This window comes from Polyodon spathula, chromosome 2 (assembly GCF_017654505.1).
Source record: "Polyodon spathula isolate WHYD16114869_AA chromosome 2, ASM1765450v1, whole genome shotgun sequence".
NCBI classification, from domain to species: domain Eukaryota; kingdom Metazoa; phylum Chordata; class Actinopteri; order Acipenseriformes; family Polyodontidae; genus Polyodon; species Polyodon spathula.
The window spans coordinates 29,856,046-29,928,134 of record NC_054535.1 but is presented as its reverse complement, the minus strand read 5'-3'; the positions used below and the strand labels follow the sequence as shown (position 1 = coordinate 29,928,134).

The window sequence follows — 72,089 nt, the reverse complement described above, 5'->3', positions numbered from 1 at the left end:
CCAAATTCAGTCAGAAATAGCGGGTTTGACTTTGACTTGATTTCTGTAGGTTATGCTTAAAATATACAAAACAAACTGTAAATGTCCAATAAATGAATGTACACAGAGTGCGAGTTGAGGTGCAATCATAAAAACAAGCAATCAAATGGCATCTGTTAAAGAAGTGACATTTCGCCAAACACCTTTTAAAATGTAAATAGTGAACTTTTAATTGACTGAGCAAATGCTTTGCTGACTTTTGATTAATATTATAAAATAAGTCAGAGGGAGATCAAGTTGAACAAGCAAATATTTATTTAATTTACAGAGTTAAACATACATGTTCTGCAAAGTTTTGTTTCTGAGATGGTAGTCAGTATTCACTCGTCAAAAATAAGCCGGTCCCTACACAAAACTGGCCTGTATTGACTGGTGGCAAGAAAGATCCATTACTCAAAAAGTCTCATCTTAAAGCATGTATGGAGTTTGCGAAAAAGCATGTAGATGATACTGCAGACATGTGGAAAAAGTTTTCCTGTGGTCAGACGAGACAAAAATTGAACTTTTCAGTCTAAATTCCAAGCGTTACATCTGGCGCAAGCCCAACACTCCACATCACCCAGTCAACACCATCCCAACTGTCAAGCATGGTGGTGGCAGCATCATGATATGAGGATGCTTCTCTTCAGCAGAGACTGGGAATCTTGTCAGGATAAAGGGGAGAACATGCCACCATCCTACTGTGCAAAGCTAGTAGAGACCTATCCAAAAAGATTCATAGCAGTAATTGCTGACTTAAAGGCTGAATACTTATGCAACGCGTAAATTTCATTTTGTACATTTTCTTTGCAAGTTTTAACCTCCTCCTCATATAACAGTGTTCTGTTTAACCACTACAATGTTGAATAAAAAAAGTTTGTTTGAAAAACTGTGCATACATTATTTGTAATTCAACAAAATGTGACATTATTGATAGGGGGGTGAATACTTTTGCAAACCACTGTGTGTGTGTGTGTGTGTGTGTGTGTGTGTGTGTGTGTGTGTGTATATATATATATATATATATATATACAATCTCATGCATAATTCTGTGTGTTGAATTCTGTGCGTTGTGACAACTTTTAAATGAATCATTTAGAGCGCTTTATTTGTGCATATAATTAGCTTAGAGAATAGAGCTACCTCTGGTTCATTTTTGTGCGCGGTTTGGTTTCCCCCTGCCACACGCTAGTTCTGTTCGTTTAGTGAATAAGACCGTTAGTATTTAATATAGTTATTTTAATTAATGCTTTCAATACCCATTCCAGCTGAAATATGAGTCATTATAATAAAATAAATAAGAAACATAGCTTAGTGCAAGTAAGCGCCAGAAAATTCTTACATGAAGGGCAGTACATGCTGAGTTTAATCATTTAAATATTTTTTCTATGGAGAACAAATGTTTGAATGTGATGATAGGCTTTTTCAATTATAAGAAATCTAATATAGCATACATAGCTTAAAATACATACAAAACCATTCTCTTTGTCAGTGTTTTTTGAGAAGAGATGGGCATTTAATTCTATCCCCATGTGCCAATCCCGCATAAAGAACAGATAAGAATTCTGATTAATTGTGACAATCCTTTAGCCTGGGATTCTCTTTAAAAGAAAAACAAAGTTGCTAGTCCTGAGTTGTGAGGCCAATCCAGAAAGCTGCAACTAATTTTCACACACAGCTCTAATGGAAACCTTCTGTTGGGATAAGCATTAAGGCAGAGGATTTATGTACCATGTTCTGCTTGTCTAACAGTAAGATTTTTTCTTGACTCAGTTGCATAGTTTGTGGTCCAGTTCCATTTTCTAAGGCATTTTTCCCCATCACTGAGTAATGTTGGACACCATCTACCACAGGGGTAGATTTCCAAGTCACATTCCGTTACGTTCTGACAGCAATATGGACCAGTGTGTGCAATGAGCAATTCAAAGAAATTAAACCCCTGTTACTTATTTTTACTGATTTAGTGATCAGTGTTTTCCCAACAGTATGAACTGTGTTTCCATAGTATGGGCAATTAAGAAAGACAAATAAAGTGGGAAAGAGTCTACAGGCTTCCCAGGTCTGTCGTGTTCATAAACTCATTGTTAAATGTTGTGTGAAATGAGAGAGGACATTTGTACACATACACAGATCATGGTTATAGCATTCCATGTATGCATTTACCATTAACATATTATTGGCTGGGAAAACTCACATCCCTAGATTGTGTGTGGGGTATGACATGTTTGAGCATATTTAAATGTAGGTCGAGTTCTTCACTGCTGGTAACTAGATCTTTATTGATAAGTTTACTTTAATATGCAGCTGAAAGTGTAAAAAGTTACTGTCCACAGTCGTCTCTTATAGCAGTGTATTATTTAATAAGCAATGTACAGTATTTCAAATAAAACCTCAGGATACAACACGAAAGTTCATGGAGTAACTGAACTCATTCCACAAATGAAGCTGTCTTCATAACTGACAAGCCCATGTAATTATAATAACAATAATACAAAGCTTTCTGTATTTCTGTATTAATGGTATATTAATGGTCGTCTGGACTAACGGTTCACAGAGAGATCTGGATCAACCATCTCTCGAGCTACAGGCATGCGCTCGCTGTGGCCAGGGTGAAGAAGAAGTACTTCTCTGAAATCAAAACTATGAGACATGGTAAACCCAATGTTCTCTTTAAGACGATTGACCAAATCCTACATCCAGCCACCGACAGATCCAACTCCTGTCCATCCTACTCTCTTACCTGTCATGATTTCTCATCTTTCGTTCAGAACAAAATCAACAACATCTATTCTACACTCGCCCACCACAAACCCAGTCTACTACTTGACCACCTTGATGCTCCTCCAGTTGCCCCACCTGCCCTCTCCTCCTTCTCTCCTCTCTTCATTGCTGATGTTGCTGGCTTACTGTTGAATTCAACTACTGTCACAACCTCCCTGGACCCCTGGCCAACTAACCTTGTCCATCTCTGTGCTTTTGATCTTGCTCCCTCCATTATGCATAATCTGCTTGAATCTCTGCAGTCTGGTTTCCGGCTACATCACAGTATTGAAACTGCACTGCTGTGGACTGTGAATGATCTCCTGCTCAATGCTAATGCTGGTGCTCCCTCTGTGCTTGTTCTCCTTGACCTAACTGCTGCTTTTGACACCATAGATCATGGCATTCTTCTTGACCACCTTCAGAAGTATGTTGAGATCTCTGGAACCTGTCTCTCCTTTGTCTTCTATGATGGAAGCAGTAGTGTTACAAACCCAGTCACTTGTGGTGTGCCCCAAGGATCTGTTCTTGGTCCCCTTCTCTTCAATATCTACATGCTTTATTTGGGTCACCTCATGCTCCAACACAGCCTCATGTTTAAATCCTATGCTGACGACTCCCAGCTCTACTTAAAACTCGACCCTGGAAGCTCCTCTGCCATGGTTTGGCTCTCAGCTTGCATTCAAGACATTGAGGCCTGGATGTCTGCTAATTTTCTTCAGCTGAACACTAGCAAATCTGAACTCCTTCTAGTAGGATCCAAAACTCAACATAAGAATCTAAATATAGATGCCCTGAACCTCGAAAACTAGCGGCTGCTGTCTTCCCCCACAGTACGAAGCCTTGGTGTACTTCTTGACAGCAACCTCTCCTTTGAAGTCCACATATCCTTGTAGTCAAATCTTCCTTCTACCATCTCCAAAGTCTGTCCCTACCTTTTCCTCCCAGATGCTTAGATACTTTGTCATGCATTTGTCTCCTCTCGACTAGACTACTGCAATTCTCTATATAGTGGTCTCCTGGCACACACCATAAACCGACTGCAGCTAGTCCAGAATGCTGCTGCCAGGATCCTTACCAGATGTAAAAAACATGATCAAAACGGGTTCTGGCTACCCGGGCCAAAATCAGGCGTAGTGTGAAACCACATATCCGGGTCGAGAAAGGGTCCCATAGACCCACCACAGGATGTGGGTCAACACGCTTTGACCCGGGTTGAGCAAGATAAAATGCATGACGATGGACAAAATCACAAACTCCTGCATGAAGGTTTCACTTCCGCGGGAAAAGTTTTTGTTTATTCTGTTTAGCCATATTTTTGTTGCTTGAGACATATCATGAGCCAGATTGCAGCAGAAAGAAATGTTTGCTCTAGGGCACTGATACGTGTATTGTGCACTTGCGTCTGTCACCTAGGTCAACCCTGCCTTTTCAAAAGAAGTGTGAAATCACGTAGCCGACCTGCGTGACACCGAGTCCTGACCCGGGTAGGTTCCGACCCAAATAGAGCATGCCAGTGGGAATGGTGCTTTAGGCGATTTTCACCTCAATTTAAATTTTCAGATTGTAAATGGAAAAATGAAAACTGTCTAATACTAATCATCACACATTACAATATGTTTATAACTAAATTAATCGACTGAATTCAGAGATCAAGTTTAGTAATTAGCATAATTTGAATATATGCTATATATAGACACAGCAGCGCTGAATACAAAAAAGTTATTAAACACTAAATCTCTCAACCAAATTGTTTAACAACAGTTACAAAAAAAAATAAAAATAAACACACAGGCAAAAGTCCATTTAGATACATTTTGAATAAAAAAAAAATGGATCAGATTTTTCCTTTGATTGCTCAATGTAAGGTCCTTAATCAAGGACCTTGAATGTTCTCCTTCACAGTATTGTAGCGTGCACGGGGGGAGGGGTCAGGGCTGCTAAGTGCGGTGTCGTAATCAAATATGAAGACAAAAGCCCAATACCAGCTCCTACAAGGCAGCAGGCTCTTTTGTACAGTAGTATCAGTGCTATGCTTGGCAATACTAGATTTTTTTTTCTATTTTATTTTTTTACCATTACATTTTAAGTCCTAATGGTACTGTATCTTAAATACTGAAGCTTACTTTTCATGTACGGCGCACCTGGAGTGAGGAACAGCTCCATGTAAGTAGAAAACATTTTTTAGTATTCAGATATTTAGGCTATTGGAAATACCCACAACGTGACATTGTCCACGGCTAGGATACCAAAGCCTGAAGGCTGCCAGACCACATATGGAATTCTGAGCAAACTGCATTACTGAAGGTATATAGAGGAACATTTTTATATTCATTAGCAACAAAAACTAGTGCTGCAAAAACAATCACCTTGTAAAGTGCTTTGTGATGGTGGTGCAGTATGAAAGGCGCTATATAAAATAAAAATGGATTGATTGATTGATTTAACATGAGACAGGCCTTACTAGACAGTACATAAGAACATAAGAAAGTTACAAACGAGAGGAGGCCATTCGGCCCATCTTGCTCGTTTGGTTGTTAGTAGCTTATTGATCCCAGAATCTCATCAAGCAGCTTCTTGAAGGATCCCAGGGTGTCAGCTTCAACAACATTACTGGGGAGTTGATTCCAGACCCTCACAATTCTCTGTGTAAAAAAGTGCCTCCTATTTTCTGTTCTGAATGCCCCTTTGTCTAATCTCCATTTGTGACCCCTGGTCCTTGTTTCTTTTTTCAGGCTGAAAAAGTCCCTTGGGTCGACACTGTCAATACCTTTTAGAATTTTGAATGCGTGAATTAGGTCGCCACGTAGTCTTCTCTGTTCAAGACTGAACAGATTCAATTATTTTAGCCTGTCTGCATATGACATGCCGTTTAAGTCCGGAATAATTCTGGTCGCTCTTCTTTGCACTCTTTCTAGAGCAGCAATATCTTTTTTATAGCGAGGTGACCAGCACTGCACACAATATTCAAGATGAGGTCTTACTAGTGCATTGTACAGTTTTAACATTACTTCCCTTGATTTAAATTCAACACTTTTCACAATGTATCTGAGCATCTTGTTAGCCTTTTTTATAGCTTCCCCACATTGTCTAGATGAAGACATTTCTGAGTCAACAAAATGCGTATTTCCTGCATGCAGTACCTTACACTTTTCTCTATGAAATGTCATTTGCCACGTGTCTGCCCAGTTCTGAATCTTGTCCAGATCATTTTGAATGACCTTTGCTGCTGCAACAGTGTTTGCCACTCCTCCTACTTTTGTGTCATCTGCAAATTTAAAAAAGTTTGCTTACTATACCAGAATCTAAATCATTAATGTAGATTAGGAATAGCAGATGACCTAATACTGATCCCTGTGGTACACCGCTGGTTACCACACTCCATTCTGAGGTTTTTCCTCTAATCAGTACTTTATGTTTTCTACATGTTAACCACTCCCTAATCCATGTACATGTGTTTCCTTGAATCCCAACTGCGTTCAGTTTGAGAATTAATCTTTTGTGTGGGACTTTGTCAAAAGCTTTTTGGAAATCTAAATAAACCATGTCATATGCTTTGCAATTATCCATTATCGATGTTGCATCCTCAAAAAAATCAAGCAAGTTAGTTAGGCACGATCTCCCTTTCCTAAAACCATGTTGACTGTCTCCCAGGACCCTGTTACCATATAGGTAATTTTCCATTTTGGATCTTATTATAGTTTCCATAAGTATGCATATAATAGAAGTCAAGCTTACTGGTCTGTAGTTACCTGGTTCAGTTTTGTTTCCCTTTCTGTGGATCGGTATTACGTTTGCAATTTTCCAGTCTGTCGGTACCACCCCTGTGTCAAGAGACTGCTGCATGATCTTGGTTAGCGGTTTGTAAATTACTTCTTTCATTTCTTTGAGTACTACTGGGAGGATCTCATCCGGCCCAGGGGATTTGTTTATTTTAAGAGCTCCTAGTCCCTTTAACACTTCTGCCTCAGTTATGCTAAAGTTATTTAAAACTGGATAGGAACTGGATGACATGTGGGGCATGTTGTCAGTATCTTCCTTTGTAAAAACTTGTGAAAAGTAATCATTTAATATATTTGCTATTTTTTTTTCTTCATCTACGATTTTGCCATTTGTATCTCTTAAACATTTAATCTCCTCTTTGAATGTTCTCTTGCTGTTGTAATATTGGAAAAATATTTTGTAATTGGTTTTAGCTCCCTTAGCAACGTTCATTTCTATTTCTCTCTTGGCCTTTCTAACTTCCTTTTTGACTTGCGTTTGCAGTTCCGTGTACTCTTTCTGTGTACTTTCTTTTTGGTCCTTTTTTAATGCTCTGTAAAGTGCCTTTTTTCGCTGAATATTTTTTTATTTGATCTATTAAACCATTTTGGCAATTTAGTTTTACATTTAGATTTGTCTACTTTAGGGATGTAATTGTTTTGCGCCTCTAGTACTACATTTTTGAAGAACAACCATCCTTCTTCTGTGGGTGTTTTCTCTATTTTACTCCAATCTACTTCTGTTAGTCTCTGTTTCATACCTTCATAGTTTGCTTTTCTAAAATTGTAAACCTTAGCTTTAGTCATTACTTTTGGGGTTTTAAAAAACACTTCAAATGAGACCATGTTGTGGTCTGAGTTTGCCAGTGGTTCTCTGACCTCTGTTTTAGTTATTATATCTTCGTTATTTGAAATGACTAAATCAAGGCATGCCTCCCCTCTAGTCGGTGCCTTGACAAATTGTGTTAGGAAGCAGTCATTTGTCATTTCCACCATTTTTATTTCATCCTTCGTGCTACCCACTGGGTTTTCCCATTTTATTTGGGGGAAGTTGAAATCCCCCATTAGTGTGGCTTCTCCTTTGCTACATGCATTTCTAATGTCATTGTATAACAGATTATTTTGCTCGCCGTCTGAATCTGGTGGTCTATAGCATGCTCCTATTATTATGCCCTTTGAATTTTTGTCCGTTATTCTGACCCATATTGATTCGGCTTTATTTTCTTTGTCCAGGTTTAACACCTGGGCTTCAAGACTGTTTCTTATGTATAGCGCTACCCCTCCTCCTCTTCTGTCCTGCCTGTCTTTCCTATACAGTGTATACCCACAAATATTATATTCGTCCCCATCACTCTCAGACAACCAAGTTTCTGTAACACCTATCACATCATAGTTACTTGTTAGTGCAGTAGCTTCAAGTTCTAGAATTTTGTTTCTGATACTTCTAGCATTTAGATAAATACATTTAATGGTTGTCTTACCTGAGTTGTTGTTCTTGTTTTGATGCGGTCTCCCTTCTGTTTTTTTGTTGATTTCTCCCCCCTTCCTTTCTAGTTTAAATGCTTCTGAACCTGCTCGAGGATCTTTTCTCCGAGTAGACTGGTTCCCTTGTTATTTAAATGCAGTCCATCCCGTCTATACAGATAGTCCTCGTTGTAGAATGTGGTCCAATGATCAAGATAGGTGAAGCCTTCCCGTGTGCACCACATCTTCAGCCTTGTGTTTTGATTCATTATTTCCAGCTGTCCATATGGTCCTTTGCAAGGTGCGGGTAGTATACCAGAAAATACCACAGTTTTGGTTTTCTCTTTTAATTTCCTTCCTAGCTCTCTGAATTTGTTTTGCAGGGATTTTGGTCTGTCTCTTCCAATGTTGTTTGTACCAATGTGGACGACTACTACCGGGTCGTCTCCTGTTCGTTCTAGGAGCCTGTCCACGTTCTCAGTGATGTGCTTGACCGAGGCGCCCGGAAGGCAGCACACTGTTGTAGTGAGGGGGTCCAAACTGCGAATTGAACTTGCTGTGTTTCTCAATATGGAGTCCCCAACAATCATGACCTCCCTTCTTTTTGCTTTCTGGTCACCACTGTCAATAGGGTCCTGGATGTTGTTCCTTTCATTCTCGTGTTGTTGGTTCTGCTCATCAAAATTCTGAAGTGACTCAAATTTGTTGGTTGTTTTGATTTCTGGTGGTTGTGTTTGATGAAGTTTCTTTTTTTCCCTGCTTCTGCCTACCTGAACCCAGCTGTTCTGACCTTCTATCTCCCTGGTGGCTTTCAGTCTGTTATGGGTGATGCAGACTTCCATGAATTGTGGGTTTGACAGTTCCTCAAGATTCTGTTGTTGTCTCACTTCTTCCAGCTCCATTTCTAGCATACTTACTAGTTTATGCAAGTCCTGGTTCGTGCGGCACTTTACGCACACTTGGTTTAGCTCCGCTGGGTTTTCTCGGATTTCCCACATCAAGCAATTGTCACAGATTATTGGCTTGAAGATCATGTTGAGGTTTTTTTTTTTTTGAAGTTTAGTTTCTTCTGCAGCTGTCAACCTGCTTTCAAACTGCTTCTAAACTGCTCTGTACTTTTCCCCCCTGTACTTCTCCCACTCGTTGTCGCTTCCACACGCTGTCGCTGGGAAGACTGCCTTACTTTTATTACTAAAAAATCATTCACTTTTTTAAGTTTGGGGTTTGATTCCTCACTATGTAAGCCAATAGGATTAGAGAGTATCTGGTAGTTGATCGAGTCTCTCAGAGCTACTGTACAGACCAGGTCAATTAGCAGAAGCCAAAAAAATCAGGATTTTACTTTGATTTGAAACTGGTAAAAAAAGTGACTATTTTTTATTGTAACCATTCACAGATTTGAACATTTTTGTACCTTTTCAATATTTTGCTTTTCTTCCACATTGCTTTTTCCCCCAGCTTTAAAAAATAATGAGGTCAGTACATAAATGACCAATTTGGTGTGCTGACTGATCCCCCAATGAATCGGTAAGCAGTTAAATATCTGCACTTGAAAATCTTCAACACACGAGAAGGAAAAAATATTGGTGCACACCTATAGTGTCCATTGTTATACAGGCCTTAGACAAACTATAGCTTGCTCAGGCTTGTTCTTACTGTACAGGCCTGTTGGCAGGGCTATTATTCTTGACTAAGTCCTGTCATAGGCCCCAAAGGTAAATATGCTTGTAACTTTTAAAAACATGCCAAATATTCATGAGTATCCTGTTCACACTTGTATCTGAACGACACTGGTAAAATGAGTTTTGGTTTAGAATATACCGATACGATGCTACTTTCTCAACACCAGTGCAAGACCAGTACTGTTGTGATATACCTGTTCACATTTAAACTGGTTTATATCAATACACTTACATCAAAGATATTCAGCTCCACTGATTCTCTATGGCAGTGATTCCTGGGGACCCCCTATGTCTGCTGGTTTTCATTCCAGCAGTTACTTAACTAGATCCTTAATTGAACAGATAATTTGCTTAATTTGAACTTTTTACTTGTTTTCAGCTCTTAAATAGTGTCAGATTTCAAATTAGCTACAACATTTTATAAATAACTTGAACTCTGCAACTTTTTAGGAGCCGTGAACAATTAAAAAGTTTAATTAAGGGTCTAGTTAAGTAATTGAGAGCTGAGTTGGAATGAAAACCAGCAGACACAAGGGGTCCACAGGACAAAGGTTTGGGAACTACTGCTTTGTGGGGCCCACTATCACGCTGCACGTAAAGGGTTGTGGGATATAGAGAGCTTGGGAGAACATTTTCTATTGACTGTCAACTGATAGGTCTCAGATTGATCTGCTTTGAGCTTATTTTATCAATGTTTAAATATATATATATTTTTTAAAATAAAAAAAACAAACATGTGAAGTCTATTTTACTATTGTCTATGGTATCTTAACAAAAACCATAACCCATGGTAATGATGACAATCTGTAATCTATACAATTCTTTTTTTTTTTTTAACACAGAAAACAGAGATGAGCATATCACACAGTACTAGAGTACATGGGTGCAATTATAAAACTAGGATTTATTGAAATTAGCTGTCAGTTTTTTATGTTTTTACTACTATAACTTATCTGTAAATATAAAAAAAAAACACATTAATTAAATTAGCATGGTAGAAGTAAAGGCGGAGTTGAGGTAATAGAATATCCTTGGTGTAAGTGTGCGCATGCCTCAGACTCATTCATTCTGTTGTTGTACCTATCCATCTGTCCACTCTTCACTGTTCCAAGTCGTCATAGCGAAACTTTACCGGTACAAAAAGTGCTCTTGTCTGGGTTTCGCACGGATACAGTTATACCGTTACAATGGAAGTAACTACTCCAGTGTGGCCAGATGTTGCGCTACTGTTCCTCAACGATACTAGAAAAATACAAGTGTGAACAAGGCTATAATGGATTATAAAGTACTCCCCAAAATTCAAAAAGAGAACTCTGCAAATACTGTACAATGACACACAAAAAGATTAATTTCAAATGTATTGAATAATAACAAATATACATTGTATGTCTGTGTGACAGGGTCTTGCTCGTGTCACGTGTGTGGATAGCCGCTGTTCAAGCACACAGAGAGACAACTGGGGGTGATGTTGAAACGCCAGCACAGGCGCGCAGGTATTATTAACGGAAAACGAAAGTATATAAAGCTGGTTATGTGACGTTACCTGCGATGGTAACGCACAGAGGACTATTACAGCAAGCTGTACAAAAAGTGCAAAATAAAACATAATACCACTAACTATAAATCAAACGGTGCCGTGAAAATGACAGGCCTTGCAGCAGCCCCGATCACAGCGATCGCCATGCTTTTATACTGACGCTCCGCTGAGACACGCCCACCCACCTGCTGGAACAGCTGATTTCCTTCAACTGCTGCTCTACGCAAACAGGTAATCGTCCCCGGCGGAGCGTCACAGCAGCTAAACAATTAAATCAATCTCTTAACAATGAACACAAAAACATACAATAAACTACATATTTCCATATGTGCAGGGCTTATGCCCTGCCACAGCCTGCCACTTGTATTAAGACTGTTGATGGTGTAAAAAGCCAACCAGTCATGTGGGAGCCTATTTACACACACACACATATTCACATATACTGTATATAGCCCCAACCTCATGTGAAAACATTTCTGTGGTTTTCAGTATGTACTGCCCAATCCATTTCAATAATGATTTTGACAAATAAAATATAAAAACTGAAATTAAACAGTAAAGACTGTTCCATCCAATGTGATAAATGTTCCTTAGACATCATATTCAGATTCATTATAGATAGATCCAGACAAAACTGGCTTATTCAAACAAAGAACAAGTGTGATGAATATAATTCATTGTCCAGCCTTACCTCTACTACAACTAAATGATTATGTTGCCAATGAGCAATTTTTTTAACATATGGACCCAATAAGTTATGTTATGTATATTTTTCCTCCCAGATTTCTATCCCTGCACAAACAGTACAGAGCAACCACAAACACATCCTGAGGCAAGATAGGAAAGATTAATAAAGAAAGCTTTTTTTTAAAATTCTTATTTTTAGATCGCTTCAGTTCTGGATTCCCAACTGATTCACAAAAACATGTTCTATATATTATTGTTTGCTCTGATGTTTGTGGCTGCTTGCTGTTTTAGCACACTGCATTGGTTTACAATATATAGTACAGAACAGTATGTTGAAACATGCATACATAGTTCAAGTGAAGACAGAAAGAGCATTTTACATGTTGTAGTCTGAAAATCTCAACCTGGAGGTCCAAGGAAATTCAATCAGATAGTAGATTTGAATGTGTTGTATTAGTACATTATAATTGACAGGTTTTGCTAGAGAAAGGATATGTAACCAATATGCTCATTAATGTGTTGATTTGTACATAGATACCAATGTAGTGTAAGATATGTGCTATTACAGTTACAATTCATTCATAACTTAATAACACTCACATCAAAATTAGGTACAACTACAATAAAGAAGACGTATGCTTCATCTAGTGCCTTCTTTAGTATGCAATTAGTACACTGAAGAAGGCACCAGTAGAAACATTTGTTTCCTTGATAAATAGTATGGGAACATCTATATTTAACATCAAGATAGTTTTAATCGAGGGACTGAATAGATTGTGAACATATACACATATGAACATTTATACAGTAGATAAAAAAAAAAAAAACTTGCTTGTAACTGCTATGGTCCTCAATTTATTTTACTGCAAACATTAGATATGTTGGGTAATGATTGGTTTAATGTACTTTACATTTACCTCCATAAAAATGTTTCCCATTCTAAAAAAGATTTATAGTTTTCTAAACAGAACTTTGAAAAACTGAAAATAATGACGTAAAATATACCTTACATGAACCCTTCAGAGTTGTTTTACAGCAATATAAATTATTTTGTGCAAAACGTCATCTACATTTATTTTAAACAAAAGTAAATGGAAAGAACACTTTTAATGTTTTGCTTGTTTACCTTGGACCTATTCTGGTAGACTGCATCTAAAACTTTATGGGCCTAATACAATTCTTAGCATTCTCAGACACCAATCCATGTTTGCTTGATTTTGCACATTTGATGGGCTGTTTTTAGCATGTTTTGCCTTACTGTTCTTAAAAATTGCCAGAGGCTCAGATACTAGAATAAGTTAGACGTGTTTAGAAGCAGGTATACATTTGGGAAACACTATAATGGGTTTGAAGCCAAACATGACACACAACATGTTGACAAAGACTTTTGAAAGACTTTATACTGTATTAGTGTGACAGAGATCGAATCACGCTTGGTGTTAGATCTCCCTCCTGACCTGTGAGGGCACTATGTAAAGGGAACAGAGTACCCTGGACTAAAAGGCATGACAGTTTATTCCCAAGGGTAGGTGGAAGTCGGCTGGCTAAAAAGGGGCAGAGCTATGGAACCTGAACTCAATGACCTGGACAGGAAACAGCATGGCATCCGCGCATTGGAGGAGCGGATGCGCTCGTTAACCAAGGGGTCATGAGGGAGGGTATAAATAGGGATCGTAGCAAAGTAACCTTTGTAAATGGTTGGATTTGACCTTAAAGGAATACCGTATTGCTGAAAAACTGTGAGTGTTTGTCTTGTGTTTGTTAGTGTCAGCTATAACTGTTGTTTGTCTCAATAGACTACCAGTAACACGGTCCGGAGCTGTAGCAAAAGCCAGCATTAACCCAGACATCACTTTCACCCCAGCATTTCATGGAGAACTGTATTTACACCACTAGCACCTAATATCACTCACTGTTAACTGTATTTGTGTTGTGTGTTTAGTGTGGGGGTATGTGTGTGTAAAATCAGGATTTTTGGTTACGGGTCAAACCCAGGGATTACAGTTTACAAGTGATACACGCCGCTGTATCATTCCAACATTTATTATTTACAGGTATTTGCCATAAGGCTCTGGACAATGCTAATCATTAATAAACACCCTTGCACCTAAAATTCATTGTCTGTAGGTTTCGTATCTGAACTGCACTTCACTCACCTGTATCCACTCACCACTTTGCCACAATTAGGCAGCAATTCGATGAGAAAAAAATGTAAATAAGGGATGATACAAAACACATAGGACCCTAACCGCCTGTAATTATTGTCGAATTTATGTTCTGTTTTAATGTCTTAGCTCACAATTTAACCCCAGTTGGCTTGCTTGCAGAAGCCAGTCAGGGAGTTAAGGATATTAGGTGGTCACTTGTGCAGCACAGTTCCCAGTGTGAGGCCAGTATTTGGTCATGTGTGTGTGTGGTATTGTCTATATACAGTAGATTGTCTAATAAAAATATTAGGCTAATTATGTGGCTATCTTTCCTAAAGTACTGTATTTACTTTTTTGCTGCGAGAGGAGCTGCAGCTTTCTCTGGAAGACAAGACACTTCAGCTTTGCTTCAGCCCCGTTCTGGCAGCCGAACCTGAGGCGAGCCCATTCCCTCTTCCCCCCTCACCCGACCCTCTCTACTTCTCGCACTTGGTTTGCTTGTCTGTCGCTTCAAACTGAACTCCTGACTGCTGTTTAGCCAGACTATTTATAGTTTAAAAACTGCCAATTAAAATGATCCACGAGTGGGAATGTTACCTTTTTTTTTTTCTAAAAGATATAGTATTGATTTTTTTATGCATGGTTAATTCATGTAAAGTTACATTTTTCATTCACTATATGTGCATTATAGAGAGGGAATTATTTTATTTTGTATTTTAGTCAGATGTGTGTTGTTATGTGTCCCACGGTGCCCCCCCCCCCCCCCCCCCCCCCCCACACTCCTTCCCCCGTTTATAACGCTCATATTGTGTGTCCCCCAAGACCCACATTATCTCTTAAGTACACCAGTTAACATAACAACAAATATGCATATATATATGCACATGTTTGTTGTTATGTTAACTGGTGTATCTTAAGAGATAATGTAAATAGATCCTCACCAAAATGTAACCTGCACACTGTTTTGATGAAGTATAATTACTCATTAAAATAAAGAAAGCTGCCGTTTTGGGGGGTATTGCTATTTACTGGACAGCAGGTCAAGGTCCCCCAAATAGTTCCATAAGTGGTGAATGTTACATCTGCAATGTGTAAAATTACTCACAGAAATAAAAACTGTGTCAGACGCATAAATAAGAGCAATCTATGTTACCATTTTACAGCTGAAATACAATAATTGATAAAAGGTTTGTGCTAGCTTTGGGAGAATTAGCTTTTCTTTTGTGTTTGATCCTGTATAGTCACTATAAGACAAATTACTCAGTTTTGATCTGTAAAACGTCACCATCCCTCTTTGGCATTTTACCCCCAAGCCTTTTTTTTTTTTTAAATGACAGCCTGCAAACAAAAAGATTGTTTTTGATTCCAGGTTTAAGGATCCTGTCTATATAAAAGCTAATGCACTCAAAACCCATCGAGAGAGAGAGAGAGACAGAGCGAGAGAGAGAGAGATTAATTCATCAAGGTGAGTGATAAGAACCAGTCCACAGTTCGCATGCCCTGACCTGGAACTACAGTGCTAATGAGGGTGATGACAGGCATCCTTTAGAAGTAAGAAAAGTAAGAAAAGTTTCTGTTTATTGCAATTTTATTCTGCATTGCCCAGTCTTTTTCTCTTGTCACAGGGGACATGCTGGTAACTCCTTTTGGAATTTGTGCTGATGACAGATACACTATAATGATGACAAATTATGAAACAGCAATGAGTCATTAAGCTGTTATTGTGTATTAACTATCTAAAGCTTTACAGTAACCCAGAACTCCTGTGCTGTAGAGGCATATATCCTTAATGACTAGGTAAAATGTGTATGTGGGGAGGGGGGGGGGGTGGTGGTGGCTGTGAAATAAAACAGAATATCAGAATATTAAATAAATATGAGGTAATACAAGTTTAAACATACAGTCCTGACTTCAATATTGGCTCATTTATCTATTTTTCTGAGCTGTCCTTCAAGGACAAAGGGTCTTTTTTTTTTGAAGGTCTAAATAAATGTGTAAGTAAACATAAATGAAATGTACCATCCATGTTTGTAGAAGTCCAGGCCAGTGTCATTTTGCTGCCTGCCAACAGATGGAGCAACACCTCTTTTAAAACAATCTTGACAATGTGATGTGTTCCTGCATGTCACCCTTATTGTATCCTGCAAGTTGTACATTCTTATGGTTAAACATTTAATACAATTACATGTTCCCATGCGTTGCTACAACTGTTTGCGTAAGGTGTGTGTATTGTTTTAATTATTCTTTTTTTACATTTTGACCACTTTTTTAAACTTTTAAATTGCATTCCCTGCCTCAAGATGGCTTCACATGTACCCACTTGGACCTCTCAGAACTGCATTTCCCATCATCCTCCTGCTCACAGATAAATCCATCTCATGCCATTTAAAAGTTTAAAAAAGTGGTCAAAAATATATTTAAAAAATAGTAAAACAACACACACCTTACGTGCACAGTTGTAGCAACACATGGGGACACAATAACATAAAAAGGTCCTTATGCAACCTTTAGAAAGTGCTTAAAATATGAGCTTCATCTTCCATCTACACTGACAACCAAAAGGTTATTCATGAATATTTTTCAATTGAATCAATGTGACTTGCTGTCAGATAATTAAATCTCTGCACCTAAATTAACAAGGATGAAGAAGAAAATAGCAGCTAAATAATTTCAGAGGTTGTTTCTATTGGCCAGGAAAAATAAAACATTAAAAATGGTTCTGGATTTTTCTACTGTATTTTACATATTTTAATTGTTTGCTTTTCTAAATGATCTATACTAGGGTTTCTACAAGGGAACATTGTTAAAATATAAATTATATGATTTTTATAAAAGCTAACCAGCTGTTGGTCTTGTTATTGTATCAGATAATAAGTTCACAGCCTCTAAAATACAATATGTCCAAAAGGAAAACTTTCATATGCTTGGCTTGTCAAGTTCTAAATAACATTTATTCTAGCTGTGTCTTCTTTATAAAGTCACTTTCATAATTCTTGATTTCATGCAGAAATTGTATCATTTCACAGGCTGGTACCCTATTAGAATTGTGATCAATAAATTTACATCAGTTAATATAACAGCAGTTATTAACAATAATAAAATTGATTATTTTCTGAATTGGGTAGGTAGGAATTTCTGTTATACAGGTCTAGCACAACAAGCCATGATAAGCCCAATGGTATAATAATAAGAAATGCCCACAGGGTACGTTGTTTAAGCCTATATGTGCATATCACATGGTTAAATAATTATGAGAGGCTAAAAAGCTGTGTCCTCAGCTTTTTCATTCAGCATTGTATCAATCAGTGAGGTTAACGCTCACAGTTTATTAGCATTGTGATTTGCACATGTGGGTCAACAGTGCCCTCTCTGGTCATTTTAACAATGTGTCATTGTGCTTCTCACAGATTGTTCTGCCAGTACCAAAATACATAGACTTGATGTTTGGCTATACCTCAAGCGGCATCATGTCAGCCTTGTCTCTGTAATGCAAAAAACAAGGCTGCAGTAAATTGTCAAAAATGATGGGTGGGCAGATGACGTAAAATGTTTTCAAAAATGAAAAACAAAACCATAATGTCTTAAAAATGAATGCATTTGGTATTTTTGGTTTCTTAAGAATGTAAACCATCCATTATATATATATATATATATATATATATATATATATATATATATATATATATATATATATATATATATATATATATATACAATATATATTACATTATGTGTCTTGCTGTAGAACGTACTTGCTTCATAAGTGTAATACCATGACAGTGTCATTCAGTGTAACCACACTTTAAAAAAATTAAAAAATAATAACATGTACAGTTTCTATACACATAACCATTCAATATTCATATATTTTTTTTAAGATGCGCTCACAATCAAGACCTGTGAATTAACAAAAAAAGTACTAGAACAGACTAACATGATTTTTAGCACATATAATTGAGACACTCTGTTTGTTTGTATAGATACAAAAAGATAAACACGGATATATACACTTTAATACAATTTAAATATTGGTTACACTGTATGACCAAAGCAGATTACCCCTAATGACTTCTAATTGTCATACTCAAACCATGGCCTATTTCATTAAAATGCAGACTTAACTGTTATATATTTATAATCTTAAAGGAAGACAGACACATTAGTAGTGAATAACTGTTAGGAAAACTTTATTGGTTGTTTGTTTGTTTTTGTTTGTTTTTTTTTTTTTTAAATCACTGCGTTAACCTTTGATAAGATCAAGGAAACTCAATATTTAATTTTAGATTAATTGTTCAATACGTAAATGAAATTTTCTGAAGAAAAAGCTCTAACTACAATATGAATAGAATGCAGTCAACATTGGTGAACAAAGGAATACAGAAAGAACAGAAATTTAACACAACATAAGAAAAACAACATTTTGCATTAGGCACTTTTGACAGCACATCATCCTGCTGTTGATAATGGAAAGTCAACATCTACCAGGCTTTTGTGAATGTTCATTCTTCATTCACTTCATTCCAGTCAGTGCTGCAGTTTGGAATATCTGCAAATGGAAGGCTCTGGCTCAGTAATTATTGCAACAATGTCTGACTTGTAAGAGAAAAAATGACGTCAGAAACTCTCTGCCAAACAAACGAATTCTTATCATCTAACTGACGCATGCAGTTTACTTCAGCTTCTTTTTCCACCTCCTTAAGGACTTGCCCTATGCATGGTATTTCATCATACATCACAATAACAAACTTGCCAACTAGTATCTAACCACCTCGGACAGGGACAGGGATGTTTGAGCTGCATGGAGGAGAAATGTTAATTTCCTTGTCTTTTTTATCATTCAGGACAATTTCTTTGGGACTATAGCATGAGCATACCTACCTTGGTTGGCCACAGAAACAGCTGAGCTCACCATGCTGGATTTTTCCAGGGCTTTGTGCTGTTACCTGATGAACTTTCATGGTTCCTTTCACAGATGGTAGGCTGTCAGGAATGGACTCATCATATTATTAAAGTTCTCTTCACCTATCCAAAAATATCTAATGCTACTGGTAGACTTTACAGTGAGCACGTTGAACAGCTCTTGTGGTGTTTGTTTGTCATTGCCATGATTGACGAAACTGTCAGCACTTCACTTGACTGCACCACCAACCTCATCTGGTGCCCCTTTCTCATGAGACCTTTCAGAAAAATTCCAGGAACCCTGAGAGGAATGGGATGGTACTGATAAGATAGGAATGTGTCTATTCTTATATTGTGTAACTGGACCATCACTCATTAGATGAAAAGTAGTTAATTCTGTAGGATGCTTTTGGATGACATCTTTCAAAACAGCTTCAAGATGAGCCCAAACTGCACTCTCGTCATGGTGAGTTGTATTTGTAATTGTTGCATAGGACTGACATCCTGAGGTTGTGTATGCTACAGGTGTATGTCCTTGTTTTTCTTTTTACCAGGTAAAATACAGCTATTCATATCTCGAGATAGGAACTCTACAACATTCTGTCTTCACTCCTCAGCAAATTTTTTGCTACCTCTGGGTCTGAACTTTTCACTTAAACATTTCTTTCCACTTTTCTTTTTTAACCGCTCAATATTTTTCCTGTAAGTTTTACTTTTTATTTTAGCATCTGCTAGTTGTTTTGTAAGTATTTTTTACTTTGTCTAAAAGCTCCTTCTTTTCCTTATGCAGTTGATTACTTCTCTGCTTCGTTGGTCTGGACTGGACTTTTGGGGTTGAGGATGCTAAGGGTAAGAGCTGGTTTTCTTTTTGTGAAGTCCCTGGTTCTGTGTCAAGTCTTGGCTATATGTTCTCCGCACTGACATAATCATGGTCAGCATAAGGTTCTGGAGGAACTTCAATAGGTGCTGTCACATCCAATGAAGTAGGTGGTAGGTCTAGATAATGTGGGGAAGCTATAAAAAAGGCTAACAAGATGCTCGGATACATTGTGAAAAGTGTTGAATTTAAATCAAGGGAAGTAATGTTAAAACTGTACAATGCACTTGTAAGACCTCATCTTGAATATTGTGTTCAGTTCTGGTCACCTCGCTATAAAAAAGATATTGCTGCTCTAGAAAGAGTGCAAAGAAGAGCGACCAGAATTATTCCGGGCTTAAAAGGCATGTCATATGCAGACAGGCTAAAAGAATTGAATCTGTTCAGTCTTGAACAAAGAAGACTATGTGGTGACCTAATTCAAGCATTCAAAATTCTAAAAGGTATTGACAGTGTCGACCCAAGGGACTTTTTCAGCCTGAAAAAAGAAACAAGGACCAGGGGTCACAAATGGAGTTTAGAAAAAGGGGCATTCAGAACAGAAAATAGGAGACACTTTTTTACACAGAGAATTGTGAGGGTCTGGAATCAACTCCCCAGTAATGTTGTTGAAGCTGACACCCTGGGATCCTTCAAGAAGCTGCTTGATGAGATTTTGGGATCAATAAGCTACTAACAACCAAACGAGCAAGATGGGCCGAATGGCCTCCTCTCGTTTGTAAACTTTCTTATGTTCTTATGTTCTAGGTGTGAGGTCCATAACTTCATCCAGCTCCCTTTGATGCTGCTTACATTTCCTTCAAAGTTTTCTTTTCTTTTCCTGGGCTGGCCTGGGCAGATCCTGAATTGGGGGATGCACAACTTTCCTCTCAGCCTTCTTCTTTTGATAACTGAAAAAGCAACATGTATACCTTCAATTCAATGGATAAGCACATTGATCACTCTCTTCTTCTTACCAATGTAAAAATTTGTATACCACAACTTTAGGTGCTCAACATTTTATGATATAGTGCCAATTGAAGTTTCTAAGAAAGGGGTACGGGTAATGTTTTTTGCAAAATAGTCAATACAAAAACTTTTTAAATGATAATACTGTAAAATTTCTTGCACAGGTGTCAATGCAGTTCTTTACAAGAATTTAGAGCTATAACCTAGAAAAAACAGTGGCCAAAATGTGCATGAAACAGTTTTTATGCATGACTAGCTATTGATTTACTGATTGCCGTATGCTAATCCTCTCATGCCAACAATTTGAGCCTTAACTGGCTAATTATTAATGCAACTATGGTCGAAAACCATTCAACTGGTAAACTGCTTGTTTGGGTCGGCCACCAGGTGGCATTACAGGTCGCTAGGGGCCACTATATCAGAAAATGTATAGATCCTAAAGTTGTATAAGTATGCAAAGTTTCACATTTGTATAAAAAAGTGCACAATCTTGCCTATTTGTTGTTCTTATTGGCTGGACTATGATGTGTTGTCAGATTCTGTATCATACAAAGAAAAACATGAAAAAGCACCTTGATCGCCTTTTGGTAAGGTATGCTGCTCTTGCTGCAGGATCTTGCTTAATACAGGTTCTGTATCAAGCTACCTTTTACCTGCTTGACAAGGGCATCTGAAAATTTGAAGAAAAATTAGAAAATTGTATATAAATCTGTAATGTCAAACTTGGCTATTCATAAACAAATTAATGTCTATTGGATCTTCTGAATAAGTAATCAATAAATCTGCTTAATTCAAAGATCATGCTTGACGTCATGCGGTGTAACCATCTGGACACTTTGGTGTAATCTATATGTCTGATTACACCAAATGGCAATTTGTGGTTATACTGAAGGACATTTTCCATCTAATGCTAATGTAACAGGCCATTATTAGACCACATATGTAAAACAATGACCCTGAACATATTCTATAACAATCACATTTCTGGTGAGATATTGATTTTAAAAATGTTTCTTTGTTATCACCTTATTCTAGGAGTTCCACCGAATGAGACATGGTGATTTACATGTCCTGTAAGGAATTATGAATGTGCATTTTTAAAATATTTATGAGAGACATACAGACATTGCTCCACATGTCCTGGGTCCCTTTCTGACTTCCTCATATACTGATGTCATAGGTCATGGAGTCCTCAGCAAATATGGGCTAAAATGCCTGTTTGATATCAGTTACACCGTAGGATATTGGAGGGCATCAATTTGTCGGACAAAAGCGTTTCTAGTAAAAACCTCATTGTAAATTAGAATAGTCATACAGCATTTTTCCATGTCTCAGAATTATGCCTATGTATTTTATTAACTGTTTTATTCGGAGTTTGATATTTTGATATTATTTGCATGCATAAGCTTTCGGATGGTTACACCAACTGACACTTTTACACTTTTAAAGCCCCAAAACCACAGGTATGATAATGACTCAAGACAAATACAGTAGTTGCTTATTAAATAAAATATTGTGGATTTATTTGATATTTAGTACATTTGTATATTACTTTCTTAAGTAGACTTGATTGTCTACAGGCAGCATAATTGACACGTCATGTCATCTGCCCGGGTATTGAAAAACAATAGAACACAAGCATTATATTTTGATCCATACCTTAACAGCCCTGATGCTCTACTGTATCCTTCAAAGAAGCATGCCGTAATTTGGGATGCATTGTTTAAAATAAGCAAAGGTCTCTCTGTCTCTTTTGCTTATTCAGATACTGTGCAATCAAGAAAAGATACTGCCAGCATATTTTCACCACAGGCTGTTATTTAAAATCACCTGGTGTAGGTAGCAGATAAATTTATGAATCAGAACAAAAAAATGTATGAGGTAATTTAGAAAATAATTTATAAATAGTATAAATGGAAAACACTACCATAGTTCAGTAGAAAGAGTCTTCCATGGTAAACTGTTTTATAATGTAATACAGAATGGGATCTATTAAATTGTTTTAAATGGCAGTAGATTTAAAAGCATTAAAAGAAGATGACTTTTTAAATAACAACTGTTTATAACTGTATGAGCCTAAGTGTATTTTTTATAATTAAAACTAATTGAAATGGCAGTTTTTTTTTTTTTCCTAATATGAATCTTTCCGCAGTGGTATTATTAAGATCTGTTACTGTTTAGATCAAGTGAATAGACCGCAATGAGTGGTACCAAGTATCAAAAATAAAAATACTGACATTGTTCTTAATCTATGTTTTATATAATCATTTTAAAAACAAAAACTAAGTTACTCTCAATTACTGGTATTAAAAAGGTATATTCCTTTTCTAGATTTACAATTGCAAAACTGATGTGAACGGTTTTAAATAAGGTTTTATACCTTATTTAAGTTATAAACCAACAAATCTAGAGCAATTTCAGGAATATCAAACTTCATTTTATCTATAAAAACAGACTTTAAAAAAAATCTTTAGGCACCGGTAAAGCTTTGTGAATAGGGTCCACAGACATCATAAAACTATACTGATGTGGTATCAACAACTGTGTTTTTGACATCAATATAAGAAACTGTAAGTATATTGATAAAAAAAAAAAATAATAATAATAATACCTATATAATTCTTTATTAACTGTAAAAATTATAACAGCATCAAAATGTTTTATGTTGCTAAATGTTTAGATGTAGATCTGTTTATCAGTTTTATCAAATACGTGTTATCAGGTTGACCACAATAAGATTTAAATTGGAACTATGCGACACAAAGGCCCAAATGTTTACATACTCACTTCCATTTTATGTGCTGTATTATAGTACTCTAGATCAGTGGTTCCCAAACCGGTCCTGGGGACCCCCTGTGTCTGCTGGTTTTCATTCCAATCGAACTCTCAATGACTTAACTAGACCCTTAATTGAACTGCTAATGTTAATTACAATTTTAAATTGTTTTCAGCTCTTAAACAGTTGCAGAGTTCATGTTACTTAAAAAATATTGCTAACTTGAAATATGCAACTGTTAAGAGCTGAAAACAATTAAAAAGGTCTAATTAAACAAATTATCAGTTCAATGAATGGTCTAGTTAAGTAACTGAGAGTTCAGTTGGAATGAAGACCTGCAGACACAGCGGGTCCTCGGGGCCGGTTTGGGAACCATTGCTAGATGATGTGTTGAACATGTAGACCTATACAACTTTTAAGACAAATATACTTCTGACTCCTAATGGGTCTTTTGGTAGCCTACACTGATGTGATCCTCTCGATAATAAATACCATGCATATAGTATTCTACACCAGTTCAACAAGTGACGCCTGTTCCCCAAAAAAACAGACAAATTCTCCTGCAAACAACACAATCGGGACTCAGCTACAGCAATTATTCAGTTTTCAATCTGAAGAGAAGTCAGTTGCAATTACTAAACTAGACACCATTTAAAGGAAAACTGCAGGGGGAAAAAAAACAGATTAACAGAGCATTCCCTTGCCGGGTTTCGGACAGACAATTTGGGAATTAAAGAAAGCAGCAATGAGGAACTTAAACGTCAGATCAAAGAAAATAACCTACTTCTTGTGAACACAAACATGTAACTGATGAGGATTGCAGAAACTATATGTTGTTCTAAAAAAAATAAACAGGACACTTGGATAAGATGTGTATTGGAATAATTTCCATCACAATAAAATCAAAGGAGACCTGCCTAAGAGCCTCAATTACTATCTTATTATGAGGTGGGTTTCAAAACAACACAAATCAACAAAGAATGGGTGTCATACTGTCCTTTGGATTGCTTCTTTATTCCTTGAGTGCAATAGCCTAAACAGCAAAGGAATCAGAACTTTTGGAAAAAATAAAACAAGACATAACTTTAAATATATATAATATATTATATATATATATATATATATATATATATATATATATATATATATATATATATATCCATGTATTCGATATGCGCAAAAAGCAAATCATGTCACATTCTCTGATTTTGGGTTGTAAGAAAATAGATGACCCAGACTAGATAAAATTACACATGGGAATAAGAGAGAGGCTGGCATAGTAAGTAAGGGGGAAAAATGCAACAAAGGACCATAAATACCTCATTAGCTTCATTTTCAATTAAGCGTGAAACGCCCCTGTGTTTACGCGAATGAGCGCGTGCAGAGTTAATGGCAAGGCTTAAGCGCTGCTTTGTGGTTGGTTCTCGGTGTGAAATGGCAAAGTGGAAAGACCGTCGAATTCTAAAGTACGTATCAGTCATGCCCTCACCAGACGGCTAATCAATGACCCGGATCTAAGCAGGAGTGAAGGAAAAGCAGCCCTCATAGTTTCGGTGAACAAGCCCAACTGCGGCAAAGTAAGTTGTATGCTAAAGGAACCTTGGCTTTCCTCCAATACTAAGCTCATTACAGAGGGTGCTGAAAGTTTTATTACAGTAAAGAAGAGACAAAAAGACAATTAAGTGATGAGTGCAATAGCGGGCTACATGGTTTTCAAACGACTCAGCAAAAATGTGGCACAACAAGACGTTGAAAGAAAGATGGATTAATTATTATTTAAAACACTGCAGAACGAGCTCTTTATACCCACAAAGGCGAATTTATGTGCTGACAATTGTAGAAACAACAATAAATTAATAAATAGCTTTGGAGATGTACCTAATTTGCATGATAACAGATGAAGTAAACGAGTGCCCTACCATAGCTCTCATTTCATGAGTGGTGGATCTCACCCCTGGACCTCAAGTATCCCTGACTTTACTGTTTTTTTTTTTTTTTTTTTTTTTTTTTTTGTGTGTGTGTGGGTGTGTGTGTGTTTGTTTGTTTTTTCAAGTAAAATTAAATATTGTTAAACGTGACATTATTGTCAAGTCCACACAAGACGGCACTTGCAGAACGCCTTGCTGCTGAGTATATGTACATTATCAAAAAAAAAAAAAAAAAAAAAAAAAGGTTGAAACAAATTTCTGTACCGTTCGAGTACAGGTTGGAAAAACACTGTGTGTATGTGTCCTTTTATGTTTTTGTTGTAGACCGTATACCTTTCCAAAATTACAGTGATTTTTATAAATAAATAAATAAATAAATAAATAACACGCAGTGAATAAAAAAAATAATAATCAACGTGTTCCCCGCTCATTAATAACACAAAAAAACGCTGTTCTTTTTGTGTTTACTTCTGTCTATCTTTTCCTATTATATATAGTTTATGCAGCATGACCCATAGTCCCTGTTGTACAACATTCTCACAAACTGAATCGCATTGATATTGTATGTAAAAAAAAAAAAAAAAAGTCTTAGGAAAAGATCCAGGAAGTACTGGTGTGGGTATGGTATCGTGAACGGGTCGATTATCCACAAATTTTCATAACGCAAACATAATGCCAGTCAATAATCAAGGTACAAGAGAAGACCAAGACCCACAACAAACCTGTTTTTTACGCAGATTCACATTCATACTTTAGACCCATATATAGTTATAGCAGTGTAATAATGTACGAGAATCATTCAAGTGTGACTTGTACCATTCCAGCTAAACACCCAAAAAGCAATTAATTGCATCATCGTGTTATTTGTATGCAAATATCATCTTCTGACAGTCCCAATACCTTGAACAAAAGTTTTTATTGTATTTTATTGAATATTGTTTATTGAAAAAATGTTCATTATCAATCTGCAACAAAAAAAAAGTTACAAATAACACAAGAAGCATATTACCAACAGTGCATACATTAGTTATTCTTTAAGCAGTCCAGAGGGTCTTAAAATGAACCTAAAGTATTTAAATGTCCAAATCCAGTGCGTAATCTGTGTAAAAAAAAAAGAAAAAATTAAAAATGGATGACAACTGTAACTGGTTAGACAATTGTGGCACAATTTGCTGTAAGCTTTAAAAAGTTACACAAAGAGCTCCTGCTGCACACTCGACCCAAACAGCAAGACTAAATTAAAACGCACCAATCGATTTCTGATCTTTCAAAGATAACTCCTCCCATTGCTTCATTTACATGAAAACCCTCAAGAAAACTCGATGCACTGCAGCCTTGCACAGCAAGCATCAAGAAATCATTGTTTCGAAAACCTAGCAAGAATTAAATGGTGCATTTAAAGTCGCCTTTGAAAAAAATCATTTCAGGTGTTTTCAGCTTCACACAGAGAAAAAAAAAACGAATTTCAAACTGAAAGTATTGCGTTAATACAGCAATGATGCACACTAGAATGCTGATGACCTTTGTGGCTTTGGTATTATTACCAGTTTACTTGGAAGCGATCCATGGGATGTACCCGTTCGGCCACCCTGAGTTATTTTACAAGAAGAGTAATTGCAAGCCCATCCCGACCACCCTGCTGCTGTGCCACGACATTGAGTACTCAGACATGAGGCTGCCCAACTTGCTGGGGCACGAGACCATGAAGGAGGTCCTCCAGCAAGCATCCTCTTGGATCCCCCTGGTACAAAAGCAGTGCCACCCTGACACCAAGAAGTTCCTGTGTTCTCTTTTTGCGCCGGTGTGTTTGGACGAACTGGACGAACCGATACAGCCGTGTAGAACGCTCTGTGAGCGAGTGGAACAGAGCTGCGCTCCGGTTATGTCTGCTTTCGGCTACCCCTGGCCCGACATGCTAAATTGTAGCCGCTTCCCAGTAGACAACGATCTGTGCATCCCTCCAGCAACTGTCGATCATTTTGTGCCAACTACAAAAGGTAAAAAAAACAAAAAAAAAAAAAAAAAAAAAAAAAAACATTTGTTTTGCATGTTGCGGTTGAAATGTAGCAGCAGAAATTCGACAGTTTGTTATAGTTTTGACTTATTTCAAGCAATTGAGATCAGAATAATTATAATCAGAATAACGTTATGTATTTAAAGTACCGGTGCATCATCCATATACTTTATTTGAAAGAGGAGTTTATACAAATATATAAAACTGTAAAAAAAATAAAATAATAATAAAATAAAATAAAATAAAAAAGTTAACAGCTTAATGCAAACAAAATGCTTTGGCAGCTCAAGTTTTGCAAAAACTTTCTGAGCATTTTTTTTTTTCCTCCTTAAATGGCACTAAGGTGTTCTATAACGGGGGTTCAGACGTGTTACAATTTGGTCATTTAAAAGTAATTATGACGCAATACATAGTTTCAGTGAATTGGTAAGGTTGTGTAGAATTTAATATAAATGTGTGTGATGATCATCTGCAACATGCAGACGTATAATGGCAGAAATTGTGATAATTTAACATGTGAAGTGATTCTCATAAATTCTCATAAATTTGATAAAGTTGTGCAAGGTTGATTGAATGGGGTTTTGTTACTAGCTCTCACTAGAATGATCAATAGAAGTAAGTAAACAGTATGGTATTGTTGTCTTGTTTGGGGGGGGGGGGGGGGGGGTTGTCGTGGTACCATGGGGAGGAGCGTCGGGGGTCTTGAAATGAAAACGTGTGTGTGTGTTTGAATGCCCCTGTATATAATCAGTTTTAGTTGTTAATATTTGTTAAGACACTTCTCTCAAACCAGTGCCGTTGTAGTGTTATTTTCAAGTACGCGAGTAAAGTGGTACCATGGCACTGTGCTTGCTCACGCATGGCAAAACAACCTCTAAACAACTTCCACTAGAAAGCAAGGAAGTGCCCATTGAAATCTGGTACGTTATGCTGTTTTCAGTCTTTTACATCTTTTAAAATTGATCATATTTTTCCAACATTAAGAAAATAGTATGCGAATATAATATATGCAATACATTCGGTCTTGTGTGTGTATGTATGTGTGTATATATATATATATATATATATATATATATATATATATATATATATATATATATATATATATATATATATATAATTTCTGCAACTTTGCGGTGGACTTCTCATTTTGGCTTGTTCGTCGTGAATTGTTTTTTTTTTTTCTTTTTAAAGAAATTGATTGTCTGTTTCCATTTAAGTTTGCAAAAAAATATGTATAATTAATGTTTTGCAAAAAAAAAGAATTATAACTAATTGTAAATGTACCTCTGTTTGACAACAGGAAAATACCCATCATATCGCAATTGATTGCACCTGTACCAAAATCTCATAGCTTACCATTTTTTAACATTATACGGGTCAACTTTTTGTACGTGTACCGCATTGTGATGATGTACCACTTTATAACACTAAATTAATGTAATATAATTAACATTAGTTAGTTTTAAACTAATATCAACATGATTGGAATTCACAGCAGGAAATATCTATAATAATAATAATACCTTTGCAAAACAATTTTACAAAGGTGTAGGTAAGGGTTGCCTATAGTTGCCTTTTTGTCTTTTGCTTGTTTTACAGCACACTTACTCATCCACAAAAATAGGTGGTAGTTTTTGATGAGCGTCCTTGGTCTTAAGGGGAAAAAATCTGGACATGCGCAATGCAGGGTAAAAATAGTCTGGGCATGCGCAGTATGCAAAGTAGGAACATTTGATAAGTAGCATAAATTGATGTGACACCAGTAGCAAAAGAATAATAATAAATTGTGATGGGTTGTATTTTGAGATTATCCCAAAAAGTAAATAGTTATTTTATAAAATGTAAAAGCACAAGAAATGTCATCAACACATTTCTTTATCATTAGGAATACACATTGCCCATTTTTTAGAAATAGGCAAGATGAATTACCCGTGTTCGAGAAACAGTCAACAAACACCGTTCATAGTATATATTGTAGTGTTGCGTGGGAAATGAAGGCAGGCTCACACAGGTATTTCAGGTTCTGGAATGCAGTGGTTTATTAAGCAGGGACTCTACAATGGACCAGCAAAGCTTGCTGCTTTACCAAACTGTGGTACAGCTACAGCTGAGCAGCATAGTGCTACTCAGACTGTGACAAATAATACAATAAAAGAAATTAAAAGAAAGTCCAACACACACAGTTTTGGCCATGTGCTACAGACAAGTGCATACTTTGGTTTCTTTCTTGGTTCTCTTCAGTCCCACTTCTATCTAGCTCTCCTTGTCTCTTTCCTCTCAGCACCAGCTCTCTTTAGTCCTCACCGTGTTTGCCACTGTCATCACTCCTACTTATTCCCCCCCAGGCCATGCCCCCCGGTGCACCAGCCACCAATCCCAAGCATGCATGGCTTCCAATTCTAGATCCCTTGATTGTTGCAACATCTTATCCCCTGATTTGTGACAACATTGTTAAAACTGGGTCCCACTCACGCCGGCAAGCTGTGCTTCTGATTGGTGGAATTCTTCCGTCTCTGACGTCCCTGAACACCTGTTGCAATTGAAACTTTGACTCTGGGTCAGAGAACCTTCCTGAATCCTGAACCCAGGGTTGTTACACAGCTATGCCCTTAAAGTCCCTTCTCCCCAAGGGGTCAAACAAAATCCCGAAAAACGACATGGGGGTCTGCACAGGCTGACCAGGTGACCCAGGGCTCCCTACGTCTGTGGGTTGCGGTGTGTTGAGTCTAGGTGGAGGGGGAATATCAGGCAGGGCAGGCCAAGGCTGAAGTGTGGCAAAGCAGGACTATCAGGTAAGGGGCAGGTGCTGCCATGTCATGCTGCACAGGGTCCCGTCCTCGGTAGGGAGCGAGCCGACCCTAGTGGTGTACCTGGATTCTATATACGACCTCCCTGATGCACTCCAAGAGCTGGCAAGGTCCTAGCCAGTGTCTGTCCAGCTTGGGACAGTGGCCTTGCTTCCATTAGGATATTTAAACTCAGACTAGCTCCCCAGCGTGAAGTGTCTCTGGGTGGTTAAGCAGCTCTCTTTAGTCTCCAAGGTACTTGCCACTAGCCTGACTCATGCTTACACAATGTTTACAGACAGTTTCAATGATTTATTTACCACTTAAATGGGAAGCATAATGGAAAGGAACAAAGGCTGATGAAGCAATAAGAAGTTGTGCCATTTAACTGGAACAATGAGCATTCTGCCACACAAGGTGCGTGTTTATCAAAAAAAGGCTACATGTTCCAATAGTGTGTTATGTGTTCTGTGACACTTACCTAAAGCTATAACTATACAAAAGTATGTTAGAATCAGTTTTAGTTGGTTTGATTATGGTTTGTACATAGGCTCAAAACAGCTTATTAAGCAGAAACAAAGGTTTTATCATCCCTCTGAGGTCACAGCTGTACTCCGAGTTATGAAAAGCCAGTTACTCCCTACATGGGTGTATTTCGGGCCACTTGCCAAGCAACAGAGCTAAAAAGTCAGGGCAATACATAGGCAAAAATCTGTACATAATCCCCCTGTGACAGGGTAGCCAAGGGTGAGGTTCCCAGACCAGGCAGCTGACGAGACCACACATAGGCAATGTACTCGGGTGAAAGGGACACACTTGTGCTATTTTTATTAGCCACAAAAATATAATAAATATTTCAACAAAAGCCAACACTCACAGAGCAAAATAAAAGATTAACAGATAACAGATAACAAAAACAGATTTTGAACACAAAACACCAAACTGACAAGTAAACAAACACCGTGCTGGTCTGCCCAGCATGAGTAGTACTTGCTTACTGTTGGTCTAGTTTTTTATTTTCTCTGCTCACGCTTGTTTTCTCCCCTTGAACACCCACGCTGAGCACGAAAGTTGCTGGGCTTTTTATACATGTGACCATCTCCGGATTAACAATAAATTAATCAGTCCAGAGATGGTCACATTCTGGACGAGTTTAGTGAATTGGCTTTTAACCCCATCCATGCTGCCACATAATAACTAACAAAACACTTTGTCTTTTTAAACACAAAACCATACATTTTAAAATCATACTTATACATTGTGTTTTTAACTAAACATGAAATAAATCATAAAACATTCACCCATTCTACAATGAACAAACAATACATTTCCTTTTAAATATTAAACACAATAAATTTAAATAAGATTTTTAGCCCTGCCACACACCCCTTGAACCCTGGACATAGCTACAAAAGCAAATGGTTCAAACATGCTTACTTGGGCAGCATGACAGGCCTGCCTTAGGTTGTCAGATCTTTAAATATCCGCTCTTACCCATCCTGGGAGCCTCCTGTCACATACACTCTACCCAGTCGTTACCCGACAGACATCCCTGAATTACTTAACTTACAGCAAGAGTTTCAGCTGTCACTGTATGAGCAGACCCAATTGTTTCAGATGGTCCCTTTCTATTATAAGTGTGATTCAAACTATTTCCTGATCATCCAGACACAGTGTGTATTTTATCCTTGTGCACAAAGGAAATAATTAAACATAAGATGAGGTTTAATTCATATATACACAAAAGGAAAAAGTCATGTGTGCACTCCAATGTTTAGTAATTAAAATGGTGCTGGCCAAAGCAAGACAATAGTATTGTATCCAATGTGGATTATCGGCCACATTCTCACCATGCCATTTAAAAAACAGACATACCCCTGTTAGCTTTAAAATTCAGTTAATTTGATATAAAATTCTTAAAAAGAAAAAAAATGCATATAGATAAATATGGTAGATAGATAGATAGATGGATAGATATATAGATAGAAGATAATATCTAGATAGATGTGATTATATCTAGATCAGATAGATTCTATGATATCTAGATAGATTACTAATGATATTAATTCGGAGTAGACAAATTATTAAAAGATTATTGTCTTCCCTATTTTGTTACAAAAAATGAAAAACAATGTTTTTTGGTGACCTGGTATGTTTGTGTGTGTGTATATATATATATATATATATATATATATATATATATATATATATATATATATATATATATATATAAACGTTAGTTATATACAACCATAGGTTGTATATTAGTATAGTTAGTACGTTGACCTTCAACAATAGATATTTTAACCTGTACCAATAATGAGAGAAACCAGTTTAAACATAAAACAGCTCCTTATCTTTAAACAAACAAAAAAAAAAAAACTAAAACGCATAAAGCATTTGAAAATTACACCATTGTCAATCAAAAGTGTGCTGCTGCTTTTCTATGGCAGCACTAAAAATCCTTGCTTTCATTACTGTTCAAATTAGTTTTACCAATTTAGAATTAAAAGCTGACTACCAATTCATGCAATCATGACAAAATAAAACCACATCTGGCTTCACTTATAATCATTACAAAATTGCCAGTACACTTCAATAACACATTTACATTTTCCTTAAATAGTTCTAAACAGAATTACATGTATGTATAAGTATTGCTTCTATGCAGATGGGAAAAAGATTAACAGCAAAAACATTGTGGCACTCAAAATTGCATGCAACATCCCTTTTTCTGCTTTCTGCAATGTCCTTTTAACTAAAATAATACACCCTCGATTTTTGATGCAATCTATAGTCCGAATATGTCTTTGTGTTTCATAGGTATTTGTAGGGTATTAAGGTATTGATATTTATTTCTTATGTGATAAAAAATGTACAACTTAAATACTTTTTTGGCTTTAGTGAGTTTCCATAGTTCTAGCAGAGTCAGAACAAATCACAGGACTGCTGTAGTAAAAACAGGAGAAATCTGTGTTCAATTAATAAAGCTGTGTTGATGAAGACTTGGTGTCCATTTTAGTCAATACACAACAGTATTCAAATCCACCTGTGTCTTAAACATAAAACTCACACACAAACAAACATACAAAACAGTCTTTGATATACACACAAACATTCAATCATGAAAATATTTTGAATAAAATATTTCCGGGTACATATATCCTATTCTTCCAAGAAACATTTCTCTCTCTAAAAGCTTTCCATTAGTACAGCCAGTTTTACAAACAGCATTCTCTCTCTCTCTCTCTCTCTCTCTCTCTCTCTCTCTCTCTCTCTCTCTCTCTCTCTCTCTCTCTGCGCATCTCGCCTCGTCCTCTCTCTCTCTCTCGTCGTGGCGGCCAACGTATACTGCCTCCAGAGACTCTGTCATAAGTCGATCGTAGCTAAGAAGATTGTCTTCTAACAGAAAATACTCCTGTAAACGACATTTGCGGAGCATTGTATACATATTTTAAACCTTGTAAACAATGACGGAACACTGGCGCTAGGGATTTACTGGGCCGCGTGCAACATGTGTGAAGTAGTAACACACCCCCCCCCCCCCCCCCCCCCCCCCCCTCCCTCCAATAAAGAAAAAGAAAAAACAGCACAAAACACATTCTAATGTTATCTTAAGGTGACTGAACAACTCAGTAACCAATCAATTAAGAGTATATCCAAACAATTTATTAAATCAGTTATGTAACAAGATGTATCAATTTGATTAATAACTCAATTTGGTTAATATTGAAACATATTAATAGCTACAAGTTAGTCATAAAAATGTATTAATCATAGGCCTCAACTGGACTTTTAAATGAATGTTACCAAGTACAAAAGTTTGTATGAAAACGTTTCTATAAAAATAAAAAAAAAACATGTATCTTTAATCTCAAAATTTTTGCCAACAGTGCAAATTCATTCGTTACAATTTAAAAGCGAAAACAACATTCTATGAACACACTTTTGGACATTTTTAAAATATTGATTTCCTACCATCCGTTAGTTAGTACCATCTACCAGCAGAGCATGACCTTAATGGGGTATTCTATAATAAGGCAGTGTTCTTTTTTTAATCCAATTTACAGATTATTATTTTTAAAAAAAGCAAAATAATAAATTCAATTTTACCATAACCCATTGTGCCTCCTGCCCTCTCATTTGGCAACAGCAACCCTTAATTTTATATAATTTTTTTTTTGTATTTGTGTGTAGTGCCCAAGGTGTGCGATGCCTGTAAAGACAAGGAAGAGAACGACAATGAGATTATAGAAAATCTTTGTAAAAATGATTTTGGTAAGTCATAGTCTTAATTACTGTGTTTTGTGTAAAGTCTGTTCTGCATTGTGTTAGGTTCATATTTACTCTGAAACAATTGAGGACACTCTTTTAACCTAAATTGTATTCTTTTTTTATTCCACTTGTTTTATTTTTGTTTGATCTTTTTTTGTTAAAAACAGTTTTTAGTAAAAGTCTAATGGGTATTGGACAAGTACATTCAATATTTGTAACAAACACAGACACAAAACAGTATTGGAAATCAATAATGCCTTATAAATAGCACATTAATCTGCTCAATCGTTGAGGTGTTCTATTAATAAAGAAATTGACAACAAAAATGTCAGGTGTCAGAATCAATACCAGCTCACAGAACTGCTGCACTCTAAACCAGGTAAAACAAGCTGATACCATTAACTACTATTATATGACCCCTTGAGCTTTTTGAAATAAAACCATCTGCTGATCGCTGAGTTGGCTCTCTGACGTTTTTAACAATCATTAACAAACCCAGTGTCCCAGTCTCCTTCAAAGTAAAAGTGTCTTCTTCTCTATTCTTTTCAACCCTCTTGCCCTCATTAGCCCTAAAGATAAAAGTGAAGGAGATTTCGTACATCAACGGAGACACCAAAATCATCCCGGAGTCAAAGAGCAAGACCATCTACAAGCTGAATGGCATGATGGAACGAGATCTGAAGAAGATTGTGCTCTGGCTCAAAGACGGCCTGCAGTGTACTTGCGATGAAATGAATGACATCAACGCCCCCTATTTAGTGATGGGACAAAAGGTCGGCGGGAACCTGGTCCTAACCTCTGTGAAAAGATGGCAACGAGGGCACAGAGAGTTTAAGAGGATCTCTCGCAGCATTCGCAAACTGCAGTGTTAATTAACCACACTCCCTTCCTTTTCCCTGTAGTAATATTAATTATTCTTCTGCACTTCTATAGCACTCTGCAGGCTTTTCAACAGTTTACATATCGTGGGAGCCAATGTTAATGATGCTCAGGGGTTATTAACATATCGAATAGCTCCCCATTCATAAAATAATCAGAAAAGAGGGCTCATGTACAGCTTATGTTGTGCACAATGGTGTTACAAATGTATGGAGTTCATGTAACTTACTTTCTGTTAATAGCTGCTTTAAATTGAGACACAGCCTACAATAGATGTACCTACGGCTCAGTATGTGAATTTAATAGTAAATCGACAAATACTTGTCAATCATCTATCAAATGATATTAGGTTTTATATCAAGCTGCAATTAAAATAATGCGTTAAAAAAAAAAAACATTTAGGAAACGCATTTAGTTTTTGATTTCTGTCTTGTCTGTCACCAGATTGTGGTGGTGAAATTTTGTTTTAACAACTGTATGATAAGGGTGTGCTTCACTATAACACTTAACATTTTTTTCACCTATATAATCGAGAACGTGATGTGGCTCTCATTTGAAACATTTAAATATGCTGTCTATGTTTTGTGCCTAAAAGTACAGTATTAAGGCATGGCACACACCAGATGCGACACGATTTTTACTGGGGCGACATGACAAATTTGCTGCGAGAACACAGCACACACCAGAAGCGATCCCAGAAACGACACGGCAGCTGGAAATTTGCTAGATCTTTCAGAAAGTATGATTACTAATAAACGCAATAGAAAATGGCTTCTTATTATTATAGGTCAGGGAAATTAGGTACTGCAAGTATGATCTTTATCTCCATTTTCAGTGAAAGTGTGTGACGGGGTGCCCACCCCTTGGGTGTATTTTATTATTTATGCAGGTATTCATTTGTTGTTATTATTAGTAGTAGTCGTAGTAGTAGTATATAAATATATTGTGTTTATGTGCAGACAGATGAAAATCATCTGACATGATTATTTATTATTTAAGATGGTGGCAAAAAGCAGTGCTTTTGTGTTTTGTTTATTTATTTACAAACTTTGTAAAGAAGGTGACCATCTCCCACGTTAATTAATTGATTAATTGCTGCTAATTGTAGAAGCACAATGTATAAGCACTCTGGCCAAAGTGAAACAAACACTAACAATTCTAAACAAGCATATCTTAGATATAGCAATTGTTTCTCTATTAATTTAGACTCACTTCTCGCCTCTGACACTCTTCTCCTGGAGTGCAGAAAGCTGCAGGTTTTTATACAGATGAGCATCTCTGGTCACTGGTCACCTTCTGCACAAGCTTTTTACATAAATGAACAAAACACAAATGCACGCTTTTCGCCGTCATCTTAAATAACAAATAATCATGTTGGACGGCCTTCGTCCATCCACACATAAACAAAATAACATCATAATAATAATAATAATAATAATAATAATAATAATAATAATAATAATAATAATAATAATAATAACAACAAATGAATACCTACATAAAAAATAAAATACACACGCAGGGCTTAATTTCAAACCACGTAACATGAAGTTGTTCTCTGATTGGTCAGCTGTGTAGCTTTCGCTCGACGAATTCGCAAAAATAGGACCAGTTTCTATGTTTTTCCATCGCTCGCGTTGGAATTTGTGTCGCGGCAACGTCGCTTGTCGTGGCACCTTTAGTGTGAAGAGCACTATTGAAAAGCAGAGGTTTTATTGATTTTCTCGTGTCACTTTGTTGTGTCGCTCATCACGTCGCATCTGGTGTGTAAAGGTCCTTATCCTTACTGTAATAGTCTGCTCAAAAGTTGTAAAATACTGCTTTAGCTTACACTGTAAATATTTCTGAAAAACATTTTATTCTTGTATATATGTTTTGAACTGTCAATTTTGTTTACTTTACATTTATAATACATTTTTGTAGCCCTCCCCATTGGCTTTAAACTAAAGAATTAATCGAATGTAACACATTTTAAAGATATCTACTTTAGATGCACAGAAAAATATTTCCTTACATAAACATCAGTCTGACAGTGTAAAGTATATAGGCCTGAACATTAAAAGGTGTTTAAAATCTGTTGCAAATTTTTAAACATTTGGTTTCACATTGTGGATAAAACTGGGTCGGACAACTATATCAGTTTCCATTGATTATCACAACAATGTGAAAAATATGCATTGCACCAGTTAGCTTAAATTAATTTAATGTCATCTGATGTATTAACCAATGTGTAAGCTTAGCTTATGTTTGCCGTATGCAGTACTTATTTTCGTCTGTTTATACCAAATAAACAAAAAAATGTATTTAAAAGCATGACTTTGAATTTTAATTATTACACGTATGAGAAATGTTTTTCATCAACGTGATTTACATGGCTATGTAGGATATATTTAAATTTAGTATATATCTATATAACTATATACATACAGTGGCTTGCAAAAGTATTCAGACCCCTGACCAAATCTCTCATATTACTGAATTACAAATGGTACATTGAAATTTCGTTCTGTTTGGTATTTTATTTTAAAGCACGTAAACTCAGAATCAATTACTGTAAGGTGACATTGGTTTTATGTTGGGAAATATTTTTAAGAAAAATAAAAAACAGAAATATCTTGCTTGCATAAGTATTCAACCCCCACACAGTAATATTTGGTAGAGCCACCATTCGCTGCAATAACAATAACAGTCTTTTGGGGTAAGTATGTACCAGCTTTGCAAACAGTGTCGGAGTGATTTTGGCCCATTCTTCTTGGTTGCCTTATAGACTGGAATTAAAAATGCATTTATATATATATATATATATATATATATATATATATATATATATATATATATATATAGTAAATTTACCCCACAACTTCCAAGTGAAAAAAATATTCTAGAAATTTGTAGAAAATTAATTAAAAATAAAAACTGAAATAGCTTGGTTGGATACATGTCCACCCCCCTTGTAACCAAGTGCCTTCAAAATCACACAGTTCAGTGATTCACATGACTTCAGGATAAATTCAGATGTTCCTTTAGGTTCCCTCTGCTGGGAGGTGCACTTCAATGCAAAGACATCCATGAGCACCAAGGAGCTTTCAAAAGAACTCCGGGACAAAGTTGCTGAAAGGCACATATCAGGGGATGGGTATAAAAAAATATCAAAGACCTTGAATATCCCTTGGAGTACAGTCAGGATGATTATTAAGAAGTGGAAGGTGTATGGCACCACCAAGACCCTGCCTAGATCAGGCCGTCCCTCCAAACTTGATGACCGAGCAAGAAGGAGACTGATCAGAGAGGCTACCAAAAGGCCAATGGCAACTCTGCAAGAGCTACAGGCTTTTATGGCCAAGACTGGTCAAAGTGTTCATGTGGCAACAATATCTCAAGCACTCCACAAATCTGGCCTGTATGGTAGGTTGGCAAGAAGGAAGCCATTGCTCCAGAAAACCCACCTTGAATCCCTTTTGAAGTATGCAAAAAGACACTCAGGAGATTCTATAGCCATGTGGCAAAAAGTTTTGTGGTCTGACGAAACTAAAATTGAACTTTTTGGTCTAAATGCAAAGCGTTATGTTTGGTGCAAACTCAACACAGTGCATCATCCAAAGAACACCATCCCTACTGTGAAGCATGGTGGTGGCAGCATCATGTTATAGGAACTGGAACTTTCATGACAACGACCCAAAGCCACAGCCAAAGCTACACTGGAGTGGCTAAGGAACAAAAAGGCAAATGTCCTTGAGTGGCCCAGTCAGAGCCTCGACCTAAATCCAATTGAAAATTTGTGGCATGACTTGAAGATTGCTGTCCATCAGCACTCCCCAAGGAATTTGACAGAACTTGAACAGCTTTTTTTTAAAAAATGGTCAAATATTGCCAAATCTAGGTGTGTAAAGTTGGTAGAGACCTATCCCAACAGACTCACAGTTGTAATTGCTGCCAAAGTTGCATCCACCAAGAATTAACTCAGGAGGGTGGACACTTATCCAGTTATGATCTTTCAGTTTTGTATTTTTAATAACAGTATGGAGTATGGTGTGTAGATAAGTGGGGAAAATCCTCATTTCAATGTATGAAACTCTGAGGCACTGACACAATAAAATGTGAAAAAAGTTCAAGGGGGTGTAGACTTTCTATAGGCCCTGTATAAACACACACACACACACACACACACACACACTCCTTAAAAACATTTTCAAAAGGTGTTAAAATAACTTTGAAGCATTTGTATAATTACATTTCACACTGCTACTCTGTCATATTGAAAAATGTCAAATGAAAATACAGGTTATAACAGCAATGCTTAAGGCATTTTTAAACATGAGACAAGCTGAACAATTTTAAATAAAACAAACATTAGCAAAAGACTTCACATTTGTTTGAATGTCAGTTTTAATTGTTTACTGAAAATTCCAGTTTGTGTGTGTGTGTGTGTAAATGAAAGGATTTATGTAAGGCCACACTATTATGTAGGTGGATTATTAATTTGTTGATTTACCGACCTGTATATCCATAGTCTTTAATACAGAAGCCTGCACTTTTTTTTACTGTTCCTTTTATAATTATGCACAGAAGTTACTGGAGCAAAGCATCCTCTTTTGGTGGAAGGGGATATTGTAGGGAAGTGGGTAATTGTACTGTATTAAAGGTACAATAATAAGCACATAATAAAACACTTTCGTACTTCTCATTAGCGTAACAACCTTTTTGCAAGTCCCTTAGAAGTCTTCTGTAGATCATTTACTATTTGCTATGAAAATACCATAAAAAATGCATGTTTGCCTGAATAAATGTACGTTTCAAAAAGAAAATTGTGGGATCTACAAAATGCATACAATATTTACAGAATGTATTTTGTTGGTTCAATGTATTTTAAAGAAGTGATGAGCAATGCTTTAAAATCCAAGTTTTCTTAACTTCACATATAGCACAGAGAAGTGCATGATGAGAGTTATAGAATTATTTTATTAGTTAAAACCATTTTATGCATTTGTATACATATCTGTGGCAATGACAAACTCTTTGATTATGAAAGAGGCCTCAACAGCAAATTCTATTGCTGTCTCATACCGCACTGAAGATATCTGATAAGAGCTGGAAGCTGAGAAGCTTTAAAATGGTACGCCACCATCAATGGAGAGAATGTAATCTTTCACACTGCAACACTGGAATGTGAAATATGTGATTAACCTACCTGCTTGAGGTTCTCCCCAAGTCACAGCACGGAATAAAGATTGAGCCAATCCCATGGCTCTGAAACCATTTTTATAGTGGAGGTGCCGAGAGCCATTGAACAAAACTGTAACCCCTGAATACGATGGAAGCCATGTATTCAGTTGCTATTATGTTAAAACATTAATAGAATGAAGCAGCTTCACCACACGTTAATTTACTTTAGTAACAAATGATTTAACCACAATGCTTGCTACAATGCTTACAACATGCTTACCATAAAACATTTAGTGCAAATTGAAAAGTAGTATATAATATTATGACCCACTGAAATACTGCAATTTAATAATGTCTTGTTTACTTGCAAAAACAGGTTGAACAGATGTATTTTATTTACAGTAGTCATTGCAGACAAGGACAATCAGAAAGCTTCAAAGGCTGCCTTAACTTGTGCTTAGGTATCATGCTGAACAAGGAAACTTATGTTTTAGTATTGCGCCACAAAGCTTTATTGAATGCTACAGTATTACAACTCCACACTCTGTATAACAACACATTACTGACATTTTACACACACACACACACACACACACACACACACATACACACACACATATATATATATATATATATATATATATATATATATATATATATATATATATATATAGGAAACCCACAAATATTTACAAGGTGTTTCATTTCCAGTCTAACCAACACTGTCCAGCTGCATGTCAATCAACTTAAGATGGCAGTTAAATATAGCTGCCTCCTGTCATTGGTCAAGGAAAATTGTTGCAAACTCCTAAATGGCTTTACCTTAGAGGCATTTATTCTCCACAGAAGAACAGATCTACTGCAGATTCTCTACTGCAGCTACCCACATGGTCCCTCTTCCCTGCATGTGCTCCAGCTCATCTGTGACGTCATTGGTTCAAGCTAGACCCTCCCCTGAATCGAAATTGGGTCACTCCAGCATCACTGTTGATCCCATGTTGACCAACGCTGTGCCGTGCAATGCGACACTGTCAGATACTTCTGGGGAGAGTGGAGTTCCACTCTTCCAGCTGAACTGTTGGGACTCCTTGGCTGGCAGTGGCTGTGGGAGCGGTATTATGCAGGGTGATGCGGCGCTGTCAGCTGCCTCTCGGAGGAAGCACTCGTATACAGTGGTTGGTTGGTGACAGGCAAGCTGGGAATTCAATAGGGGACCCAAGCTGACCCATTTGCGTGTGGCACAGCATGCTTGTGGGCAGCGGTTGCTGGGTATTGGAGCTGCAGGTGTCCCGGCTGTTCACAGCCCCAACAGGCATGTGCGGGGACCTTTGTGCACGAAGCCTGGAGAAAAGCGACGAGTTCTGGGAGCCATGTGGGAGAGGAATGGTTGTCCTTGGCCTCTCTTTCCTCCATCTCGGCTTGGCAAGCCACCAGTAGACGATGATGAGTGGTCTGGGTCGGTACCAGGATCTCCTCTAACCAACGTGCCTCACTGATAGCACCGTGCAGGGTCTTGGGCTCTTGCAGCAAGAGTTGAGGTTGCAAATCTCCCGGTGTCATTGCCCCGATGAACGCATCACCCTGACAGGAACAATTCGGGGCACTTACGCTGTATGAGGACAGTGATTTCGTTCTCCAAGGATCCCAGGCACTCACCAGGTTGTCCCTGCCGCTCCTTCAACCGCATCACGTGGGTGAAGCTGGATAGTGTAAGGATGCACTTCTGAGCCTCTCCATCCAGCACAGCGATCTGGTTGCCCCCCTCCTCAGTCTTCGAGAACTCACATCACATTTAAGGTACCTCACCCAACAAACTTGCCAACTGATGCGGTCGTTCCTCCGCCCCCAGTCGCTCCATGCTGACTGCCTTTGCCGTTCACCTCTCACTGGGTCCTCTCTCCCCCATGGCGGCCAGTTGCTCGACCTCAGCCTGCACTTTGGTAACCAGCTCTCAGCCATCCGTTGAGGCCGCTTTCCCTTGGTCTCTCAAGCCATTCTGGCAGAGGTGTCATTTCCATTCCAGCATATGGTCCATAATCCCACTTCTGTACACCAGTGGAGCATTGCATGGAAATGAAGGAGGCTCACTCAGAATTTGCAGGTTTTCTCAATTCATGTTTTATTAAGCCAGGATTCTACACTGGACAAATAAAAGCATACTGCTCTACCAGCCAGTGGTACACTTACAGATGAGCAGTCTAGTGCTACTCAGACTGTGACAAATAATAAAATAAATGAAACTCCAGAGCACACTGTTTTGGCCATATGCTACAGCCAGCCAAGTGCAGTCTCCAGTTCACTTTTAGCCCTGCTTCTCTTTGGCTCTCCTTTGCTGTTTCTTCTTACTCCAGCTTGTCTTTCCATCTTAGCAGCTCAGCAGCAGCAGCAGCTGCCTGCTATATATATCCCTGAGTCCAGGGCATGACCCCGCTGCACCAGACACCAATCCCAAGCAGACACGATTTCCCGCTCTCAATCCCCTGATGGTTGCATCGTCTCGTCCCTTGTTTTGTGCCAACAATGTTGCAACTGGGTACCAATTGCACGGCAAGCCAAGCCCAATTGGAGGTGATTCTCCAGTCTCTGATGTTTTCAAGTCTTACACCGTAAGATGAAACTGCTACGGGCGACTCAAAACCTTGTGTTCATTACAGAGGATAGGTCTAATGCTGTAATGTTAAATATGTTAAGAATGTTAGAATGTTATATTCTGTTACATTATGTTACAATGTTAAAGATTGTAATAATAATGAACACCGCAAATGATGAAAAAGCTTTTATTCTTCAGATTTAAATTACTAAACTGGAAGATGGTCAGTATTTTTTCTTTCATATTTTGTGATACTATGATTTTCGATTCAGAGCCCTCAAAAGGGCTGACAGGTATAGTTCTCCAACTGTGTCACTGTTTATGGAATTTGTGAAAAACAAAGTAAAAGATGGAAGGGATGAGTAAACTGGCTGTATGGCTGCCATGTTTATCATTATTTTATGCCAGATTAGAGAGATGCCGCTGTAAGGCATGTCACATACACTAATGCATGAAACTCCTTACAATGCAAACTCATTTTCACGCTAACATTTCACTTTTAATCATACCGTCGGTAGACTGTAGGCATTATGAGTCTGTTGCCTTGTGCATAAAAGCCTTAATATACGCAGCTCATATTGCACCATATATCACACTATCAAAAACACATGTGCCATTTGAACAGCATTTTGAATCACAGATGTTTTTAATTCTCTGCTGACCGAATTCAAATTGTTTACATAAGGAGTATACGTCACTTACCTCTGCCTTCCTCCCCGCGTCCTGACACAGAGAACGGGTGCGTTCATGCTGCACAGAATTCCGTTATGCTATTGGTGCTGCGTGACGTCACGACGCTCCACCCTCAAAAATATGCGTAGATCCAGCACAGCCCAGCGCAGCTTTGAAAAATAGTTGCGGGAAGATGGCTGCGGCTGTCAACCAAAGAGACGATACAGAGATCATTATCTGTGTGACCTGCCAAATTAATTCAAATAGCTACTAAAGCAGCTGCTTCCCCTTGTTAGTGGAGGGGAACGGCATGTTATTTTTTTGCAAAGAACGGTGAACAGCCTTGTCAACGCTGTATTAAATAAATGGTAACACTCTAATGTCTGTTGATATGTAATTTATGATGAATGGCACACAGAATTAAATTATTAGAATTAGAAGTGTATTCATCATGAATTCCTGTTTTATCATGCTGATAAATTAGTTCATAGGTAATTCGTCATGAATTACAGACACTTATTTTAAAGTGTTACCCACATAAATAAATGAAACAAATAAAATAAGTAATTAATTATGCAACTAGAGTATACTTAGCTGATGTTGCAGGTAAGTTTGCAAAAGGTTTGGAGAAGGCGTTACTTGTAGCAACGCCCAGCAAGCTCTGGAAAGGCGTTTCTCTAGTAGCTGCGTGTGACGTCAAACAGAGAGCAAGCGCAGCTTGCTTTGGGATCCTTGAACGCACCCAACGCGTTTTCCTTGGCTGCACAGCTAAGGTCTGTGAATAGAGGCTGGACTTCAGAATTAATCAGCTGTCGCTGTTGTGTCTTAAGAAGAGACATGGCGGCCGTGGCAGTTCAGGTAGTGGAAATAGAATCACACAATGAACAGGTACAAACCCGCGTCATTTGTAGTATCTGGTTTTTTGTTGTTTCTTTTAACATGCCAATTGTGCTATTTAATAATGTTTCTCATTATTATTGTTACGTGTCTATTCATAATTAGATTTTTATTTCTTACTTTGGACTCACTATATCAAATATAATTGGCAGCGCTATTCCAAACACAGGGAAAGATGCGGTAAACATCGCTCAAATGCTAACAAATGGTATTACTCAAGGAATGTACCGCATAGTTGATTGAAATGTGCTATCTACGAATGTATCGTATTACTGCGAGTTACATGGTATCTAGCATATACAGACTTTTAGACAGCTACATTTTTCATTAGCAACCGGTAACTACACGTATTCCACCATATCTTGCTTCGTTAATTATGTATTGTAATGTAGCTTTTAAAAAAAATAAAATAAAATCTGGATAAAGAGAGTTATGAATTACACATTTATGTTCTCGTTAGATTTATGACAAGAATATGTTTGTTGTCGTTGCTACAGCTTTGACAGAGCATACTCGTTACCCATACCAGAAGCAAGTCGTAACAGGCCTAATTAAAAATATACAGACAGACAGATTGCTCGATCCATCGTAAGTTGCAGGACAGCATGCATGAAGGTTTTGTTGTTTCAATTAATAAACTGGCTAGCCTCAGACAAGTGCACATCCTCGCGCTTACGAGAAAGAAAAACAAAAAAACTTCTCAGGAATGCTCTTGAAGGACGGAGTCATTTAAACACCTTATGCCATAATGACAGAGTTATGACATATGTTTCAATCTTTTGCCAACCCCTGTAAAGTAAACAAAATTTGCATCAAACTCTTAAACAATATTGTAATTTGCATGCCGCTGATTGGTTACTTTTTATTTATTTACTATTTTAAGTTTGATTTAGTTTTTGAGCATCAATAATAACGTTCTATTTATAATTATACATTTACGTTCATCATCTGTACAGTAGTCTTATATTGGGCAACTAAGTAGTACTACAACTGTAGGTACTCGCCAGGGATATTCGCTCCAGTAAAAAAAAAAAAAAAACAGCATCCCATGTTTGTGGGTAAATGACTGACCCCAGAGCCATACAGCTAGTACAAAATAACAAAGCAATTCAGAGAATTTGCTGGAGCCTTCATGCATGATGAAATAAAATGACAACAACGTAACCAACACACACACACAATACATCCGTATATATATCATATATATATATATATATATATATATTCATAATATATATATAAGTAAGTTTCAGTTTCTTACAGGAAAATAGTCTATTTAAAGGTTGCATGGGAAAGTCAAAAGAAGTGCATGCTATTTTTTTTTTTTTTTTTTAGAGATTACAAAGCTAAAAGGCTTCTTAAATCTCATATTGTTTCACAGGTCACTGATAAATGTCCCAGAGGTCAATATAGAGTATGTAAACTTTCACTGTAGTATTTCTCAAGTATTGTAATGCAGACATTCTTCATATTCCTGACTGCTTTGCTTGTGAATGAAGCCTTCCCCATTCTGTATCAAGCTATGAAGAGGGACATAAAGTGCCACACAGGCCCAATCTTCTTGGCTCTTGTGTCCGCAAGAAGTTAGACAAGTTCTGTTCATGACCTTGAGCAAACACAACAGCTATGCCGGAGCACAGACACAAATTCATTTAGTAGTTTATACATCAAACAAGTTTCACATGGACAAGCCCACTGTAGGTCAGAAAATCTTTTGCCATTGGTTGGTCCAACTTGGAACAAAGATGTACATTTGGAAAGTTTCTTTGCAAGCCTGTTCCTTTGCCCCAATGCTTACTTAAGTCCTTAATCTGTCTTTCTCATCCAAAGACTGTCAATACTTCTAAACAACAATTATGTGTTATCAAATTACGGGCAGTACTCACTGAACACATCTAAATGTCATATCCTTCTGCAACGTCTCTCTTTGCCACACATTAAAAATGTGTTTGCTTGTTAAATGTGTGTCCAGTGGCTGATTAGAAATGTATCCTATGGATTCAATTTGAGTGTTACTTGTTTATTTATTCTGAGTCAGGAATGTATGTTGTAAATTAAAGGGGTGTCAGACTCAGTTCCTGGAGGGCTGCGGCGTCTTCTGGCTTTCGTTCCACCCGAGCTCTCAGTTAATTAATTGGTCTAATTATTTGATTAACTGGGCATATTTAACACTTCCCTTCAGGCCTGAAAATGTTTCATAGGTAGTGTACCTTGAATTAAGTGCATTTTTAAAACCATCAACTGTGAAAGACCTTGAAACATATTAAATATGTCAAATTGAATAAATAATAAATCAGTTATATTAATTGAGAGCTTAAGTTGGAATGAAAACCAGAAGACCCTGAGGCCCTCGAGGACTGGAGTTTGACACCCCTGCTCTAGATTATTCCTTATAAGCATGTAAAGAAGACTTCACATTTAACTGCAGGATTACAACCCATACAAAGCATCTTGTGTTTGAGTTCAGTGCCTTTATAAAAAACATACCCACCATCCTTTATACACACAAGCAAAACCATACAGGAAGATATTTTAGATATATAGCAGTCGTGATGTCATGTTTTAAACAAACCAGTTGTGCATGCTTTGCTCCACTTGATTGATTTGAGAGTTTTGAAGGAAGATCAGTTGTTCAAGTATGTTTTATTTGTATAAATTGAATTAGTAAAATAATTAGGAGATTAATGTTTTGCAGTTGATTTTAATTCTGTTTTTCTTGCAGGCTGAACTTTCAAAAATGTCACCAGAGGAGCATTGGAAGTAAGTGTTCTTTTTACAGTATCCTGGTCCATAATTAATTATAATAATCCATACTCAACCAGGTCTCTGTAAAAATACAATGAATAAGCTATTCAAGCACTACTAAATTACTTACTACTGATCAGAGTTGTAATATCTGTACAGTATATAATGGATAACTACTATTGGCAAAAATCACAGTATTTTAACTTAATGCTTACAGCTTTCTTGCCAACATGTACATTACAAGCTAACACATTCTTCCATGTGCTACTCTTTTTTCCCTTGTGTCTACCTGCTTACAGAATGCAGCATGAAAAAATTCATGTTAAACACCGTGGCCATGAGGCCATGCATGCAGAGATGGTACTCATATTGATAGCTACCCTGGTGATTGCACAGATCGTGTTGGTCCAGTGGAAACAGAGGCACTGCAGATCTTATAATGTGAGTCATGTTTATGTGATCATTTTTATTAGTGTTGTATTTATATGTATTTAGCATTTACAGGTAAGTGACATAAGCTATTAGACAAAAGCTTCTCCTTCCTGGACAGAACTGGTAAAAAGAAGTTTAAAGGTTTCCATGGGTTTGTTTGTTTTTTATTTATTTATTTATTTATTTATTTTAATGTGACCATTGTGCTTTTCTGCCTTGCTTTTCTGTTGATGACTGTGTTTATCACTTTCAGTTATTTGGCGCAAGATTCAAACTATTCATTACAAGCAAAACATTTGTTTTTGAAATATGGTTTGAAATATGCAAAATTATAACTTCTTAATCAGTTTAATATTAATCGTTGTGTCATATTGCTTAGTTTATATTATATATATATAGATATATATTATAGAATATCTATATATAATATATATATAATATATATTATAGTACTTGTACCTGCATTTTCTATTACCAGTTGAACTTTCTAAATGTTTTTTTAAGATTATGCACGATGGTCTGTAGCTATGATTGTAAGTGATTAAAACCCACAAGCTTTTTGTTTTTATTTTTTATTTTAAAGTAGTTTCTCATGTTTGGACAGTGAATCAGCGACGGATTCCTGGCTTTTAATCCTGTGCTCTTATCATTAGATCACATTTCCTGGAGTTATGGAAAATTTAATAGAATCTCAGTGAAACATTGGGCCAGATCCAGATTCATCCGACAAGTATTTAGAAAAAAAGTAAAATGTGGTATTAATGGCCCCTGTTCACAAAGCTTTAAAGGATGTTTGTATGAATAAATACAGTTTGATATCCACTATCTAGACCAGTGTAAAAATAAATAATAATCATTAGCCATTTTTTATAACCTGCATTAGAAAATGTTTTGTGAATCTGTCCCATGAACTGAAAGTACAGAGGTAAAACAAAACATGTATTACTATATTTTGTAGCTTTTGTATTTGGCCATACAATTAATTATTTCTAACTTTTGTAGCTCTGTGATTAATACGATTTGAAAAATACAGAACAGAAGGGATAAGGTATGTGATAAAGGTGAGGAGGTGCTGAAGGTTATGGGTGGTGAGAAAGATCTGATTCTGGGCACAGAATGTGGTGAAGGAAGAATAAGAAGAGCGGTAACTCTGGTAACTCTGTTGCTTTTTTTTCCTCCTTACCAGTAAATCGACTGTTCCTTCAGGAGTCCTGCAGAGGAAGTGCTTCACAATAGCAGTTAGACATAGTACTGAGTGTCAAACAAACTGATGTGATGGACAGGAGTGTTGGGGAAGGGACGGAGTTGAGGTGATAGAAATACTGAATTAGGCTTTAATAGTAGTGGGAGCTAATTGAATAGAATCCCTCGCATTGGTGAAGGAGGCTAGAATCTGTTGCTCATTAAATAGAAATGGGATGTATTTGGTTTTGAGTGCAGAAAGTTGTAAATGTTTTCCATCCGGTAGTGTACGATGATTTGGTCACTGGGGCTAGTGCTGTTGCCATGTAGTGGTGAGCAGATTGCAGAAGGTTGGAATGTTGTATTTCTCGTACCACGTCTCTCACCATGTATTAATGCCTGTAGTATTTCAGAGGATGAGCGGACATATGACTAAATAAATTGCTGAGGAAGTCAAGCGCCCCGGATATATATAATATACACTGAGTGTACAAAACATTAGGAACACCTGCTCTTTCCATGAAATAGACTGACGAGGCGAATCCAGGTGAAAGCTATGATCCCTTATTGCTGTAACCTGTTAAATCCACTTCAGTCAGCATAGGTGAAGGGGAGACAGGTTAAAGAAGGATTTTTAAGCTTTGACACAGTTGAGACATGGATTGTGTATGTGTGCCATTCAGAGGGTAAATGGGCAAGACAAAAGTTTTAAGTGCCTTTGAACAGGGTATGGTAGTAGGTGCCAGGCGCACCGGTTTGAGTGTGTCAAGAACTGCAATGCTGCTGGGTTTTTCAAGGTCAACAGTTTCCTATGTGTATCAAGGATGGTCCACCACCCAAAGGGCATCCAGCCAACGACAGGCCAGCGGTCAAAAATGGCTCATTGATGAAAGAGCCCAAAGGAATCTGGCACGAATTGTGCAGAGCAACAGATGGGCTACAGTTAGTCAACTGACCATCCAATACAACATTGGTGCCGAAAGACCCATAAAAGAATGCACAACTCGTCATACCTTGACACAAATGGGGTATGGCAGCCGACGACCTAACAGAGTTCCACTTCTTTCAGCAAAACACAAGAAACTGCCGTTGCAGTGGGCTAAGGAACGAAAACACTGGACACTGGAGGATTGGAAAAACATTGCCTGGTGTGATGAATCTTGGTTCCTGCTGTTTCACGCTGATGGGAGGACTAGGGTGTGGAGAAAACCACATGAGTACATGCATCCATCATGCCATGTGTCAGCATTGCAGGCTGGTGGTGGTGTGATGGTGTGGGGTGTGTTTTCATGGCACACATTTGGCCCCTTGATGAAAGTGGAGCAACGTTTGAATACCACAGGATATGTGAACATCATTGCTAATCAGGTGCATCCCTTCATGGCAGCAGTGTATCCATCTGCTAGTGGATTTTCTCAACAGGGTAATGTCCCCTGCCACAAGGCTCGGATTGTCCAAGAATGGTTCCATGAACATGACAGTGAATTCACCTTACTTCAGTGGCCTGCCCAGTCACTAGATCTCAATCCAATTGAGCACCTGTAAATGCAACTTGCAACAATTTCAAAGATTTTACTGAGTTACAGTTCATATAAGGAAATCAGTCAATTGAAATAAATTTATTAGGCCCTAATCTATGGATATCACATGACTGGGTATACAGATATGCATATGTTGATCACAGATACCTTAAAAAAAAAAGGTAGGGGCATGGATCAGAAAACCAGTCAGTATCTGGTGTGACCACCATTTGCCTCATGCAGCGCGACACATCTCCTTCACATAGAGCTGTTGGAACACGCTGTCGTACACGTCGACCCAGAGCATCCCAAACATGCTCAATGGGTGACATGTCTGGTAAGTATGCAGGCCATGGAAGAACTGGGACATTTTCGGCTTCCAGGAATTGTGTGCAGATCCTTGCGACATGGGGCCGTGCATTATCATGCTGAAACATGAGGTGATGGCGGCGGATGAATGGCACGACAATGGGCCTCAGGATCTCGACACGGTATCTCTGTGCATTCAAATTGCCATTGATAAAATGCAATTGTGTTCGTTGTCCGTAGCTTATGCCTGCCCATACCATAACCCCACCGCCACCATAGGACATTCTGTTCACAACGTTGACATCAGCAAACCGCTCGTCCACACGATGCCATAGGCGCTGTCTGCCATCTGCCCGGTACAGTTGAAACCGGGATTCATCCGTGAAAAGCACACTTCTCCAGCGTGTTAGTGGCCCTCGTAGGTGAGCATTTGTCCACTGAAGTCGGTTACGACATCGAACTGCAGTCAGGTCAAGACCCTGGTGAGGACGACGAGCATGCAGATGAGCTTCCCTGAGACGGTTTCTGACAGTTTGTGCAGAAATTCTTTGGTTGTGCAAACCCACAGTTTCATCAGCTGTCCGGGTGGCTGGTCTCTGACAATCCCGCAGGTGAAGAAGCAGGATGTGGAGGTCTTAGGCTGGCGTGGTTACATGTGGTCTGCAGTTGTGAGGCCGGTTGGATGTACTGCCAAATTCTCTAAAGCGACATTGGAGGCGGCTTATGGTAGAGAAATGAACATTCAATTCTCTGGCAACTGCTCTGGTAGAAATTCCTGCAGTCAGCATGCCAATTGCATGCTCCCTCAAAACTTGAGACATCTGTGGCATTGTGTTGTGTGACAAAACTGCACATTTTAGAGTGGCCTTTTATTGTCCCCAGCAAAAGGTGCACTTGAATGATCATGCTATTTAATCAGCTTCTTGATATGCCACACCTGTCAGGTGGATGGACTATCTTGGCAAAGGAGAAATGCTCACTAACAGGGATGTAAACAAATTTGTGCACAAAATTTGAGAGAAATAAGCTTTGTGTATATGTAAAATTTCTGGGATCTTTTATTTCAGCTCATGAAACGTGGGACCAACACTTTACATGTTGTGTTTATATTTTTGTTCAGTGTGTGTATATATATATATATATATATATATATATATATATATATATATATATATATATATAGCCTCGATGAAGTTGGGGCAAATGAGGAAGTGTGACTCCTGGAACAAGAAGAAGTTAAGCTGAAGAACTAATGACGGAGTCTGAGCATTTGCTACCAAACAAAAAAACAAACACAAGACAAAGAGAGGAAGTAGTGTTAGGTTAATGTAGGGAAAAAGGGGGAGATTGACAGCTTGATTGACATGGCAAGAGCTGCGCGAGGCTATTTAGAGATGACTAGAAACGAGCTGAAACTCCAGGATGTGACTGAGGCAGCTGATCACTTCCCCCAGGCGGAGCGTGGTTGAGAAAAGCTAGAGTGGAAGGCCTAGAGAAATGAGGTAAACGGGGAAAAACGCAGTGAGAGCGCTCTCTACTGTGTCCCCTGAATTACGCATAAAGGCTAACATGTAAATTCAAGCTGAACCTACAGGGCCTGTTCTTACATTAAAAAAATGTAAACACATTTTTCAAAAGAGTGACTCTCCTTTCTGTCCCAGCTCTGCCCTAACCAAGTACCTCGCCACCAGGAACTCTTGTCTCCCTTCAGATCCTCTCTTCATCGACTCTTCAAGAATCATCATTGCAAGGCATTGGTTTATTTCCCATCTCGATACCCTTCTGTCCAGGTCCGAGCTCTCCCCTCAGTTTTATTCTCCGCACTCCTTCCGAATTGGAGCAGCCAGTTCTGCAGCATGTGCCGGAATCAACCAGCACCAGATTAAAACCATGGGGCATTGGTCCTCTTCAACAGTGGAGGCATATTACTTATGTCAAGCGGCCCAGAAGCCAGAGGATGCTGCCTCACCCAGTCCTTTGAGTACAAGGATCTGTCCAGCCTGTCCTATGTCTAACACTGTTGTCACTCAAGCACTCACATGCTTCAAGCTCGCTCTCCCTCACGCCTTTCTTTACTCTCAAGCCCTCATATGTGCCCAGTGAAATCCCAGTCCCCAAGGGCTGGCTAAAATTTTTTAAGGTTTACACAGTATGTTAAACATATCTCACCATGGGTGTGAAAAAGAGAAAAAAGGAACAATGTAGTAAAAAGGTGTCAAACTAAAGTGTGAAACACAGAAGCATAAAAGACTAATTAGAAAGCCATGTAATATCCTTTTTTAATTGGCCCATGTGATTATGGTAAATTGTATTTTGTGAATTATACACCTTCAGGTTTAAGTCAAACCTGTGTACCCATCTCACTTTGCATTCAGCTCATTTAAAAGTAACGAGAAAAACATTTTACCTCTGGCCAGGGGTCTGATTTGTCAGGAAATTCCTCTCACTATGATGTGTAGATGAGTTAAAGTTGGGCTAATGTGATCCATATGTCAATTTTGCTGTTTGCCAGCAATTCAGATCGGTTATTATATGCATATATCCAGATGGTAACCTCTCCACTACCAGTAAGTAATGCAGTCCAGATACTAGGTTCTGTCAAAATACACAAAGGACACATTTCCTCCCTGTGTGTTACTGTGTGGCACAATGGCAGCTTAAGATGTGAGAATTACTGTTAAAATGTGTACCTATGGTACCTTTATAAATCTGTCCCTTACTAAATTGCATGATTAATTCAGCCATCAATTTTAGTAACATGCCCCATAAAAATGAGCTATTTTGACTGGAATAAATATATAGATTGAGGTTTATTTCACAATGACCTTTTATTTTCATGGGAGGAAGGAATTAAGAAATGTGAATTTGCTCAAGGTTTCCTTGTTTTCTTCCAAAACCACACAGCTGTTGTATATGATAGAAAATAATAATATAAAATCGCTCTATAGATATATACCTTTAACTCAAGTGAATATCAGTTTCACCATTGGAAGGCAACTGATGGTAACAACGAAAAAATATGTTTTTGTATTGCCCTGGAAGACCATTAGTTTGTATAGGTCTGTAGTGTTGAAATTCTGCCTTACTTTGCAGAAAGTCTGCATTAGGGTCAATGTTAATTGATGTTTTTTTTTTTTTTTATAGGACAGAGGGAAAGCATTTATCTTCTGAACTAATACTGCTATGCAGAGGTGTTCAGTTGCCCAAATTAAAGCTGATGATTTTGTAAAATAATTAAGCATGTGGGATAGATAACAATACACATGTCATTGTTCAGTTTTTTTTTTTTTTTATCTACACTCTCTTGTCAAAAAAAAAAAAAACACTACATGAATGGATGTAAACATTTAAACACAGTAAAAGGAAAAACAAATAGAAGGATGTTGCAGAGTTTCATGAATGGGGGAGGGGGGGTGTCAAGACTGTAACGAAGGGGTGATACCTGATACAAAACATACTGTTAAAGTAAACAATGCTTTCACATTTTTAATGAAAGGGAGGGGGGGTCCAGACTCCAAGGACCCCTCCTCTGATCCGCCCATGATGTTGGACCTTATAAAAATGAAAGTTCAACACAGAATAACAATCAAATCATTATTGTCTTACTATGCAACTAATAAGGCAGTGGCTATAAAATGTGGGAGTATCCAGGTAGCTGTTACAGTGGTCTGTAAATAAAATTGGATTTCCCAATTAAATTTAATGAGGTAGTACAGAAATGCTAATGTAGGGGTTTTAGAGGTTTTCAAGTGGGTTTCTGCATTTCTTTGACAGATGGTGACCTTGGTGCAGATGTGGGTTGTTCCTTTGTATTTCACAATAAAACTTTACTGGTGGCGTTTTCTCTCCACATGGGGAATGTTCTCTGTAATAACCAGCTACATCATCTTCAGAGCTACCCGCAAACCCCTCTCAGGAAGGACGCCACGGTATGTATTATATTAAATCTTCTCCAGCAGATCTGCATGGAGTTCCTCTGTCAGCATTCGTCTGTTTTGTTGTTGTGGAAAGGCATCAAAAGACAAATCATTAACACAAAAGTAGGTCTACTGTGACGTTTTATCATATTTTCACATCTCCATGAAACATACATGGTTACTTTTGAGGAACAGTTTATACTTAAAAAAATAAATAAATAAAAATAAACACACTTTTAGTGTCAAATCACCTAAACAACAAGTCCAGAAAAACAAACAAAACTTTTTTTTTTTTTATTTTTTTTTTTATTGTACTGGTCATTTGAACTTTGCTGTTTGTGGCACGACTAAGCTTGCTGAATACTGTACCCCATTGAACAATGCCATCTATTTATTTCACAAGGCAATTTAAGCTCAACAGCATTCTTTTTTAAGCAGTTAAAAAAAACATTGAATATGTACAAGCAAACACTTTTTTAAAATGAAAAGTTAAAAAAAAAATCTGCTGTTTACAAAACTGATTTGTTTGTCAGCCTTCATTTGTGCAAAACTTGGATGTAAACAAACCTCTTACTATACTTTCTTTTGTAACATTTACTGTGGTTTATAGAAGTCACTTATCTTAGACTGCATCAAGCCTTTTTCAGGTTAAACAAATCGACCCGTTCCATCGAGGTAAGCCATTTGTTTTTATCCATTACAATGTCTCCAATTGTCCTTTGATTAACAGTATATGCCTCACATAGGCAAGAAAACATTTGCAATGTCTTGCTGACTTGCTTTCTTATTTTCAGATTCATACATGCAGATTTGTTTGTTTTGCTCTGGTGTTAAATGTAGGGTCGACTCGCCATGTTGCACTTTCAGTTTTGCTTTGGGAGCGAGAGTGTTGATGACATTGGTATGAACTTTCAGTTAACAACGAATTAGGAAAGCAAGTCAAAGGTTAACTGCATAACTTTGTTGTTTTAACTGGCCATGATTATTTCGTTGGCACTAATAGGGAAACTACAATGATTATATTTACATTTGCTTGTCCTGGGAAGTTGGCGGGCGGCAATATAATGGGAAAAATAGCACTGTTTTTATATTGGTGATATTTGTTCCAAGAAAATAGCTGGCGGTGTGCAAGGTTGGAGATGTAAAGGGGGGCCTTATAATGCAGGATATATATATATATATATATATATATATATATATATATATATATATATATATATATATATATATATATATATATATATATGTATATGTTAGATTTTTTTTTTCTCCAGGTTAAATAATGGTTCAGTCTAAGAATAAATAAAACAATGTAATTGTTATAACAAATAATTTTTGTTTTGTCCACAGAATGGTTTACAAATGGTTCCTCCTCATTTACAAACTCAGCTATGCAGTTGGTGTCTTGGGGTATCTGGCCATAATGTTCACCATGTTTGGGTTTAATTTATTATTCAGGTATGTCTCCGTCATGTGTTTTTGTTTTTTTGTTTTCTTGGTTTATTTTGTTTATGTACATTTTTGAAGAGAACCGTAATTTTCAAGACACTGAACTTGGAAGCTTTTACACCTGCTTCTGATAAAGCTGTAATATCTGGTCCAGTTCTAGGACTGGTTTACTTCACATCTGTTCCCAGGAGCAACATTTAAACTAATGAATGTCTTAATTACCCCCCCCCCCCCCCCCCCCCCCCCCCCCCCCCCCCATTTCCCATCAACTCTCCTCACCTTTATAAAAATACACAGTTCTTTGGTTCCAAAATCTTCCCACCCAGAGCCACTGCAGTTGTCACATTGTTTAGAATCCTTGCCCAGACATTGCGCTCTATGTGGAGATGGAGACTGTAACCATTTCTCAAGAATAAACTGGACATTTTTTAAATGAGGTATACCTGCTAATACATTTTAGATTTCGACATGTTTTTAGTTATTTAAAACAGAAGTACTATATGTTCCAAATCAGGTTGACTTGATCCATCAGTGTGCACAGCCAGGGGTCAAGCTTCGAGGCTGTGTGGTCCAGTGGTTAAAGAAACAGGCTTGTAACCAGGAGGTTCCCAGTTCAAATCTCAGCTCAGCTGCTGACTCTGAGGAAGTCACTTATCCTCTTTGTGCTCCATTTTTTTGGGGTGGTACATTGTTGGAAGTAACTCTGCAACTGATGCATAGTTCACACACCCTAGTCACATATATTGTAAAGCTCTTTGTGATGGTGGTCCACTATGAAAGGCACTATATAAAAATAAAGATTATTATTATAATATTATTATTATTATTATTATTTTATTATTATTATTATTATTATTATTACAAATGAGCCTAATGGCTGGCTTGTCAACCTTGGGATTTTGTCATGATATCAGCAGCCCAATGGAACAGATTTATGATTATTTTTCAAAAGCAAACAAGGGAGAAGGACATGATTCTGGTGAAGTATGAAGCCCACTCCGTTCCTTCATTTTTACTCTTGCCATTATATAATGTATCCTACACAATGATGATGATGATGTTAAAACGTGCTTCTTTTTTATGGTAGTAATTTGTCTATTGGTTAGATTGTCTGTGACATTTTTTTCATTTATCTCCTTGTCATACTCTGGTGACACTTAAAGGGCATTATCTATATGTCACAAGTAATTGAGGGGTTCTTAAGGTAAGTGAGGGACTATACAGTATAGAGGCACCCTGCTTGTACAGCTATCTCTTTGTCCATATGTCACACTAACGGGTAGATGTACTGAGATGGGCCAGTCGCAGCGCAAACATACCACAATTTGCATTTTCATTACGACAAGTGCACATTTTGTTGTATGTACTAAGAAAAAATATGTTAATGAAGAGAACCGCAATATACTCATTTAAATATTATTTACGTCATCTTAGCGAAATCTCTAGCGAGAGTTGTGCAACATGTTTTCAGAGAGTGTCTGAAGGATAACGGCTATACATGCAAGTGTGTAAGAATCAAAATAACATTGTTTTTGTTAAATATAACAAAACAATGTTATTTTATCATCTGTACAATGCATGGTGTTCATTTTACAATTTTTAATACTGTATATTAAAAACAATACAATAAAATCGCATACACATACATTTACAGTTCTCAGTCTATTTTAAATATAAGTCATTGTGCTGAAATAACACTAATGTGTTCTGGGTATGCTACATTTTGAAAATATAAATATGTACAGTAGGCCTGTACAGTATACAGTACAATATTAAAATCAAATGAATACCTAGAGCACTTTCTTCTTACTTTAGCCTACTGGTAACACAAAATAAATCATGCTGCTGCACTGTACTGATTGGTGTACAATGTGAATAAAAGATTATTTTAAATTGAAACTAAATTATGTTAGGGTTTATTTTATTTGAATTATTATTATTTTTAAGTCGGTCTATTTAGTAGCCTAGAGAATTAACACACAATAGAGATCTTGGTCCTGTACAGATGCTCAAAATGAGCTGGAGGGGTTAGTGGCACATGTGTGAAGTTTATTGCTCCCAAAATGCTGGAAAAACCAGAAATGTCACAGAAATTTGTTTTCAAGGCTTGTAAGTACACCCTGACTTTAGTGAAAATTAAGTACTTGGGTGTTCATCTCAAAAATACATTGCGCACAACTGCAACTGTTTAAAACAAGCTTTCAAAAGTTCTTAACAAACTGATGCAATTGTAAGTGTCACAATTGCCTGTAGCTTCAGTATATCTCATTACAATATTTTTGATCTCTCATTTGCACTCTCTCCACCCTTTTCTTACGAGTTTCTGCAGGAACGCCCAGAATTACATTTTCATTTAAGGCTAAAGTGCAAATGAGAACTGCGGCTGCAAAGCATTCTCTAAAATGATGCTAACAGCTTTGCGTTTGTTTAGTATATTTCATGCTACACTTCCGACTGGTTTGCATAAGAAGCACTTATTCAATCAATTCTGATGATTCTTGGTCTTGACATACTTTATCTCCAGCTATTGAGACTATCTGGGGGTTTATAAAAGCACCTGTCTCTGTGTCAGACTTGCGTACAGTGGATATAGGTCAGCCCTGGTGGGACTCAATGTCTTTGGCATGCTTGTTTTAGTGAAATGCATTATTTAAGGTTGCAGTGAAGAGGTTTTTGTTAGTTCAATGTTCTGACCACACGAGGTCACTGTTCTAACAACTGAAGGTTAACTGAACCCTATCTGGTTGATATACAAACTAGTAAGTTTTGGTTGGAAATTGATTTTTGATAAATGACCCTTTGAATCTAGTTTCAAAGATGTTTCCAACAACACGTTGAGTCACAAGTAGGGGATCCTACAGTGTGTGTGTGTGTGTTTATATATATATATATATATAGACACACACACACACACAGAGAGTAGACAGTTTTTTGGAATTTAAAATGTTCTAAGCAACAAGGTCTCAAGACTACAAGTGAGCAAAGATTCTGCATGAGGCTCTTGGCAGGTGCTGTCCCATTCCTGGTCCTAATTCCAGTTTAAGGCCGCAGGTTCTGTATTTCTATAGAATGGGTAATGTGTCTGTTATTTGCATTATAACCTCAGATGTGAAAGAGGTGTCCTTGGTTACATAAATAAAATATATGCTTATAGCATTTCATAATGTAATAGATTATTATATATTAAACAGGATAAAAACAGAAGATTCAATGGATTTCGGTGTGGTATTGCTGTTTTATGGCTTGTACTATGGAGTCATGGGGAGAGACTTTGCTGAAATATGTTCTGATTATATGGCCTCTACTATAGGGGTAAGTATACTTGACTTACGTATTTTATTTGTGGTTTTGTGGTGGTAAAACCATAAGTGGCCTTAAGTGTTAAAAGTGGCAAACCTTTTAATTAATTTAATTTAATCGCTTCATAGCAGATGGTGAGAATTCAACACTAGTACAATAAAACTTGTCTTGCTCCTTCTTCAAAAATGAGGTAATGAAAACTAAAATACATTTGCACATGTATTTTTTTGTATAATAAGTAATGTATTTTCAGTAAAAATATATAAATTAGCTTTCACTACTGTACACCGTCAAATAATCAGACAAATTGTAGTATAAAGTCTGGTCTGGTTAACTGATTTTCTGCATAACTGAACCATACCCCTTATACTAACAAGGATTTATTGCAAGACCAAAAACTACTGCAAACAGTTTTGCATGCTTTTAATAGCACAATTGCTTGTTAAGAAACTTTGTAACCTGTACAACTGAAATTAACATCTAATACCTGTTTATTGGGAACCAAGAAGAGATCTAATTAATTGGCAATCCAATTTAAATACTTCTGGATCCTTGACTGTACTGTACATTACAGTAGTCCCTCGCTAATACAGACACTGTTATGCCATACATTCGGATAAGCCAGACACAACATATGGCCCTGTGACAGGGTAGTGTCACTGGTAAGGCTGTTGGTTACCAGGAACTGAGACTCGGGCACAGAAGCTGCATGTTTAATTGCTAATGCGCACTTTAATAGCAAACACAGAACGGACACAAATAAAACACATTAACAAAGCAGGTGCAAGGGCCAAAACAAAAAGTCTGTACAAAAACACTTGTGAACATAAACACACAGGACACGGACACAGCAACATCAAACACATACCTTCACCAACATTAACTCCAACGATAAACATCTGTGATAACCTTATTTATATACCTGTAGCTGGAGCCTTAATTATTTAATCACTTATTCAGTTCACAGCTCCAGCCACATTCCCACATGTTTTTTCAGGGAGGATTTTAACTCTTTCCCTGCCACCCAATATTCCCTCCACAAACACACTCACTCACACCTGTGCCTCAGCAGGGATTTCACCCTGCCACACTGACACATCCCCCATCCCCCCATGAGTGCAGCACACATGCCCCCTTCCAAAAACACAACCCCCTGCCCTCATGCCTGTCTTTCCCCATGTGGATTCTCGTGGGCTGTGGTGGAGGTCTCCTCACCTTCTCCTTCTGTTGGGGTGTTCTCACTGCTCACAGTGGAGTGAGGCATTCCAGCAGTGGAAATGATGCTACACTGGCAGTGAAAAGGCTGACAGCAATGCGTGGCACTCTGGCAATGGTGGCAGTGGCAACATTGACAGTGGAAATGCTGGCTCCTCCAGACATGCAGCCAGCAGTGGCAATGCTGGCAGTGGCAACATTGACAGCGGAAATGCTGGCTCCTCCGAACCTGTAGCCAGTAGTAACAATGCTAGCAGAGCCTCTCCCTGTGGCGCTGGAGACAGTGGGGCTTCTCCCTGTGGTGCTGGAGACAGCAGGGCTTCTCCGTATGGCAGTGGTGGCCCCGACAGAAGCAATGCTGACCGGGGCCATCCAGCAGTGGTGTTGGTGTTGCATATTCCGACAGTGGTGGCACTGACATCTGCAATGCTGATAGCAGCACGGGGCACTCTGGCAGTGCAGTGGCAGTGGCACTACACACTCCAGCAGTGGTGACGCTGGTAGCGGCAATGCTGCCATCAGTGCTGGGCACTCTGGACGTGATGATGGTGTTGGCAGTGACAATGCTTCCCTCGGCACAGAACACTCTGGTAGTGGTTCCTCCTCCTCCTGGCAGGCAGGTCACCAACATGAGACGTCGAATGCTGAGGTAGGAGTTTTCCGGCAGTGGCAACAGTGGCTCCTCCCTTTGTGGTTTGAGCTGGCACCGCCTTCTTCGCTCACCTCCGGGGACGACCACTCCTCCCTTTCTTCGGCCCATGAGCCAGCAGCTGTTCCTCCTCCTCCTTCTCCTCAGAGGGGGCAGTTGAGAACAAAGTGTCCCTGCTTTCCACAGATGAGGCACCAGTTTGAGGCCTTGAAAGCACTGATATAGGTGTCCCCGCTGCCTTCCTTCTCCTGGCACTGAGGCATGCAGCACATCCCTCGCTTGCCCACTGGACCGGCCACTCCTCCCCTTCTTCCTGTTTGGGGCAGGTGGAAACTCACCTTCACCCTGAGGGGCAGCAACTTGTGTAGTGCCCGGGCTCTGCACAAGCAAGGCACCACGGACCGTCTTCCATCCTCTTCTATTTTCTTTTCTTTCCGTGTATCCAACACTAACCATTCCAACACCCGTGATCACCTTATTTATATTCCTGTGGCAGGAGCCTTAATTATTTAATTACACACACACACACACACTGCCATACTGCTACAGGCCCCCAAAGACACACTGAACAACAACAAAAGTAAGTATTATACTGACACCAAAGCCAGGACAAAAATAAATACAAGAGCATATACAAGTAGCCTACTAAATCACTAAAATTAAGAACACAAGTAAAAGAGTGCATATAAAAGAAGAAAAAAAGTAACATACCAACAGAAAAGTAGCAGACCTGTGTGCTTTCCTTGCAGCCACGCGTCCACTGTAACATTTTCTCTGTAAGCATCATAACGTATTCATGTGGCACCATGATCTATTTTGTTTTAATTGCTACATTAAAAAAAAAAAAGATAATGTACTAAATTAATTTAGTTTCGATTTAAAATAAATTTTTATTTCTGCATTGTATCATTTGTTGTGTTACCAGTAGTATTTACAGCAGCTTATAGGCTAGGTCTTCATTTGATTTTACTGTATAGGTCAATTGTAGAGAGTTATATTTTTTGCATATTGTAATGTGTAGAGAACAGATGACTGTTATTTCAGCATAATACATTTAAAATGAACTGAGCACTGAAAGTGCGTTTGTGTTTTTTTTTTTTCTCCAAACCAGACACCTTCTTATTTCAGACAACCTGTCTCTCTCCAGCCATGTCCAGTTTAGCAAGGGACTACTATACTAAGTACACTCTAAAGCTGTATCAACCTATCAATTCAAAGTGGCGATTCAGTTTGTATGATAGAGCTTTTTCTTTTTTGATTATAAACACTATTGATGGTAAATCCCATAACCTTGCAGTGATTATTGTTTTTTATATATTACAGTATTATACTGGGAGAGGAATGCCTTCAAGGAACCTGTCTGATGACATCTGTGCTGTATGTGGACAGAAGATCTTTGTAAACTTGGATGAAGAAGGAATCATTGAGAACACATACCAGCTCTCATGCAATCACATGTATCTTTTATCCATTCATTGGCTTTCAGTGCAATCTAGAATTGATTTTAAAGTTATGCTTTTAACCTACAAGTAACTCAAGGGCCAAGCCCCTTCAAACATTTCTGACCTAGTGGTACGTGCTTCAGTCCTGGAATCTGTTTGGTCTGTGAGCCTAGGTCTGCCTGCAAGACGACAGGGCTTTTATTAGCTGTTCTGCTCCTAGACTGGAATTCAGAGACTGACCATTTTTAAAAGTTGCATACTTACTTGTTTGACTTAGGTTTTAAATTAAATTATAAAATACATATTTCTTAAGTGCATTGGAATGGCCTTGGTCACTAAATAATTCTGGTGTTTTACACACGCACAGTAATTCAACTCAATTCCAATCACACATTTCATTAGAGAAAATAGACATATGTCTTTTGTGGGTCTGTATGTATATCCTGCTGCAGCTGTGGTTATTTACTGTAAATTCTGGTTAGGTTATTTTGCTTGTGCTGTATAAGAACACACATGTCTCTTAAAATGAGCTGTATTTCCTATGCATACAGTAAATAGAACTTCATTTTTAAATCAATATAGGCACAGAAGTCTTTTCTGCTTCAGTGAATTACTTTAAACAAGCATTTTTGTATATAGCAAGTTTAAAGTAACTTTGTGACTTCTAATCAAATCCTTAACATTAACCATAAACAGATTTCATGAATTCTGTATCCGAGGCTGGTGCATCGTGGGCAAGAAGCAGACCTGTCCATACTGTAATGAGAAGGTAGACCTCAAGAGAATGCTCAACAACCCGTATCCTTTCTCAGTCAGAGGAAGCCACATTTTACACTGCTATAACTTACTGATATATATATATATATTATATATATAATATAGAATATTATATAATATATATATATATATATATATATATATATATATATTCTTTTCTTTCTTTATTTTTAAACATATAAAGCTATTAGGTTGTTGTCCACTTATTACAACAGTAGGTTTATTAATTTGCAAGGGAGTATTAGTTGTTGGTGTTGGATTAACTAACATCAGTTAAGTAGCTCTTTTTTGATGAGGGGAACAATGCGGCATGATATCATGAACATTCATTTCTTTAAACCTGCCAACAGGATATGGCAGTTAACCAACTATACAGTAATAGTTAGACCAAGTAGTATCATCTCTACAACCAATAGCTTTAAAAGTTGGCAGAAATCTGCTTGATGTTACTTTGCCCATAGTTGAGTCGATCAGTTTCCATAGTGTAATTAAGGTGTATATTTGATTCTGGCTGCCCTATCAGTTATCACTCTGTCAAATTAGCCAATGCATACAATCCATCGACTCTTCATCAAACTTAGTACAGTAGTCTCCAGCTAACAACACCCCTTGGGAAGCAGGTGAAGTGTTCTCTTAGCTGAAGTGTTCTCTAAGATGGAGTTGACCACCAGACACAATATACCAAGGCCAATCATGATATGAATCAATAAATACAAATGTATTTATTACTTATGTCATGACACATGTGCATCAACATATGAAATGAACAGAATAAGAGAAAAGCAATAGGAAAGCATATGTTAATAACTAATAATAATAAGCAAAGTTACCCAACTAAATTAACCAAACACCCCAACATACAATAAAAATGCAGCAGCGGCTCGAACAGTAATTATGAATATGAGAATACATTTTAACACAATGGTTATTAACACAGCACCACCCTACACATGTTAAAAAATGCAGCAGCAGCTGTAGATTACTCTCGTGATGATAAGACTGTTTTGAAAAGATTGAATAGATTTCAGTTTGATGATGATGAGTTATCAGGTTACAAAACAGTGCTGTATCAGTTTTGAATCGATATCGGTGCCAAAAAGTTCCTGTTCCTTTAGGCCAAGCATTTACAAAGGGGAAAATTCCGTTTCACCACAAGGTTAACCAAAGTGTTTTCTTAGGAGGTGTTCCTATATGGGGAGACTACTATATATATATATAGGATTAACAAGCATGTCTGTGACAGTAAACCCCCCCCTCCATGGCTGAAAATAAAAAATGAAAGATTTCAGTAACATGAAAAAGTAGATTGCCGTAGTCTTCATTTATATGTGCTCATGGAATGTTTGTTTGATATACAGACCCATATGCCCCCAGAATCTGACGTTCCAAATAACTATTTAGAGAATACTCAAATATGTACAACTTATTATTTCAGTATATATATATATGATGTCAAAAATATTAAATGTATTACTTGGCAACCGTTAATTAACGTGTAAATGGGTACTGGTCAAATCGACAAATGTGAAGTCGATTGGCAAAATATGCTGTAATTGTAATGTGTGACATTGGTACAGACTGACAGCCACTATTTATATGCATATTCTATACTATAAAGAACCAATGCCACTTCTCAAGTTTCATTACGACTGGACAAGCGGTTCTCTAGATGTATGCAAAACTAAATTGACACTGAATGTACTGACGTCTGTTCCCTTTCAGTAATAAAACAGCAATATGTATAATGAATATTAAACTGAGTAAATTAGGTAACCTTAATAACAGGTTTTCTATGGTATGATTTGGAGTTCTCTTACTCGGTAAACCCACACAAGACTATGTCTTATTGTTTACTATTAATAAAGTGCTTTCTCTACAGTTCCCTTTTGTACACTGGCATTTAAGTGTTTGGTAGCTTGACCACATCCTGAAGTTAAACAACTTCTGTGCTCTTATTCAGGGTTGTTTATTATACTAATTTTATGCCATAAATTGGTTGCTTTTACATTGGGGGGAAAAGGATAGAGATTACAATTTAGTGTGTTTTTAAAATCTGTTGCCTAAGAACTGTATTTCCTAAATATTTAACATATGCTGACTATCGCACACACAAAATAGTAAAGAAAGTACGATAAATTAAAAAATAGTTTGACTGTTTAGGCAGTATTTAACACAGTAAATTAGTCTACACAACAGAAGAGTGTTAAGGTACAGTAATTTGTTAGTGTACAAGGTTGAATTTCACTGAAGGGGATATTTGACTATTCATCTGAATTTTTGAAAGAGCATTTAACGGTTATGAAGTCAATAGTTTTTTCTCTATAATTTTTTTTCTTATTTTGTTTTTGCACCTGTCTTGACACATTGATCCTTAACATTCTGTACTAGCTGGGAGCGCACCCATGTTTTATATGGCCAATTGCTGGACTGGCTGAGATACTTGGTTGCTTGGCAACCTATCATTATTGGCTTTGTTCAGGGTATTAATTACACTTTTGGCCTTGAGTAATGCTTTTATGATTAATGGTGCTGGTATTTCTAACAGTTATACAAGTATTTGCTGATGCTGTGCTTAACACTGCAAAAACAACAGTAGCTTTTTTTGTACAAACTAATTTATTAAAAACTGCATAACTTATTAATGTAAATAGGTGCAGCAGTGTCTTGCATAACTGTGTACAGGCGCAGCATGTGGTATTCTCAGATCTAATTAAGTATTTTCTAGCTTTTAAATCAAGTATCGTGTTGCTAAACACACTGAAAGTGGGCAATAACTTTCTACACCTTGTAGATACTGTATGATCTTATTCTTTTAACGTTCATATTTGGAAAATGCATATTTTAATTTTTTTTCTTATGCTTTTCCGTTCTAAATGTTTACATGCTGAAGGACTGAAACTATGGCAAAGTGTTTTTTTGTTGTTTTTTTTTTTTTTTTTACGAAGACACATGTACTTTTAGAATTCTTAAGCCTATATATATAATTTTTTTTTTTTTAAACCTGCCATTCAACTGGTATTAATAAAGCATGTGGAAATGAATTCTCTATTACCTGTACTGTACTTGGCAAATTGCACCCTATAGACAAGAAATGAGGGTACTGAACATTTTTTAAATTTCAAAAAGCAGTATTCTACTCAAAGATACTTTAATGCATTTAATATAGTAGGGACATTTGACTGTGTGTGGTTGTATTTGAGACTTTATAAGAGCACAAAGGAAACACATTATGAAAATGTTAAACTTTTGAAGTCTTGCTTTAATTACACTCCTAAGATGAGTTGGACTGAAGGCAAAATATAATTATGCCAGGTACTGCATTTTGGAATGTTAGCATTAAATTAAGATTGCATGCCATACAGTGGGGCCTATTCAATTGATCTAAATGGTGATGGATCTAAATACTGTTATCGTTTAAATTCTTGCAAGAAGGGAGCTTTGAGAATTCCCCAAAAAGGCACATTTTTGTCTTTTAAACCTAAGTAACATTATTAGATGTGGTCCTAATTGGACACTTAAACGATGGCGGAATTAAGATTGCCCACTAGATCAGTCAAATATGCCCTTTGTGTGATGTTTAAGTAAGAATCTTATTAAAAAGATTATATAAGGGTTAAATACCAAAATACTTTTAAAAATTAAATAACGTAATCATTTGGAGAGACTAGTATTTTACACAAGACACAGAGTTCTCAAAATAGTTGCTTTAATCACTGAAAATGCCACACTATATAGTACATAATGTAGTAAAGCGTACACTACAGTATGTATAGCAGTTGTTCTCTAATGATTGGATATACAAGTAAAATTTGTTTTAAATGCTGCAGGTACAGCTTCAAGTAAATTTATTTTGGGTCTTTTTTATTTGTTTCTTGTGCAATATTATTAGTACTTTTAATAGTGACACAGGATAAAAAATAAAATCATATATTTTTGTCTTGGTTCTTGCATTTTATGAATTTACTGGAAAAGAACAATTAAAATTGTTGTATGTTCCAATGAGACCTGAGATCATACTGTGTAAAATATTGATAAATAAAGAAGACGAATAAAACATGTGTGATGTTATTTTTTTAATGCTATGTAAGATTTTTAAAAAAAGGCATATGAAAGAAAAGGTTTTTAAAAAATGTACACAAAAAGTTTAAAAGATTAATTTTTTTTTTTTCATGACTTTTCGGGCAAAAGCCTTTCTTCAGCTGCTTTTGCCCAAAACGTCCTGAAAATAAAATATTTTTTAATCATTTAAACCAAAACATTTTTATCCGGTTTTTGAGAGCGTTCATACAATAATCTTATACCAAATACAACAACAACAAAAAGCAATGCAAAGTATGTAGCCTACACGTTTAGACTAATATCACATAAGTACCTACAAATAGTTAGTATAAGTACTCAGCAATTTCTAGGTTTCCTTCATCATATCAAAATGTTATGCAAGGTCCAGTTCTTGGATTCCTTGAAGGCATATTTTTGGGTTAAATACAGTAATACAATTGAATTGTACATAAGCAATACATTTAAAAAAGATATTGATTTTGTCCCATAAAATATTTTCAGTATATTCTTAATACATCTTTATACAAACTAATGTTATTTTAAAAAAAAATTGTACATTTTGTTTTTGTTCTTAGGTAACACATTTTAATACAATTTAACATTTTACAGATTTTAAGTGTGTTTTCCAATAAATTATATGTATAACTGGACATACTTAATCCAAGTTAATGTGTTTAAAATTTTGTGTAAGATTTAACATTCAATAAATAATGTTCATTAGAAAATGATTCAGCCAAGCTCTAGCGGGCTTCTATGAGACGGTAGAGGCCTGCTGCTATGTTACAGCATGAGTTTGAATCAAATTTAAAATCAACCCACGCAGGTACTAGCTTTTAATTTTGCCCTAATGAAAGCTCAATTCACACTCGTTGGACAGCAAATACTAAACAAAAACCCTATTGATCCAAGTTTATTTCTATTATTCACTAACACCAGCCAATCAATACTTTGCACCGATGGAAGCAATCAGTCCTGCACCCGCAAAGGTCAAATCAGCCAATTATAGCCTGCCAGCTTGAGTGGAGCTCAGCATCTTTCAACAACAACACACTGAGACACAGACAGTTAAGTAATATTGCTCCATCTAACCATGTGAACTATAAGCAGGGCTTCTGTTTATTAATTTCATTTTTCTGTGCTGATTTTTTTAGTTATTTTTGAGTTTTATGTAGATTCCCTGAAGTCTTTATGTTTTTCAGGGCTTTTGCTTTTTATATACTGTATGAAATTATTGTTTTTGGTTACTTTCCAAAATGCATGGGTGTTTTTTTGTCACAATATGTATAGTAACTCAACACTACTTGCACACTTACTGTAAGTTGTACCTTCTTTCCTTTGCTTTCCTCCACAACTAAATCCTTACAGTTACGTGCACATTATTCTGGGCTTTTGTGTGTAGACATTTTTTTACATTTTGATACAGTTATGCAATTCTGTTTTAAATCTTCCCTATCTAACTGTAATATAGCTTTAAATCCCACGAATGAGCCTCATTTTCTGATTGTAATCTCGTTTTAAATCTAGCAAGCGGAGTCTCCAATAAAAATGTAGGAATCTGCTGCCATTCAGTAGTTCAGGTGTGTTTAAAATATCTGGAATGAATCAATGATAGTCACGAGTCAGAAAGGAGGGACAGTTTATTTGAGTATTTGAGTTTTTTTTTTTTTTTTTTAATTGGGAAAGGGGTGAAGTCAACGTGAATTGAGCCTGCCGTGCAACCATATCAGAACTTCGTGTCAGAGGACCACGCAGTTCTGAATTGCATACAGGGTGGCCTGCAGGTACCTGGCCAGCCATAGGGGTTGCTGGTGTGCGGTGAGCCAAGGACTCCCCAGCCAACCTAACCCCTTCCCCACCCGGGCAGCGCTTGGCTAATTGTGCGCCACCCCCTGGGAACTACAGTCCATGGTCAGCAGTGGCATAGCTTGGATTTGAACCAGTGATCTTCAAGCTATAGGGTACAGAGAGCTTTTACTGTATATGCCAGTCTGGAGCCCTACCATGTGGTAGTTGACCTTGACTTTTGCATGTGCCCTTGCCATTGGCTTGGGACACAACTCCCATAGCGGTCTACTACCACACATGTAGAGCCTTCATCGACAGGCGCTATAGCTTAAGTATGTAATGTTTCTACCATAAACTAACACAAATCATACATTTGACTTTGCTATTTATAAGCTTCTTCTATTTTCCTTGAAGAATGGTATATTCCAAATTTTCCATAAAAAGCAGTATACAGTATGGTGCTTTCAAAGAAAATACATACATTCAGTAAGCCATACATGTTTGCGCACAAAAAAAAGAAAAACATTTTAAAAATAACATGCTAATGTACTGTGGTAACCAAAAACTATTTCTTGTTGAATATATAAGAAAATTAACCAACAGTGAATTCATGTCTTTTAAGTGCCACTTTGAGGTTGAACCAGAAGACTGCCCTCTGTCCTTCGTCCTGGGGCCACTCAAGGTAGGTTTGTGTGTTCATTAACTTGCGCAGCTTACAGAACCTGTTTGGCACGTCCTCCTTCCGGATGGGCTCCAGTAGAATCAGAATGGCCGTGTCGTTGTTCTCATCAAAGAGTCGAAAGTGGCTAAAGTCCAGTTCGTACTTGCACCACTCACTGCGAACAAAGTGCTCCGAGAGAACAAATAGAGTTTTGTGGCTTTTTTCAATGGAGTTGATTATGTTGTCTATTATCCATTTTCCAGGTAGAAAGTCGCGTTTGTGAAGGCAAAGTTTGAAGGGAGGTTGGGAACTTTCTAACTCTTGGACCAAATATGTCTCCACCCACTCTGAGTCCATCTCACTGTAAGAAATAAAGGCGTCGTAGCAAATATCTTCATGTCTAGTGTTGGTTGGTCTCCTTTTGGCCTTTAACCATGCCCAAGTCATTTGTATATACCAAATGACATGCAGCTTCTTGCAAAGGATGACTGTGCTGACAATTATAAAAAAAATACTTGTGCAGAGCAGTGAAATAGCTGTTGTCCTTTGACACTCAAAGACAGAAGGGCTTGCGTCCCTTACCAGTGATCCTCTAAATGCAGAGGGTGAATCACACACATAGTTTTCAGGCCATCCATCCAACCTAACAATATTTTCTGCTTCCTGGTGCATGAATGAAAGAAATTCACAGGAACACATATACCGATTATTACCTGCCTCCAAATTATCAAGCTTCTTGAATGCTTTCAGTTTGTCCTTGGACAAGGTGTTCAGTTTGTTTCCGCTAATAAAGAGCACTTCTAAGCTAGGAGCTAATTTTGCATCAGGTAGGCTTATTAACTTGTTATTAGACACATAGATCTCTTTGAGAAAAGGCAGGTTAATTGTAAAGAAATTCAGCTCATTGTTGCTTACATCCAGAATTTCTATGGTATCTGGAATGCATGGTGTTAAATTTTTTATGCGGGATGTGGAGAGGTTTAATTTTTTTAGAGAAGGGGGCCATTGACACAATTCAGGTATGTCTTTAAAGACATTCTGGCTGAGATCTAAGGAAACTAGCTTGTTGAGTTTAGTGAACAGCTGGCTGAGAGGGCCAAGAAACTTCAGGGAATTCTTGCTGATATTCATAACTTGAAGGGATCGCCATGAGCCATCACCATGACATGCAGTTTCTGTCATGGCATTATCAGTAAGCAAATTTCCACTAAGATCCAGATACTCCAGATTTTTTAAGTGCCTAGAAGTTGGACAAGGTATCAAGAACACTTTGCTGTTAATGACAGTTAGTCTTTCTAATGGGTCCAGGAGCTTTGCTAAATAAGAAAGGGAACTGAACATGTAGAAGGAGATAATGGTTATGTTTTTAATTGTCAAGGTATGCAGGGTATCAAGCTGTACATCACTAGCGTTGTACCACCGACCAGTTCCTAAAAGCTGACAATCTTCAATTTCTACATGTAGGATTCTGGCGTTGTCAATCACTTTAAGGAATTTTACCATTGATCTATCATTAAGAGTGATGTTCTTAAAGATTAATTTCTTGATGGTTTTCTGAGAGACTGCTGAGAACACCTCAGTTTCCTCACTCACGTCCAGTATTAAATCCCTCAGTTCAAGGTAAATGCTGGAGTTCGAGAGATCGTTTAGAATGTTTTTTACTTGATTTGAATCCTGCTTAAATAGATCGTGCAGACTAAGGAGAACATGACTGATCTGTTCGATTAACTTGAAACTACCTACTTCATAATTCTTCAGTCGATTACCGTACAAGACCAGCTCATTGAGTATCTTGATTCCCACAAAGTCATCTTTCTGTATAGAACGAAAGGATGGATTTCCAAATTTCAAGCTTCTTAACCTAGTGAGGTTTTGAAGGAGCCG

General features: G+C 37.4%; 3 protein-coding genes across 4 annotated transcripts in view; 2 read left to right on the top strand and 1 right to left on the bottom strand.

The window, feature by feature from the left end:
- Positions 1-26,809: 26,809 nt before the first annotated feature.
- On the top strand, positions 26,810-36,243 carry sfrp2 (secreted frizzled-related protein 2). The gene is made up of 3 exons (XM_041219553.1): positions 26,810-27,481; positions 34,485-34,565; positions 35,130-36,243. Exons 1-3 carry the CDS (start codon positions 26,980-26,982, stop codon positions 35,432-35,434), a joined length of 888 nt encoding a protein of 295 aa, XP_041075487.1. The 5' UTR covers positions 26,810-26,979; the 3' UTR covers positions 35,435-36,243.
- An 8,406-nt stretch (positions 36,244-44,649) lies between these two features.
- rnf175 (ring finger protein 175) lies at positions 44,650-66,633 on the top strand. 2 transcript variants are annotated; one of them, XM_041219552.1, is made up of 10 exons: positions 44,666-44,754; positions 45,261-45,351; positions 47,486-47,523; positions 47,808-47,949; positions 54,726-54,880; positions 56,219-56,326; positions 59,509-59,629; positions 62,805-62,938; positions 63,620-63,721; positions 66,089-66,633. In XM_041219552.1, the coding sequence occupies exons 3-10, from the start codon at positions 47,501-47,503 to the stop codon at positions 66,207-66,209; spliced, it is 906 nt and encodes a 301-aa protein (XP_041075486.1). In that variant the 5' UTR covers positions 44,666-44,754; positions 45,261-45,351; positions 47,486-47,500; the 3' UTR covers positions 66,210-66,633. The 2 variants fall into 2 exon arrangements, with proteins under 2 accessions (XP_041075476.1, XP_041075486.1); XM_041219542.1 differs by lacking the exon at positions 45,261-45,351 and having other exon boundaries at positions 44,650-44,754.
- Positions 66,634-70,136: 3,503 nt separating this feature from the next.
- The window catches only part of tlr2 (toll-like receptor 2), a 2,394-nt gene continuing 441 nt past the window's right edge, over positions 70,137-72,089 (bottom strand). Inside the window, exon 1 of the mRNA XM_041272114.1 lies at positions 70,137-72,089. This exon is cut by the window's right edge and continues 441 nt beyond it. Within this exon, the coding sequence (XP_041128048.1) occupies positions 70,137-72,089 (1,953 nt within the window).

Bases quoted from the DNA above. Each gene is read 5' to 3' on its own strand.
- sfrp2 (XM_041219553.1), top strand. From the start codon at position 26,980: ATGATGCACACTAGAATGCTGATGACCTTTGTGGCTTTGGTATTATTA. The intron at 27,482-34,484 runs GTAAAAAAAACA...ATTTGTGTGTAG, and splicing joins TTTTGTGCCAACTACAAAAG to TGCCCAAGGTGTGCGATGCC. The intron at 34,566-35,129 runs GTAAGTCATAGT...TGCCCTCATTAG, and splicing joins TCTTTGTAAAAATGATTTTG to CCCTAAAGATAAAAGTGAAG.
- rnf175 (XM_041219542.1), top strand. From the start codon at position 44,704: ATGGCGGCCGTGGCAGTTCAGGTAGTGGAAATAGAATCACACAATGAA. The intron at 47,524-47,807 runs GTAAGTGTTCTT...ACCTGCTTACAG, and splicing joins TCACCAGAGGAGCATTGGAA to AATGCAGCATGAAAAAATTC. The intron at 62,939-63,619 runs GTATCTTTTATC...AACCATAAACAG, and splicing joins CAGCTCTCATGCAATCACAT to ATTTCATGAATTCTGTATCC.